Source organism: Thalassophryne amazonica, chromosome 9 (genome assembly GCF_902500255.1).
Source record: "Thalassophryne amazonica chromosome 9, fThaAma1.1, whole genome shotgun sequence".
NCBI lineage: Eukaryota > Metazoa > Chordata > Actinopteri > Batrachoidiformes > Batrachoididae > Thalassophryne > Thalassophryne amazonica.
This window is the reverse complement of record NC_047111.1, coordinates 111774828-111846916: the sequence shown is the minus strand read 5'-3', so window position 1 is coordinate 111846916 and position 72089 is coordinate 111774828. Positions and strand designations below refer to the sequence as shown.

At 41.5% G+C, this 72089-nt stretch overlaps 2 protein-coding genes and 1 long non-coding RNA gene across 4 annotated transcripts; 2 read left to right on the top strand and 1 right to left on the bottom strand.

Moving 5' to 3' along the window:
* Window positions 1–15051: 15051 nt before the first annotated feature.
* slc37a4b (solute carrier family 37 member 4b) lies at window positions 15052–54264 on the top strand. The gene is made up of 9 exons (XM_034178969.1): window positions 15052–15401; window positions 17476–17708; window positions 22803–23049; window positions 27268–27420; window positions 27628–27713; window positions 43274–43387; window positions 43478–43543; window positions 45218–45356; window positions 54036–54264. The coding sequence occupies exons 1-9, from the start codon at window positions 15254–15256 to the stop codon at window positions 54200–54202; spliced, it is 1353 nt and encodes a 450-aa protein (XP_034034860.1). The 5' UTR covers window positions 15052–15253; the 3' UTR covers window positions 54203–54264.
* Window positions 54265–57031: 2767 nt separating this feature from the next.
* On the top strand, window positions 57032–64555 carry LOC117517838. The gene is made up of 3 exons (XR_004562867.1): window positions 57032–57042; window positions 61043–61048; window positions 62635–64555. It is a non-coding gene; the product is annotated as an uncharacterized LOC117517838 (long non-coding RNA).
* On the bottom strand, window positions 64024–71159 carry si:ch73-1a9.3 (non-histone chromosomal protein HMG-14B). Of its 2 annotated transcripts, none has more exons than XM_034178972.1 (6): window positions 70972–71159; window positions 65585–65605; window positions 65421–65450; window positions 65303–65341; window positions 65102–65203; window positions 64024–64971 (listed from the first exon to the last, which is right to left on the bottom strand). In XM_034178972.1, exons 1-6 carry the CDS (start codon window positions 70987–70989, stop codon window positions 64924–64926), a joined length of 258 nt encoding a protein of 85 aa, XP_034034863.1. In that variant the 5' UTR covers window positions 70990–71159; the 3' UTR covers window positions 64024–64923. The 2 variants fall into 2 exon arrangements, with proteins under 2 accessions (XP_034034863.1, XP_034034862.1); XM_034178971.1 differs by having other exon boundaries at window positions 65102–65206; window positions 70972–71158.
* Between the last annotated feature and the right edge of the window lie 930 nt (window positions 71160–72089).

The following is a 72089-nucleotide window of genomic DNA, read 5'->3' as shown; positions in this document are numbered from 1 at the left end:
AAGCAACGCGCGCCGTCTCGAGCAGCGTGTGAAACAAAGGAATTCAGCTGAGAGGGCGGGACCACATCTCACTCAAGCCCTGCCCACAGGGAAATGACGTCACCGACACGCGTGAAAAAACTCACGCATGCACATGAGGGTTCAAGCATGATTGGTGTAATCGCACGTCATTCAAATCCATATAGTTAAAAAAATAAATAAAAGGATAGGATACTTTTCTGATAGACCTCGTATATTAATATATACAGACCGCTGACAAGGCAATATGTGGCAGCTCGTTCAGAAACACATACACACAACTACTATCACATGGTAGTTAGTACAACAGTGGCAACTCACTGGCAAGGGCCAAATAGCTACACTGCCCTGTCAAGTGGTGAATTACTGCCATCTGCTGCTGAAGTTACCATGTCAAGTGGTGAAATACTGCCAGCTTCCGCTATAGTTGACATGTCAAGTGGTGAAATACTGCCAGCTTCCGCTAAAGTTGACATGTCAAGTGGTGAAATACTGCCAGCTGCCGCCGAAGTTACTGTGGCAGTTGTTGTGGCAAGTGGCGAAATATTGGCAGCTGCTGTGGCAGCTCTTCTGGCAGCTACAGCTGCTGCTAAAGTTGCTGTGGCAAGTGACAAAATACTGCCAGCTGCCGCTATAGTTGCTGTGGCAAGTGGAGAAATATTGGGAGCTGCCGCTATAGTTGCTGTTGCAAGTGGCGAATATTGGCAGCTGCTGTGGGCAGCTCTTCTGCAGCTACAGCTGCTGCTAAAGTTGCTGTGGCAAGTGGCAAAATGCTGCCAGCTGCCGCTATAGTTGCTGTGTCAAGTGGCGAAATATTGGCAGCTGCCGTGGCAGCTCTACCGACCAGCTACAGCTGCTTCTCAAGTTGCCGTGGCAAGTGGTAAATACTGCCAGCTGCTGTTATAGTTGCTGTGGCAAGTCGTGGCAGCTATACCGGCAGCTACAGTTGCCACAGGAAGTGCCGAAAATCCATTTAAAGATGCATTTTCAACATGAGTCACGTGAGTCACAAGGTGCCGCCGTGACATTACTTTGAGTTGCTTAATTTCCTCAAAAGTTTCCAAGCGAAAATTCCGGCCAGGCGTATTGTTCAAGGCATTTCTTTCCACAAGCTAAAGGTTGGAAACATTGAACATCCATTTTCTTCTGCTTTATCCGGAGTCAGGTCGCGGGGGCAGCAGCTCAAGCAAAGCCGCCCAGACCTCCCGATCCACACACACCTCCCCCAGCTCCTCCGGGGGAACCCCAAGGCGTTCCCAAGCCAGCCGAGAGATGTAATCCTTCCAGCGTGTCCTGGGTCTTCCCCGGGGCCTCCTCCCATTGGGAGGAGGCCCGGAACACCTCTCCAGCGAGGCGTCCAGGGGCATCCGGAAAAGATGCCCGAGCCACCTCAACTGACTCCTTTCGACGTGGAGGAGCAGCGGCTTGACTCCGAGCTCCTCCCGAGTGACCAAGCTCCACTTCGCAGAACATTGAACATCTGTGTTCTAAACTCAGCATAAATCCGCACCCAAGTTAATAAATTCCAGACTTTGCGTAGACGTCTTCATACACACAATTTAAGCACAAATATTGTCAATTGACAATATTTAGCTGCCACCTTATCGTGGTGGGGGAGTTTGCGTACCCGGATGATGCTAGGAGCTATGTTGTCGGGGGCTTTGTGCTCCCTGTAGGCTCCCTGTAGGGTCTCCCAAGGCAAACAGGTCCTAGGTGATGGGTCAGACTAAGGGCAGTTCAGAACCTCCATGACCAGTAAAAGATCAAGGACCGTGACGTCGCCCGGTATGGCGGAGCCGGGGTCCCACCCTGGAGCCAGGCCTGGGGTTGGGGCTCACGCGCGAGCGCCTGGTGGTTGGGCCTTAGCCCATGGGGCCCGGCCAGGCTCAACCCGAAAGAGTGACGTGGGCTCGCCCTCCTGTGGGTTCACCACCTGCAGAGGGGGCCATGGGGGTCGGTGCAGAGAGGAATGGGTGGTGGTCGAGGGCGGGTGGCCCGGCGGCCCGGTCCATGCTCACAGCCCCTGGCTGTTGGGACGTGGAATGTCACCTCGCTGGGGGGGAAGGAGCCTGAGCTTGTGCGGGAGGTTGAGAGATACCGACTAGAGATAGTCGGGCTCACCTCCACGCACAGGTACCCAACTCCTGGAGAGGGGCTGGACGCTTCATTTTTCTGGCATCGCCCACGGGGAGAGGCGGAGAGCTGGGGTCGCATTGCTTATTGCTCCCCAGCTCAGTCGCCAAGTGTTGGAGTTCACTCCGGTGAACGAGAGGGTCGTGTCCCTACGCCTGACACGCCTCTGCAACATCGTGTGGCGATCGGGGACAGTGCCTCTGGATTGGCAGACCGGGGTGGTGGTCCCTCTGTTTAAGAAGGGGGACCGGAGGGTGAGTTCCAACTATAGGAGGATCACACTCCTCAGCCTCCCCGGTAAGGTCTATTCCAGAGTACTGGAGAGGAGAATTCGACCGATGGTTGAACCTCGGATTCAGGAGGAGCAGTGTGGTTTTCGTCCTGGTCGCGGCACACTGGACCAGCTCTACACGCTCCATCGGGTGCTCGAGGGTTCATGGGAGTTTGCCCAACCAGTCCACATGTGTTTTGTGGATCTGGAGAAGGCATTCGACCGTGTCCCTCGGCGCACCCTGTGGGGAGTGCTCCGGGAGTACGGGGTCCGGGGTCCTTTGCTAAGGGCTATCCGGTCCCTGTACGACCGCAGCAGGAGCTTGGTTCGCATTGCCGGTTGTAAGTCAAACCTGTTTCCAGTGCACATTGGCCTCCGCCAGGGCTGCCCTTTGTCACCGGTTCTGTTTATTGCTTTTATGAACAGAATTTCTAGGCGCAGCCAGGGTGTAGAGGGGGTCTGGTTTGGGAACCACAGAATCTCCTCTCTGCTGTTTGCGGACGATGTGGTTCTGTTGGCTTTCGTCAAAATCAGGACCTTCAGCGTGCACTGGGGGCGGTTTGCAGCCGAGTGTGAAGCATCCGGGATGAAAAATCAGCACCTCCAATCCGAGGCATGGTTCTCGACCGGAAAAAGGTGCTTTGCCCTCTACAGGTCGGTGGAGTGTCCTTGCCTCAAGTGCAGGAGTTTAAGTATCTCGGGGTCTTGTTCACGAGTGAGGGACGGATGGAATGTGAGATCGATAGACGGATCGGTGCAGCATCTGCAGTGATGCGGTCGCTGTATCGGACCGTCGTGGTGAAGAGAGAGCTGAGTAGGGGGCAAAGCTCTCGATTTACCGATCGATCTATGTTCCGATCCTCACCTATGGTCATGAGATTTGGCTCATGACCGAAAGAACGAGATCGCGAGTACAAGCGGCCGAGATGAGTTTCCTCCGCAGGGTGGCTAGGCGCTCCCTTAGAGATAGGGTGAGGAGCTCGGTCACTCAGGAGGAGCTTGGAGTCGAGCCGCTGCTCCTCCACATCGAAAGGAGTCAGTTGAGGTGGCTCGGGCATCTTTTCCGGATGCTCCCTGGACCCCTCGCTGGAGAGGTGTTCCGTGCACGTCCCATCGGGAGGAGACCCCGGGGAAGACTCAGGACACGCTGGAGGGACTACGTCTCTCGGCTGGCTTGGGAACGCCTTGGGGTTCCCCCGGAGGAGCTGGGGGAGGTGTGTGTGGATTGGGAGGTCTGGGCGGCTTTGCTTGAGCTGCTACCCCCGCGACCCGACTCCGGATAAAGCGGAAGAAAATGGATGGATGGATGGTCAATTGAGGCTCCGTGTCTGTCTCCGTTGTGCACAAACACACCCGCCTAACTGAATGCATGTGCAATTGAAACGAAAAAAAAAAGATTTAAACTTTGTGACATTTAATTGTTCCAACGGACGGCATTTAAGCAAACTATTAAATAAATAACAAGAGCAAACCAAGATTTCTGACGTCCGCCAAGCTGGATCCGGATCACCTCCAAAAATTAATGGAGTCTTCCATGCCCTAATATCTGTCTGTGGTGCAAATTTGGTGAGAATCCGTGAAGAAGTTTTGATGTAATTCTTCAACGCCTATATAAAGTGAAATATTGATCCAGAATCCGGATCCGGATCACCTCCAAAATTTAATGGAATTTCCCATGGCCTAATACGTATCTGTGGTGAAACTTTCGTCAAAGTCCGTGCAGTAGTTTTGACGTAATCTTGCTAACAGACAGACAGACAAATAAATAAATGGTGATCATTTTATTACGTCCTTGGTGGACATAATTAAGGTGTTTTGTCAGTGGAAGCACACAGCACAAACCCCTTTAACGTGCTTGAGACCGGCTCTGATCGGCCGTGGTACTCACACACACGTTTCTATGTTGATGTTGGGCTTCTTTTCTCTTTGACACCACAAAACTAACTTAATGAAACAATTGTTAAGTAACACCTTTAACTCAAATTTGCCATTTACAATGAATGATTCCACCCCATTGTTGAGGATCCAGTGACATCAGTATTTAAACCTGTTTTTATGTAGAAGGATGCGCACAGTGAGAACACACCACAAACCACAAAACTTACTTTCACTGCAAGCACTGCCAGAAAATCTGAGTTTTTTTTTTTAAGTATTTGCCACCATGGCAATTCACGAGCAAACTTCCACATCCATGTCATGCATTCATTCACCATATGTGATGTGGCAAGGAATATAGACAGTTCAGTCCAAAAGTATTTGGCCAATTGGTATTTCAAATACAAAAAAAAGAACAAAAACTGCAAATAATAAAAATTTCTAAAATTATCTTCCTTAAACACAACCTCAAAGCAAATCTACACAACTTAATGTAAATGAATTAGAAATATGATGGGTTGCATAAGTAAAGGGCCCCTTTGATATAATACCTGTAAATAATCAGTTTTATTGCCAGTTTTCTTCAGACAAGTCAGGAGATGGATACATGAACATTTCCAAATCACTAAATGTGTCTCGGACTTTATTTAAATCAGTTATGGAGAAATACAAACAGTATGACACTCTATGGTAAATCTGTTTGGAGTAGACAGTTCTCAAAAACTGACTGTGCATGAAGGAGAAGAGTGAGGAAAGCCACCAAGACACCCAGACAACCCAGGAGAAGTTATTGGCTTCTGTGCCTGTGATTGGAGAAATTGTGCATTGTGCATGTTTTGCATTTTGTATCCCCAGTTATACCGCTTCATGATGAAGAGGTATATAATAGAGGAGGATTTTCTTTCACCAAAACATCAAATCTGGGCTTGTATCTCTGATATACCTTCTGGCAAACTGTAGCTGAACTTTCAGGTTTTCTTTTCAAGAAAATCCTATACTAAATATTAAATAAATCACACATAGGCATTGACTTGAGCAGTGATTTTTCTCCCAGTTTCTCACTCTTTTACAGTTGCAGCCATGTTGCACTGAGTGAATGTTGGTGGCGGTTGCCATTGTGGATCCAAATCTCTGGGCTCCATTAGTGCTGCCTTTTAGAGGTAGGCGATACCGGGAGTTTTGGTATTGATCCAATACCAAGTAAATACAGGCCCAGTATCACCGATATTGATACCGACATTTTTTCATATTTAAGCTTCATAGATCCAAAAGACCTAGGATAGAATTTTGCCAGACATTGTACATGACAACAAAATACTTTATTATCACAATCAACATTTTTGTTTAAAAAAAATATCACTCAACACAACTTAAAACAAAATCTCCTGAGGTAGAGGGCTGACAAACCACAATACAAGGGTGCGCTGCTCCGTGTTGTGTGACACAGCGCAGCGCTGCTCTTACAGACAGAGAGTAGAATTTGATGAATCTGCGTGCGCAGCAGTCAGTGCATGCAGGAGAGAAAAAAGCTTGAGTATCTGTCTTTTTACACAAGGATCGTTCAATATCGATACCACCATTGGTATCGATATTATCGATATTAGGATCGATCCGCCCACCTCTACTACCTTTTTTTATCATGACAGTGAACCGAGGTGAACCCACAGACGTGAACCTGTTTATTGTGTGTTTATTACATGCAAAACAATACAAAAACTTTGGGACTTTTTTGTCCAGTGACTTGTCCTAATATCTGGTTTATACGACGATGGTTTAGGTGAGTTTTACTGTACATGGGACTGAACAATAAATTAACCTCTCAAAGCTTTGACGATGACGTTGGCTTCCATCCCACATGGCTGACTTTATTTTCCCAATTTTTTCTTCTTTTCAGATCTGAATGGAATCTGTACATTTTGAAGCCCTTGCTGTGACTATTTGTGCAACCAAATGCACAGCAACCCGGCATTTCAGCGAATAAATAAATAACCAACACTATTTTTGCCCCAAAATGGCACCATGAGTCACGTGACCCATTTTTTTCGTCTTATGTCAAGGCACTCTACACCCCCTTGCAATACCCCCGCGTCGCCACCTAGGGGGCGTGCCCCTTTGAATCCCTTTGCCAAATTAGTCGCTTTTATCCGCTAGAATTCCATTAAGCCATCTGTCTGAGTAATGTCCAAATCGTTTATACTGTCAGTAATCAGTTCTGCTATGAATCATCTGCTGTGCCGAATTGAGGACCAGATCCGACTCGTTCGATAAAATGTAAGTTCCTGAAGGCTGACGCGCGGTCGCTGTCCTGACTTATCTTAAGCTTATAACTGCATATTTTTACACGGAGGTTGGCAACATTAGAACGAGCAGCGTGGTTCAGCATTCACAGCGGCTGCAAACGTTCATCGAAAAGCTTTTAAATTCTACTCTTCATACACGTCGAGTACGCGGGTCTAGAAAAATGAATGAATGAATGAATGTTCATACAAGCAGGAAACAAACGGACGTTTGCCACGCAGACTTCCCATATGTCGGTGACGCGCTAAACTGCAGCACGTGAACGCGCCTCGTCCTTTTGCATGGTGGACGCGAGCGGCAAGAGGTTCACGAGGTAACGCGTTTTTACTGTTGTTTTTTCATTCGGTGCTACAGGAAAATATTGTTTCAAAAATATTATTAAATCACAGGCAGCGTTATGCGTCTGGCTTTTTATTGCACGTGAAAAAATACCAAAGAAACGTACTTAGACCCACAATGCACTTCGCCCCGAGCAAGTCCGAGTGTGTGTTTAGTTCACGGGTTAAGTGTAAAAATGTAAAAACGGCACCTGGCTGAACGGGAATATATCTTAATTATAGATCATAAGATGTCTTTAGTTTAATGTTTCGAGGAAACGGTGCTTGGTTGCTTATTGGGACACCTGATATGTTCATGTTTGCTGACTGTGTTCTGCTAAAATCAGATATGACCGAATCATTAAAGGGTCAGCTGTGACATTTACAGGACCGTCTGCTCAGAGAAGAAGACGGTGACGGAGGAGAATCTTCAAAGACATTCAGTACACTCAGAAAAGTACACTCAACAAAAATATAAACGCAACACTTTTGGTTTTGCTCCCATTTTGTATGAGATGAACTCAAAGATCTAAAACTTTTTCCACATACACAATATCACCATTTCCCTCAAATATTGTTCACAAACCAGTCGAAATCTGTGATAGTGAGCACTTCTCCTTTGCTGAGATAATCCATCCCACCTCACAGGTGTGCCATATCAAGATGCTGATTAGACACCATGATTAGTGCACAGGTGTGCCTTAGACTGCCCACAATAAAAGGCCACAAAATTATTTTGTACACAAAATTATTATCTGATGAGACAAAGATTGAACTCTTTGGTGTGAATTACCCCATCCCCGTAGAGACGGTGCCTGCTCCCAGACCACCAATAACCAGCAAAAATCTATTTAAGCATAAAAATTCAAAAAGAAAAAATAATATAGCACCTTCAACTGCACCACAGACTAAAACAGTTAAATGTGGTCTATTAAACATTAGGTCTCTCTCTTCTAAGTCCCTGTTAGTAAATGATATAATAATTGATCAACATATTGATTTATTCTGCTTTACAGAAACCTGGTTACAGCAGGATGAATATGTTAGTTTAAATGAGTCAACACCCCCGAGTCACACTAACTGCCAGAACGCTCGTAGCACGGGCCGAGGGGGAGGATTAGCAGCAATCTTCCATTCCAGCTTATTAATTAATCAAAAACTCAGACAGAGCTTTAATTCATTTGAAAGCTTGACTCTTAGTCTTGTCCATCCAAAATTGGAAGTCCCAAAAACCAGTTTATTTGTTATTATCTATCGTCCACCTGGTCGTTACTGTGAGTTTCTCTGTGAATTTTCAGACCTTTTGTCTGACTTAGTGCTTAGCTCAGATAAGATAATTATAGTGGGGCGATTTTAACATCCACACAGATGCTGAGAATGACAGCCTCAACACTGCATTTAATCTATTATTAGACTCAATTGGCTTTGCTCAAAATGTAAATGAGTCCATCCACCACTTTAATCATATCTTAGATCTTGTTCTGACTTATGGTATGGAAATTGAAGACTTAACAGTATTCCCTGAAAACTCCCTTCTGTCTGATCATTTCTTAATAACATTTACATTTACTCTGATGGACTACCCAGCAGTGGGGAATAAGTTTCATTACACTAGAAGTCTTTCAGAAAGCGCTGTAACTAGGTTTAAGGATATGATTCCTTCTTTATGTTCTCTAATGCCATATACCAACACAGTGCAGAGTAGCTACCTAGCTACCTAACAGACTCTTTTTCCAGGCTAAGTGAAGATCTTCTAAATTAGTGAGACGCCATTTCCTCTCCAACTTACGGGTTATCTGCTTTAAGCTACGAGTTTGTGAGTTATACCACGGAGTCAGGCACTTCTGATTTAAAGCTCTCTTTTTTAGAGGAGCTACAGCATCCAAAGTTGTCTTCAATGAGGATGTAAAACTATTGATGAGATACTCTATCTCACTTACAGAGTTTAGGTAGCTACTCTGCACTGTGTTGGTATATGGCATTAGAGAACATAAAGAAGGAATCATATGCTTAAACCTAGTTACAGCGCTTTCTGAAAGACTTCTAGTGTAATGAAACTTATTCCCCACTGCAGGGTAGTCCATCAGAGTAAATGTAAATGTTATTAAGAAATGATCAGACAGAAGGGAGTTTCAGGGAATACTGTTAAGTCTTCTATTTCCATACCATAAGTCAGAACAGATCTAAGATATGATTAAAGTGGTGGGTGGACTCATTTACTTTTTGAGCAAAGCCAATAGAGTCTAATAATAGATTAAATGCAGTGTTGAGGCTGTCATTCTCAGCATCTGTGTGGATGTTAAAATCGCCCACTATAATTATCTTATCTGAGCTAAGCACTAAGTCAGACAAAAGGTCTGAAAATTCACAGAGAAACTCACAGTAACGACCAGGTGGACGATAGATAATAACAAATAAAACTGGTTTTTGGGACTTCCAATTTGGATGGACAAGACTAAGAGTCAAGCTTTCAAATGAATTAAAGCTCTGTCTGGATTTTTGATTAATTAATAAGCTGGAATGGAAGATTGCTGCTAATCCTCCGCCCCGGCCCATGCTACGAGCACTCTGACAGTTAGTGTGACTCGGGGGTGTTGACTCATTTAAACTAACATATTCATCCTGCTGTAACCAGGTTTCTGTAAGGCAGAATAAATCAATATGTTGATCAATTATTATATCATTTACCAACAGGGACTTAGAAGAGAGAGACCTAATGTTTAATAGACCACATTTAACTGTTTTAGTCTGTGGTGCAGTTGAAGGTGCTATATTATTTTTTCTTTTTGAATTTTTATGCTTAAATAGATTTTTGCTGGTTATTGGTAGTCTGGGAGCAGGCACCGTCTCTACGGGGATGGGGTAATGAGGGGATGGCAGGGGGAGAGAAGCTGCAGAGAGCTGTGTAAGACTACAACTCTGCTTCCTGGTCCCAACCCTGGATAGTCACGGTTTGGAGGATTTAAGAAAATTGGCCAGATTTCTAGAAATGAGAGCTGCTCCATCCAAAGTGGGATGGATGCCGTCTCTCCTAACAAGACCAGGTTTTCCCCAGAAGCTTTGCCAATTATCTATGAAGCCCACCTCATTTTTTGGACACCACTCAGACAGCCAGCAATTCAAGGAGAACATGCGGCTAAACATGTCACTCCCGGTCTGATTGGGGAGGGGCCCAGAGAAAACTACAGAGTCTGACATTGTTTTTGCAAAGTTACACACCGATTTAATGTTAATTTTAGTGACCTCCGATTGACGTAACCGGGTGTCATTACTGCCGACGTAAATGAGGAATCTTCTTCACAGACTAAGGTTAATTATGGAGTTCCACAAGGTTCTGTGCTAGGACCAATTTTATTCACTTTATACATGCTTCCCTTAGGCAGTATTATTAGACGGCATTGCTTAAATTTTCATTGTTACGCAGATGATACCCAGCTTTATCTATCCATGAAGCCAGAGGACACACACCAATTAGCTAAACTGCAGGATTGTCTTACAGACATAAAGACATGGATGACCTCTAATTTCCTGCTTTTAAACTCAGATAAAACTGAAGTTATTGTACTTGGCCCCACAAATCTTAGAAACATGGTGTCTAACCAGATCCTTACTCTGGATGGCATTACCCTGACCTCTAGTAATACTGTGAGAAATCTTGGAGTCATTTTTGATCAGGATATGTCATTCAAAGCGCATATTAAACAAATATGTAGGACTGCTTTTTTGCATTTACGCAATATCTCTAAAATTAGAAAGGTCTTGTCTCAGAGTGATGCTGAAAAACTAATTCATGCATTTATTTCCTCTAGGCTGGACTATTATAATTCATTATTATCAGGTTGTCCTAAAAGTTCCCTGAAAAGCCTTCAGTTAATTCAAAATGCTGCAGCTAGAGTACTAACGGGGACTAGAAGGAGAGAGCATATCTCACCCATATTGGCCTCTCTTCATTGGCTTCCTGTTAATTCTAGAATAGAATTTAAAATTCTTCTTCTTACTTATAAGGTTTTGAATAATCAGGTCCCATCTTATCTTAGGGACCTCATAGTACCATATCACCCCAATAGAGCGCTTCGCTCTCAGACTGCAGGTTTACTTGTAGTTCCTAGGGTTTGTAAGAGTAGAATGGGAGGCAGAGCCTTCAGCTTCAGGCTCCTCTCCTGTGGAACCAGCTCCCAATTCAGATCAGGGAGACAGACACCCTCTCTACTTTTAAGATTAGGCTTAAAACTTTCCTTTTTGCTAAAGCTTATAGTTAGGGCTGGATCAGGTGACCCTGAACCATCCCTTAGTTATGCTGCTATAGACTTAGACTGTTGGGGGGTTCCCATGATGCACTGTGTTTCTTTCTCTTTTTGCTCTGTATGTACCACTCTGCATTTAATCATTAGTGATTGATCTCTGCTCCCCTCCACAGCATGTCTTTTTCCTGGTTCTCTCCCTCAGCCCCAACCAGTCCCAGCAGAAGACTGCCCCTCCCTGAGCCTGGTTCTGCTGGAGGTTTCTTCCTGTTAAAATTGAGTTTTTCCTTCCCACTGTTGCCAAGTGCTTGCTCACAGGGGGTCGTTTTGACCGTTGGGGTTTTTATGTAATTATTGTATGGCCTTGCCTTACAATATAAGGCGCCTTGGGGCAACTGTTTGTTGTGATTTGGCGCTATATAAATAAAATTGATTGATTGATTGAATTCCAGATGTCATGTTTGGAGGAAACCAGGCACCATCCCTACAGTGAAGCATGGTGGTGGCAGCATCATGCTGTGGGGATGTTTTTCAGTGGCAGGAACTGGGAGACTAGTCAGAATTGGGGAAGATGAATGCAGCAATGTACAGAGACATCCTGGATGAAAACCTGCTCCAAAGCTCTTGATCTCAGACTGGGGTGATGGTTCATCTTTCAGCTGGACAATGACCCTAAGCACACAGCGAAGATATCAAAGGAGTGGATTCAGGACAACTCTGTAAATGTCCTTAAGTGGCCCAGCCAGAGCCCAGACCTGAATCTAATTGAACAGCTCTGGAAAGATCTGAAAATGGCTGTGCACCGACACTACCTATCAAACCTGTTGGAGCTTGAGAGGTACTGCAAAGAGGAATGGGAAAAACTTCCCAACGATAAGTGTCCCAAGTTTGTGACATCATATTCAAGAAGACTTGAGGCTGCAATTGCAGCCAAAGGTGCATCAACAAAGTATTGAACAAAGAGCGTAAATACTTATGTACACGTGGGAAAAAATATGAAAAAACTTTTTCATGTTCTCATTATGGGGTGTTGTGAGTAGACTTTTGAGGGGAAAAACTGAATTTACTTCAATTTGGAATAAAACTGTGACATAAATCAAATCAAATCAATTTTATTTATATAGCGCCAAATCACAGCAAACAGTTGCCCCAAGGCACTTTATATTGCAAGGCAAAGCCATACAATAATTACAGAAAATGTTATGTGTCGGACGCAGCTCGGAGAACCGACCAGCGTTTGAAGGACCCAGTATGAAATAAGCAGAGCACGGTACAAAGGCTAACTGAATTTAATACATAACAGTGATACAAAAAATAACAAAAGAAAGTGCGGTCTGGCGTGGTGCGCTCCCAGCAGCGCTAATGGTCCGGAGCCAGAAGCTGTTTGGACCCAAGGACCCCGCCGACACCCCCCAGGTGGCCGCAACAAACCGAGTCTGTGAAAGAAGGAACCATTATGTGAGTCCACACTCTACACACAGAGAGAACACTTAAAGGTGTACAAACAGCAAACACTTCCTGGCTTGATTACTAATCAGCTTCCCAACCTGCAGGCATGGAACATCCAGTTCACAAAACTCCACTGCAGTGGAAGCTGATACATGACTAACATACAGCTCAATATAAAAAGGTGTGAGGGACACCACATTTACTGACTGTATAAATGTTAGTCACAAAATCTAACGTACCTCAGGAAGTGTGCTGACGAGCGTGAGACCTCACCCCCTCCTCTTTCACAGACCGTGCATCAAACCTGGACGTTCTCTGCATCCACTGATGATGAGATGGCTCCCGAGACGACGATCTCACCCGTCTGGTCACAAGGTCGAGTCTCTGGCAAATACACACTGCATACTCCAGTCTTACATGCCACCATGTTCCAATCCATATAGATGCACCTCAGCTGTGAGTCCTGACGAGCCGCAGGTGATCAGGGTGAGGTCCTGATAACCTCAGCAACACAGCCACTCAGTCCCACATGCAAGCCACCTGGAAGGAGAAACAAAGGACAGAAACAAAAAGGCAGCCAGCCCCCCCCAGCCATATAACAGAAAAACCCCAACTGTCAAAATAACCCCCTGTGAGCAAGCATTTGGTGAGCATAACAAAATGTGAAGCGCTGTGAATATTTTCTGGATGCACTGTAATCAACATTCTTTACAATATGTGAAGATAGACCACATTAGACTCGGTCACCATTTGTGAGACCTCCACAAGAGTCTTGCGCTACTTCCATAGAATATATGGCTACATCCAAATACTTAAACTACCTATAGAGTGTGTGTGTGTGTATGTGTTTTATTTTTTTTATTCCTCCTTTTATGCTCGGGGTGGCCACAGTAGATCTTCATCTGCATTTGGTGCACTTTACACCCAACTCCCTTCCTGACATGATTCCACATTACATGGATAATGGGTATGGGTGATCTTGAAACGGGAACCTCGTTTCAAACCACTTGGTCAGCATATAGCCCTTCCTCGTAAAGTAGGCATAGTAGTAGCCGAAGGGTACCCGGATAATCTAATATCCACATAGTTTGCCAAATAGACTACACTGTGCTGTCCCATGAAGCCTTTGAATCAAAGGACTCCCTAGAAGAATTTAAAGAAAAATTGACATCTGCACTGTACAAATACACATCAGCAACCCTTTATATAAGTCTGCTATTGCAAAATGTACATTTTCGCCACATATGTGGGTATACATGTAGCAGCAGCTGTTTCTCTGCGTTTTGTTGTGGGTTGACTCCTCCCACTCCCTCATCTCAGGAAGTGAGCTCATGATCTCCAGCATGGGAGGGGGGTGCTCTAACCAAAAGGTCCAAACCCAGGTGCTGGTCCTGTGGCCAGAGAGTTCTATTCAGCTGTTGGAGAGTTAGGTTTACTGACTACTATTGCACAGTGACTCCTGCTGGCCTCCATCACATACGCATATGCATCATTTCTAAACATTCGGGTCAAAGGCACTGTAGTACGACCGCATAGTACATCCACAATGTGCCCCTACTACTTGCTCGCTTGCTTGTAGTACATACTACAGTAATATTGGTTTAGATGTTCTAATTCAGGTTTGTTAAGTACATACTGAATATCCTGATGCAGGGGTGCTGACATGCACACCTTTTCACCATGATCATTAGGGGGCGTTGTTGAACCACTGACTCAGTTGTTGCGTAACAAAACCGTCAATGAGATGTGAACATTGGAGTTGTGTATTTATGGAAGTTAAACTGTCTCACTAGGTTTTGAAATTTAAAGCCATAATTATTTTTTTGCAAAAATTTTTTTCCCTTTGGTATTAGAATGATCAATTTTTTTTTTTGCCTGCAAACTTGGCTCTTAGATTTTCCAACATGGAATAATTCACCATTGAAATAACGTATCTGAAATTGATTGATGCAGTCCTTGTAAATTTTGACTTAAAAAGTTTTTTTTCACTCTTGCTTACAACAAACTTTTGTAACGATTTATACGTTGCTCAAGTGACTATCATTACTGTTGTTGCAATTCTGCATGGTTTTTACTGCTACTATTTACTACTAGAGCTCTTGACATAAATCAATGAACAATTTGTTCATTGATTCAATGAACAAATACAATTAACATGCATTAATTCTATTGTACTTGCATTAATGGTATATATCCACTAGGTGGAGATATTGCTCCATTTCAAGACACAGTGATGACCACCCTGTTGCTTATGTTAGTAGACATAGTGGCTTGATTTTTAAATATTTCTGTCTGTCTAATAGGTCCAGTTCTTTTGAAGGAGTTTAAATGTATTTGCAGAATAAGCGTATTTGGAATATCACTGATATTTTTGCTATTTTCAAATTTTCAGGCCGTTGTGATTCTCTTCTTCTGTTCTCCAGATCGAAGCAGCATCCAGCCATCCAGAAGAGATAGTATCCACTTAATCAGCACTGCATCCTGTAGACATCTGTTTGTTCCTGTTGTTTTACTGAGAACAGTCCAAACAATATTACTTGATGGACTTCTAGAAAGGATCTGGCGTAGAAGTCAAACCAATGAAGAACATCGTCCTTGAGATTTTTTGACTTTTGATTCCTCATTTTTGTGTAGGAAAAACACGTGAAATCATGGCAGCCGCGGGCTACGGCTACTACCGCGTCATCATCTTCCTGTGCATGTTCATCGGCTACTCGCTGTATTTCTTCAACAGGAAAATGTTCTCCTTTGCCATGCCTTCTGTGATGGAGGAGATTGCCATGGACAAAGATGATCTGGGTAAGGTCAGAAAGTTCCTTCAAGTATCCAGTCTGTTCCGATTTGAAGAGAAACTTATTAATAACAACGAGAGCTGGTGACTAAAACTAGATGATTGACCACCTCGAGTTACTTAAGGTCATACTTTTACACCTCAGAGGAACACCTTCAAACTCCATTTTTCCCAACTGCACATATTCTGTTTGATCAAACATTATATATTTAAGTCAATTATCATGTCTTCTTTTACAGTAAATTTAAAACAAATTAATTAGCGATTAAGTGTGGGAACCTATGGGTGCATTTAAGGTATTACCTGTGGACTCTGGCAATGACAAGCTGCTTCCTGGGAATGTTCAGCCAACTCTTTAATTATTGGGACAGTGACAGACATTGTGTAATTTTGTCAGTTTGGTAAATTTGTCTAAAGGAAGCATTCTCAAAAATTGAATCAGTGCGCAAGAGGGAGACTTTAGAGGGAAGCCACCAAGACATCTATGTCAACCCTACTGTAAAGGAATTCTAGGCTGATGTGCCTGTGATTGGAGAAACTATGCATAGTGCAAACTTTGTCTTTTGCATCACCCATTACAAAACTTCCAACAACAGAACAGCAACAGAAGCACATAACCTCTTCAGAGTTGTGTGCTTGTCTTTGTGGTTTCCCTCACTATTCTCCTTTTGCATGGTGATACTTTTTGAGAACTTTCTACTCCAGACAGATGCACCACACAGTGTTCTACCACGGAATTTGTATTTCTTAATGATTTATGTAAAAGAAGACAGACCAAAATATATTCACAGATTTTTGTTTGTGTGTCATTCTCTGCTTTGTCTAAAGAAAACTGTAACGTGACAATGACTGATTCCTAAATGGTTAATGCAATGTTTTTGTTAATCCCCGTGAATTAAAGCCTAAAGTCTGCAATACAAGCACACACCCCGACCCCAAAAAGTCACTATTGCAATGCATGTGTGATTAACAAACTTATTTACATCCAACAAGGATGTAATAAAATCATCTGCATTTATTTATTTGTCTGTCTGCTATCAGTATTCCGTCAAAACCACTGCACGGATGATGAAATTTACACCACAGATATTAGCCCATGGAACACTCCATTAAATTCTCTATCAAGATGTCACTTTTTATAGGTTGAAGGATTCCGTTAAAAAAAACACTTCAGGGTTTCTCACCACACATTGGTGTTAGGCCTTGGAAGACTCCACTGAATTTTGAAGGTGACCTGGATTCTGGATCAGGATTTTGTAGACTTTAAAGGATTACATCAAAACTACTTCACAGATACGGCATCGTGATGTAAAACCAAGATCAGGATGACAGTATTTGGTTTCAGCTTGTGAATCAAATATCACATTACAACATCTTGATCAGTCGGACCATTCTGGATCAATATGCAATTATTGCATTGTGTTGTGGAATCTGGATCCAGGTAAAGTCCGGGTCACGATGTGAATCACATATCTTTTATTTTGAGTCCTCCTCAACCCTTGGCGGATGTCAGAAATCTCAGATGGCTCTTGTTTAGGTTGTTTTAACTTTTGGAAAGACAATATTTAAAATGGCTCTATCATGATTTTTAAAACAAAGTAAAGACGTTTTTGCATTTAATAGGTTTTTCCTCTTAATATGATTTTTGCGGTGATGTCACTGAAATGATTTGTTTCTTTCTCCACTTAAATCTGCTATTTTAGTAAGTAAGTAAAGTTTATTTACGAGGTCTGTTAGAAAAGTATAAGACCTTTTTATTTTTTTCAAAAACCATATGGATTTGAATCACGTGCGCTTGCATCAGCCAAGCTTGAACCTTCGTGCGCATGCGTGAGTTTTTTCACGCCTGTCGGTTGCGTCATTCGCCTGTGAGCAGGCTTTGCGTGAGCAGTGGTGAGCAGTGTCCGATACTTTTCTAACAGACCTCGTATATAGCACGTTTCAAGATTAAATCACAAAGTGCTTCCCATACGAACACAGAAATTAAAAACAGCAAAGACATAAAACAGATAAAACTAGGTAAAAGCCAGCCTATACAAATGCATCTTGAGATTTTAATGGTTCTGTCCTCGGTATCTGCAGGTCTGATCACCAGTAGCCAAACCATGGCCTATGCCATCAGTAAGTTCATCAGCGGTGTGCTCTCAGACCAGATTAGCGCCCGATGGCTTTTCTCCATCGGCCTGTTCCTGGTTGGATTGATTAACGTGGCTTTCTCCTGGTCCTCCACTGTGGGCATGTTCTCACTGCTCTGGTTCATCAACGGGCTGGGACAAGGCTGTGGCTGGCCACCGTGTGGAAAGGTGCTGCGCAAGGTAAAAACTCTCTGCAACTCACACAACACAAATGGCCAATGGGCCAAGCAGGTTTTTGATACCACATAAGGTGACTAAACAATACTTACAATCCAGCTTTGGTGTACAAAAGCCTACACAAAACAAAATTTAACCTCTTAAACCCTTGAGTCCCCAAATTTGGGGACTTGCCCTGTTTTGGAACATTTAAACACTCATAACTAACCAATGCTGACACCAACATACACTTATTATACATCAAAATGACAAACGAAGTCTCCTCTACAAAAGTATCCACTTCAATCACATATCAACTAACCACAGCTGAAACGCCAAGCAAATAAAGACATAAATCGGAATTCATTATTTGGAAAAAAAACAAAAACCCTCATTTACTCCTACCAAGTATTATTTACTTTCAATTTTTTTGCATCCACAACATGCCCGAGGACCTGTTTTTTTTTGTTCTGATCCAAACCTTTGCATATTTGACCTTGTACAGGCTGAGAAATAAATCATAATGTATGGGTATGTGATTTTGGTGAAATAGGCTCTAGGGCTTAAGGGGTTAATAAACGCTCCAAACATGTTAATTATTTGTCTGATCTTAATGATTCCAATAAAAGTGGTGACAAAGGGAGATTAACTTTTGCAGGTGTCAAAAATTATAGGTGCACAAATTTAGGCAAAAGGTGATGCAAATTAGAATAGTTTACATAATCAGCTATGTGTAGTCATCACGTCTCATAAAATCCAGTGGACGGTGGCCTTATTTGTACATTATAGTTCATGGGCCAAGCAGGTTTTTGGTACCACTTAAGGGGATGAAACAACACTAGAATCCAGCCTCAGTGCACCATGACCTACACAAAAATGTATAATAGCCATCCCAGGGTGGTAGTTATAGCCAGGTAGCGGTCAATGAAGAATTTGACAGAGGTCAAAATATACAGAATTATTTGTCTATCATAACGATTCCAAAAAGGTATAGTTTGGGTTAACTACGACTGAATTCTACGGAGTTATGGGGTAAAAACAGCAAAAATGGTGACAAAGGTCAGGGGTTTGAACAGGGGTCAAAAGTTAAAGTTGCTCCAATTTTGGTAAAAAGTGATGCAAATTATTGGTTGACTTAATAGCATTTTAAAAAGGAATAGTTTTCGCCATCTGTCATGTTTAGTTCTCACATTACGGGGTAACATACGTCATGGAATCCAATGTACGTCGACATTATTTGACCTTTACTTTGGAGACCAAGCATTCAACACAGTCATGACTATTTAATTTATTGATCCTTTTATTTCAACCAATAATTTGCATATATATATATATATATATATATATTTTTTTTTTTTTTTTTTTTTTTTTTTACTGAAATTGGAGCACTTTAACTTTTGGCCCCTGCACAAATGGGCGGCAACCCTCGAACACCATGATGGACACCGGTGGTCAGGGAAGCCGTCCGACTGTAGAAGTTGTCCTTCCGGGATATGTAGGACGCGTGAGGCAGTTGCAAGGTACTGACAGGCTTGAAGGGCAGCAGATCCTCTGCTGTATGGTAGGTAAAGCAGTGGGTGTGGGAGGAGTTTGGAGTAACCATGGAGAAGGACTTTTGGTTGGCACCAAGGTGCTTCTGGTGGACCATGAGGCACCTCAGGAGAGGAAAACGGGGAACCATCCAAGTTGTCTACAGTAAGGATGGGACTCTGTTGACTTCAACTGAGGATGTAATTCACCACTGGAAAGAACAATTTGAGGAACTCCTGCATCAGAGCGGACCGCCCTCTATAGTAGGGGCAGAACTGGAAGCTGATGGGGGGATTATCATCAATTTCCCTGGTGGAGGTCACTGAGGTTAGTCAAACTATGTTGCAGTGGCAAGGCCCTGGGGGTTGATGAGATCTGTCCAGAAATACTGAATGCTCTAGGTGTGGAGGGACTGTGTTGGATGCGACGTCTATTCAACATTGCGTTGAGGTTTGGGACAGTGCTTAAGGAGTAGCAAATTGGGGTGGTGGTGCCAATATTTTAAAAGGGGGACCAGAGAGTGTGTGTGTAAAATACAGGTGCATCACACTACTCAGCCTCCCTGGTAAAGTCTACTCCAGGGTGCTGGAAAGGAGGATTCAGCGATACTCAAACCTCGGATTGAAGAGGAACAATGCGGGTTCCATCCTGGTCATGGAACAACCGACCAGCTCTTCACTTTCACAAGGATCCTGGAGGGTGCCTGGGAATATGCCCATCTAGTCTACAAGTGTTTTCTGGATTTGGAGAAGGCGTATGATTGGGTACTCCGGGAGATACTGTGGGAGTATAGAGTGAGGGGGTCCCTTCTCAGGGTTATCCAATCTCTGTACTCATGAATTGAGAGCTGTGTTTGGGTTCTTGGCAGTAAGTCAGACTCATTTCCGGTGGGGGTTGGCCTCCACCGGGGCTGCGCCTTGTTACCAATCCTTTTTGTGATATTCATGGACAGGATATTGAGGTGTAGTTGGGGGGAGGAGGGTTTCTGGTTTGATGGGCTCAGGGTCTCATCACTGCTTTTTGCAGATGATGTGGTCCTGGCTTGGCTTCATTGGCCGGTGACCTCCAACACTTATTGGATCGGTTCGCAGCCGAGTGTGAAGCGGCTCGGTTGAGGATCAGCACCTCTAAATCTGAGGCCATGGTTCTCAGCAGGAAACCGATGGATTGCCTACTCCGGGTAGGGAATGAGGTCTTGCCCCAAATGAAGGAGTTCAAGTACCTCAAGGTCTTGTTCACGAGTGAGGGGACAATGAGGCGTGAGATTGGCCCGACAATCAGTGCAGCAGGGATGGTGTTGCATGGGCTCTACCTTACTGTTGTGATGAAAAGGGAGCTAAGCCAAAAGGCAGAGCCCTCGATCTACTGGTCAGTCTTCATTCCTACTCTCACCTATGGTCTTGACCGAAAGAACTAGATTGCAGGTACAAGCGGCCAAAATGGTCTTCCTCAGGATGGTGGCTGGTGTCTCCCTTAAAGATAGGGTGAGAAACTCGGTTATCCATGGGGAGCTCGGATTAGAGCCACTGCTCCTTCATGTTGAGAGGAGCCAGCTGAGGTGGTTCGAGCATCTCAAGATTCAATACTTTATTGCCATGCAACCAGTGCAAGTTGCTAGGGATTTGTTTGTGTGCTCGTAAACAAGAGACATAAGAAGCATAAACATACACACAGTACTCCACATAAAATCACACACATTATATCTGAAGAATAATAAGAAAAAAAAAATAGACCCCCTTAACCTGAGTCAGGTTAAAGTGTCAAGTGCAAACATAGACTCAGCAGTGGCTTGTTAAAGTGCTAAGTGCAGTAGTACAGTACGCAGCAGATACAAAATGGACATATTGCACTAGAATGCTACATAGATAAATATATAAAAGATAAAAAAAAATACATATGCAACAGTGTATATGAGCTCAGTCATAGTCATAAAAACCTACTTTCATAAGGTGCTGGTGCAGGGTAGGAGAACTATTTAGGTGCTTAATGGCTCTGCAGTAGGTGCTGTTGAGAAAGCGTGATGTTTTAGTGGTTATGGCTCTCAACCTTTTACCTGATGGGAGGATGTTGAAAAGGGAGTTAGCTGGGTATGACTGATCTAGTAGGATCTTCAGCCCTTTCCGACAGATATGTGTTTCATAAATAGTAGAGATGGGTGGAAGTTCACCCATGGGAGTTCATCATTTGGTAAGGATGCCTCCTGGGTGCCTCCCTAGGGAGGTGTTCCAGGCACGTCCAGCTGGGAGGAGACCCCGGGGACGACCCAAGAGTAGGTGGAGAGGTTATATCTCCACACTGGCCTGGGTAGGCCTCAGTATCCCCCAATCAGAGGTGGTTAATGTGTCCTGGGAAAGGGAAGTTTGGGGTCCCCTGCTGGAGCCATTGCCCCCATGGCCCGGTTCTGGATTAGTAGTTGAAGATGAGTGAGTGAGTGTGAAATTGTCCATAGGTGTGCATGTGGGTGTGAATGTGTTTGTCTGTATGTGGCCCTGTGACAGACTGGCATCCTGTCCAGGGTGAACCCCGCCTCACGCCCTATGACTGCTGTGATAGGCACCAGCACCCCGGGACCCTTAATTGGAGTAAGTGGTTGAAGATGAGTGATGAGTAAGTGTAACCCTTCATTGAGACCTACCTGGCTATAGCTACCACCCTGGGATGGCTATCATATATTTGTGGGTAGGCCATGGTACACTGAGGCTGGATTGAAAGTGTTGTTTAGTCCTCTTAAGTGGTACTGATTAGGTCAAAATTGATGACTGGCTCATGGACTATTACTATGGAAACCAAGCATGGAAATGGTCAAAACTGTTCAGTTGTAGTAGTATTATTATTACTATTATTTCAATTCATAATTTGCATCAAATTTGCAGCTGTTCTGAGCACTTTATGATGAAAATCTTTGAACTTTTCAGAAAGGCGCTGTGTCATCACCTTTTCAGACAACCAATCCGACTATTCACCATTACGGAAGAATGTGCAGCTGCCCTGTGGCTTATCACTGCTTCAATTAGAAGCTCATGCACTTCATGCAGAGTTACATGGGCTGAAAACACTCATGAGAAATCACACAGGGGAAACCAGTCAGTTGAGTTTGGGGCAAAATTTCTTTTACAGTACTTGGATATTTCATCATTTCATCACCTTAACCTCTGACCTTAATCATTGACCGATTGTAACCAATATTAAGTGACTTCTTCTCACCTGTAGTCCAGGTGTTCCCGCCAAGTTTGATGAAAATCGAATTAGGTGTTCTTAAAATATCTTGCCAAAATTCAAACAAGTCACTCAGAAGAACGTGTGGTGCATCTCCAGCAGTGTCACTACTGAAACCAGAACCTCCTGTTCTTACAGTCGTGTCACAGCTCCCAACAAACTTTGCCCCCCACACCCCTGCTGTTTCCTGTGTTTTGTGTTTTTGTTAAAATTGTTCTAATGTGAACACAACAGTGTGTTTTTCTTCTTGTGTGTTGAATAAGGACCTGTTGGGTTCTTCTAAACGTGAAGGTCATCTAACATGATCAACGGGTAAGCTGTAGGAAAAGTGAACAATGTTGCGATTTCTGCTGTTTCTTGTTTTTGTGGCAGTGGTTTGAACCCTCCCAGTTTGGGACATGGTGGTCTGTGCTGTCGTGCAGTATGAACCTGGCTGGGAGTTTGGGTCCGATCCTGGTCACGGTGCTCCTGCAGTACTATGACTGGAGAGCCATCATGTCCATGTCTGGGTTTTTCTGTGCGGCCTTCTCGTTTGTTTGTCTGGCGTTTGTAAAGAACGAGCCAAAGGATGTGGGTCTGCCCAGCATCGAAGCCGCCACCAAGAAGGGGTCGAAGAAAGGTGAGCAAAGGGGGTGTGGCCTGAGTCGAATTAGGATGCAGAGAGGAAACTGGAATTAAAGATTATTATCTGAGTGACAGTGGTTAGTTTTTATCATCATATTGATCGCTGCAGACCATCAGTCATATTTAGTGAAATATTTGACCATACAAGAGTTTGATTCATTAGCCAACATGTTGGACTGATCAAGTTGCACAACTAAAACCAGTTTTTCGTTCTCATGCATTTTTTGAACTTTGTAATTATTGTCTTGAAAGTGCTTAATTATTCTTCTTCATCAAGTAACCGTGAACATCTGACTTTTTCAGGTTGCAGCCAAAGATCATTTTAATTGTCATTTAATCTGATTATTCCAGTTAAGCCTTTATTTTATGCAATGTGTATGTGTAAAAAATTTCTGAGAAACCAATAAGATGTCTTTAAATTATCTTGTTTTGTCCAAACAAAAGGTTAAAATCCAACAGTGTACAGATTGTTTATAAGAAATCAAAACTGGTTCATCTCAATTTTAGGTAGTTTAAATACATTTGCTATTTATTTAGAGCTGTTTCAAGCCACTGTAAAAAAAAAAAAAAAAAAAATTAAATTAAATAAAAAAAAAAAATTAAAACCTGGTTTAGAAATATTTAATGTTCTTTAGCATTATATAAAACCAGTTATTACAAATCAATTTCAAATTTATCAAGATTCAAACTACTTAAAACATTTTATTGTGTCCTGAATGTATTTAAAACATTAATATATTAGCCAACTATTTTCTGTGTAAAGGTTCAGTGGCTTAAAGGAGTCCTGTGCAGAGAATGAAGAAACACTCCTTACTGTGGAGATTTCTCCATGAGCACTTTTACGGCATGTGAGCCCCGGACTGTAGAACTTTTGCCACTCTCGCATATATAAAGAGACAGCAGTACCCACTACTCAGAGTTGTCCTACCCCAGAGATGGAGGACAGCACCTACTTACCAGCAAAAGTGACATTTATGGGCAAAAAATTGCTCTGACAAAAAATGTAGTGGCACTAGAATTCACATACGACTGGTTTTTCCCACATAGTGAACCGACGGATTAAAAGACTCCAACTGCTGTTCCTTCTGCTTGATGTTACTTACTTAACACTTAAGACTTAAAACTCGAGGGGAAAGAGCCTTCTCCGTGGTCGGTCCCAGACTGGAACGCTCTGCCCCTACACGTCCGATCTGCTCCCACTGTGGAGTGTTTTAAGTCCCGTCTTAAGGCCCACTTTTATTCCTTGGCTTTTAACATCGCGTGAGTTGTACGGTCCTTGTGTCTTATTTTATTTTTATTTTATTGAAATTTATTGTTTTATCATGGTTTTATTTATTTATGTATTATTTTATCTTATCTATTTTACTGTTATTATTGTTATTATTAATATTTTGCGTGTCTATGCTTTTGCTGTGCAGCACTTTGGAGACTCGAGTCAGTTTAAATGTGCTTTATAAATAAAGTGGATTGGATTGGATTGGATGTTGAGTGAGGCGGAATGGCTCAGGAGAGATTTGTTTGTGGCCCGAAAGCGACATGAGTGAGACATCAACTGGCAGAAAGCGTCATTTATAGTACCTTTAAGATTAGTTTAGAATAATTTGAAATGTCAGGCAGGTCAGGTATGGGAGCCTGAATACTGATTAGCAACCACCCAGGGAGGTCACGATCTGTACCTGCCTCTCAAAAGTGGTGATCTATTTGCTACAGCCTGGACAAACATGAGTGCACCTTGGCCTTATCTAGTTACTGAGCTCCTCAGCACTCAGGCACCCATGTCTTTCATCCAAAACTTGTGAAAAGTTATTTTAAAAAAGTTTTAAACCAGTTTAAAATATGTTTGACAAAATAAAGTAAGTAAGTAAACTTTATTTATATAGCGCTTTTCACAGATAGGGGTCACAAAGCGCTTTACAAGGTAAAACAATAAAAATATACAGTAAAAATCCACACTCAGTACTAAAAGATTATTGGCCATGAAAAGCCTGTTTAAAAAGTAGAGTCTTCAGTTGCTTTTTGAACATCTCAACAGAGTCCAGGGAGGAGGGAGGAGAGTAAAGGAGGTTCGAGGAACCATCAACAGGTTCTGACCTAAAGATCTGAGGCTGTGGGCTGAGGTGTAAGGCTGAATCAAGTCAGCAATGTAATCAGGAGCCTGACCATGTAGTGCTCTGAAAGTCAAAACCAAGATTTTAAAATTAATTCTGGAGGCAACAGGGAGCCAGTGGAGGGATTCCAAGATAGGCGTGATGTGGGCTGTCCTGTTGGTGCGGGTCAGAAGCCTCGCAGCAGAGTTCTGGACATACTGCAACCGATTTATCTCCTTCTTACCCAGGCAAGGGTAAATAAAAGCTGTTCAACCCACTGTCTAGCCATTGGTGTAGAACCATTTAAAACTAGAAGCACTCGGAGAGCGCAAACTTCCGTCAAGTCCATAGGATCACTGACGTCACATGGAATACCCTTTGGCAAAGAGACTTATTCCACGTCGTTTCACACATCTACCATCATGTTTCAGATTCAGTGGTTAACCCTCTGGGGTCTGAGGGCATTTTTTGGACAGTTCACTTGCCTGGCATAAATGTTTTATTACAACCTGTACTTTCAAAATATATATGCTATAGTTGTGTTTTATAAGTGTAATAAAGGTTTACAATCAGAAATAAGAAAAGAAAAAGTAAAGCGGAAATAATTTTCCACGCACATTTATTCAAAACACACAGCAAACTATAATAAACTAGTAACACATCACTCCTAAAAACAATATTTGGTGTGTCACGTGAGGTGAATCTGCCCTACGATTGGATTTTGGAAAACCGTGTGACGGTGAACCAATTCCGATTGGACACTCACATTGCTCACGTCATCAAACAGCATCTATGAGGAGTACAAAGATGGTTGATGGTGGCTCGAAAGTCCACGGAGTTAACTTTTCAGCAAAAAAAAAAAGTTTCTATCTCATATCATTAAAAAGTTATTTATAATTTTGTAAAGTTTGGTCTCAGCCGTCGTATATGATGGCATCGGCCCCAGAGGGTTAAACCTTAAGATCTTCAGCAAATGTATTTATAAAGAGAAACTGCATGAACTACACTTTTTTTTTTTTTTCTAATAAGTTAATTCAGTGAGGAGAAACAAATGCTAAATTATTGTTGTGTCGCAACTTAATTTTTGTTCAGCCTTTGTGACCCGTCTTCATGAAGTTAGATGCAAAAATGTTGGAATTGGCCCTATCCTGCAATGATAAAGAATCCTTAAAAAATTATTGCATCCGGATCGTGTTCCGGCTTATTACCAAAATTTAATGACTTCTAAGTTAGGCCAAGATACACCCCTGGTAAAAATTTCATTGAAATCCATTGAGGATTTTTTTGAGTAATCCTGCTAACAAACCAACCAACCGACCAACAAACAAACGGATGCGACCGAAAACATAACCTCCTTGGTGGAGGTAGTAACAAGGGCAATCAGAGATTTCTGATGTCCGCCAATCCAGGGATCCGGATCACCTGCAAAATTCAGTGGCGTCGTCCATGCCCTAATATTATCTATTTGTGGTGCAAATTTGTTGAGAATCCGTGAAGTAGTTTTGAAGTAATCTTTCAAAGCCTATACAAAGAGAAATCTTGATCTGGATCCGGATCACCTCCAAAATTCAGTGGCATCTTCCATGCCCTAATATCCATCTGTGGTGCAAATCTGGTGAGAATCCGTGGAGTAGTTTTGATGTAATCCTTCAAAGCCTATATTAAGTGAAATCCTGATCCAGAATCCGGATCACCTCCAAAATTTAATGGATTCTTCCATGGACTAATATGTATCTGTGTTGGAAATTTCTTCAAAATCCATGCAGTAGTTTTGACATAATCTTGCTAACAGACAAATAAATAAACACCAATGATTTTATTACGTCCTTGGTGGACGTAACAAGCTCATATAAAATGGGGGAAAAAAGCAAATCACATTTTAGGGTGCCAAGTGTACAAGTCAGACTTTTCACTCATCTCCAAGGTTTCAAATAGTGATTTGTCCAAATCTTATCTGGAACTGGGCTGATGGAAAAGGTAGAAGTGCTTGTGAACTGTTGGTGAATGTCACTAAAGCAAACAAACACTGGAACTGTGCTGAAATCTTTACAGTGAACATTCCATGCACGTAATAGCCTGCGGAGTTGTGCGGTATGTTGAACAGTTTTCATGTGTTCTCTCTCCAGGCAACAGTGAGAGCACGCTGAGTGAATTCCTCCTCTCGCCTTTCCTCTGGGTGCTGTCGTTGGGTTACCTGGTGGTGTTCGGGGTCAAGACTGCAGCCACTGACTGGGGGCAACTCTTCCTGATGCAGGAGAAAGGCCAGACGGCTCTCATGGGTGTGCACGTTAATAGAAAACTCATTAGAAATGTGCATTGATCCTCCCCCCCAGGCTTTATCACAGTGTTTGCACCAATCTCAAACACCATAAATGAAGCCCAGTTGATCTGTGTTTCCAGTGTATCACACTGAGGGTTTAAGTTGCTGCTGCCGTGTGTATCATGTAACCGTTTGGGGCTGCTGACATTATCCGTGTTGTTAACAGGAAGCTCCTACATGAGTGCGTTGGAGGTCGGAGGTTTTGCCGGCAGCCTGGCAGCAGGACTCCTCTCAGACAGAGCTGTAGCTCGGGTGAGCCACACGTACAAATTAATTGCCCAAAAATAAATGTTTGTCAGTGTTTCAGTTGGGTCTTTGGACTTAAAACACGTGATAATGATCAGCACAAAGTTGGAGGGCATTTACATCCAAATTACACTCAACAAAAATATAAACACAACACTTTTGGTTTTGCTCCCATTTTATATGAGATGAACTCAAAGATCTAAAACTTTTTCCACATACACAATATCACCATTTCCCTCAAATATTGTTCCCAAACCAGTCTAAATCTGTGATAGTGAGCACTTCTCCTTTGCTGAGATAATCCATCCCACGTCACAGGTGTGCCATATCAAGATGCTGATTAGACACCATGATTAGTGCACAGGTGTGCCTTAGACTGCCCACAATAAAAGGCCACTCTGAAAGGTGCAGTTTTGTTTTATTGGGGGGGGATACCAGTCAGTATCTGGTGTGACCATTTGCCTCATGCAGTGCAACACATCTCCTTCGCATAGAGTTGATCAGGTTGTCAATTGTGGCCTGTGGAATGTTGGTCCACTCCTCTTCAATGGCTGTGCGAAGTTGCTGGATATTGGCAGGAACTGGTACATGCTGTTGTATACGCTGGTCCAGAGCATCCCAAACATGCTCAATGGGTGACATGTCCAGTGAGTATGCCGGCCATGCAAGAACTGGGACATTTTCAGCTTCCAAGAATTGTGTACAGATCCTTGCAACATGGGGCCGTGCATTATCCTGCTGCAACATGAGGTGATGTTCTTGGATGTATGGCACAACAGTGGGCCTCAGGATCTCGTCACGGTATCTCTGTGCATTCAAAATGCCATCAATAAAATGCACCTGTGTTCTTCGTCCATAACAGATGCCTGCCCATACCATAACCCCACCGCCACCATGGGCCACTCGATCCACAACATTGACATCAGAAAATCACTCACACGCTGTCTGCCATCTGCCCTGAACAGTGTGAACTGGGATTCATCCGTGAAGAGAACACCTCTCCAACGTGCCAAACGCCAGCGAATGTGAGCATTTGCCCACTCAAGTCGGTTACGACGACGAACTGGAGTCAGGTCGAGACCCCGATGAGGACGACGAGCATGCAGATGAGCTTCCCTGAGACGGTTTCTGACAGTTTGTGCAGAAATTCTTTGGTTATGCAAACCGATTGTTTCAGCAGCTGTCTGAGTGGCTGGTCTCAGACGATCTTGGAGGTGAACATGCTGGATGTGGAGGTCCTGGGCTGGTGTGGTTACACGTGGTCTGCGGTTGTGAGGCTGGTTGGATGTACTGCCAAATTCTCTGAAACGCCTTTGGAGACGGCTTATGGTAGAGAAATGAACATTCAATACACGAGCAACAGCTCTGGTTGACATTCCTGCTGTCAGCATGCCAATTGCACGCCCCCTCAAATCTTGCGACATCTGTGGCATTGTGCTGTGTGATAAAACTGCACCTTTCAGAGTGGCCTTTTATTGTGGGCAGTCTAAGGCACACCTGTGCACTAATCATGGTGTCTAATCAGCATCTTGATATGGCACACCTGTGATGTGGGATGGATTATCTCAGCAAAGGAGAAGTGCTCACTATCACAGATTTAGACTGGTTTGTGAACAATATTTGAGGGAAATGGTGATATTGTGTATGTGGAAAAAGTTTTAGATCTTTGAGTTCATCTCATACAAAATGGGAGCAAAACCAAAAGTGTTGCGTTTATATTTTTGTTGAGTGTAGGTGAAATGCAATGTAGAACGTTATGTTTTCCTTTGACGTATTTGTTTAAAAACTTAGCCTTTATTTTACCAGGTTAGTCCCACTGAGATCGAGATCTCTTTTATAAGGGAGACCTGGGGCCTCATGTACACAGACTTGCGTTGACTTTCTACTAAAAGCTGGTGTACGCCAAAACCCTGAATCTGGCGTAAGCACAAATATATTCAGACATATGAAAGTGTGCATAGGTGTGAATCCATGCGCCTGCCGGTCATACATCCCAGGCACAGGCACCCCCCCCCCACGATGTCACATCCTTACTCTCTTACTTATAAGGTTTTGAATAATCAGGTCCCATCTTTTCTTAGGGACTTCATAGTACCATATCACCCCAGTAGAGCGCTTCGCTCTCAGACTGCAGGCTTACTTGTAGTTCCTAGGGTTTTTAAGAGTAGAATGGGAGGCAGAGCCTTCAGCTTTCAGGCTCCTCTCCTGTGGAACCAGCTCCCAATTCGGATTAGGGAGACAGACACCCTCTTTACTTTTAAGATTAGGCTTAAAACTTTCCTTTTTGCTAAAGCTTATAGTTAGGGCTGGATCAGGTGACCCTGAACCATCCCTTAGTTATGCTGCTATTGACTTAGACTGTTGGGGGGTTCCCATGATGCACTGAGTGTTTCTTTCTCTTTTTGCTCTGTATGCACCACTCTGCATTTAATCATTAGTGATTGATCTCTGCTCTCTTCCACAGCATGTCTTTTTCCTGATTCTCTCCCCTCAGCCCCAACCAGACCCAGCAGAAGACTGCTCCTCCCTGAGCCTGGTTCTGCTGGAGGTTTCTTCCTGTTAAAAGGGAGTTTTCCTTCCCACTGTCGCCAAGTGCTTGCTCACAGGGGGTCATTTTGACCGTTGGGGTTTTTCTGTAATTATTGTATGGCTTTTGCCTTACAATATAATGCGCCTTGGGGCAACTGTTTGTTGTGATTTGGCGCTATATAAATAAAATTGATTTGATTTGATCCTCTGCTGGCCCTGGCGACTCCACCAGTGCCGCTAGCCCCAGCATCTCCACGGCAGCTGTTGACGTCCGGCCGACTGGGTGTGTCCTCACCCGAGCTGTGTTGGAGTTGCAGGAGGACATCTTCAGAGCAATCGGTGGCATCACTGAGCATCTGGATCACATGATCCACATTCTTGGTGAAATATGCACAGCAATGAAAGCATGCAATAAGTGATTTGTGTCCTTGCCTCTGTACATGGTTGAGATCACATGCTGCTGGGCGCGTTGAAGTAGACGGGTCCCGCATCCAGTTCCTCTGGTGGGAGGATGTACTGCTCAGGCAGTGGTATGCCGTGACGAAGCACGACGTTATAGAGCACGCCACAGGCCAGCACAATATGGCACACCGTCTCTGGTCGATATTGCAGCCTCCCCCCCGACCTGTCCAGGCAGTGCCAGCCGCCCTTCAGTGGGCCAACCGCCCTCTCCACAACTGCACGGGTGCGAGAGTGGAGGTCATTGTACCGCCTCTCTTGCTCAGTGATGGTGTCCATTAACGGGGTCATCAGCCACATCCGCAGTAGATAACCACGGTCCCCTGGGGTCAGTTGAAAGCAGAATACAAAAGTGACTACACTGTTAATGAATGCAGAGGTGCACTGCGCCTGGAGGTCTGTGACATGCACAACTTTACACCCTCGTTATTGGCATATATTGAACACGGCAAGTCAGTCGGAGGCGTGTTAAGGATCCCCGCAGCTGAAGCATCACCATCACATCACAAACACACAAGATATAACACACACCGTGTTACGCTGCGTACATAGCTAAATGTGTCTGCGCTGGCTTCCACTGGAGACATACTCACCAAGCAGCCACCCGTCGTGCACTGTGCCAGCCTGTAGCCTCTCCACGCTATTGGTCAGTATGAATGAATTATGTGTTGAGCCAGGCCATCTAGCCACAGTGTTAGTCAGGTGCATGTGCGCATCACATATGATTTGCACATTGATGAAATGGAATTGCTTCCTATTGACAAAAACAAATTAATCATGCAATGCCGCCTTTATGGCAATATGTGTGCAGTCAGTAGCTCCAATTACATTTGGGAAACAAGCTCTTGCTGCATATTGCACTTTGATGTTGCCCTGTTCAGCAGCATTGTATGGAAATGTGATGTACCTGGATGAGATTCGGATGATTGCGTTCCACACAGCTGGCATAGCTTGGCTCAAGGTTGACTGGCACACGCCTGACCGGTCAGAGAGCTTCCAGTGGAATGCCCCTGTTGCCAGGAAACCCAGTGTGGTCAGCACCTGTGTGGGCACAGACAACCCCTGGCTCCTCGCCGTAGTGCACTGAAGAGCTGGCTGCAGTTCTGCACGCAGGTCCAGTAACAGTGGCCTTGGTAATCGAAGTGGCTTATGAGCCACTCGTCGTCATTTCCTCGCGTTCCCTGAATACTCGCTCACATCGGATTGCACCATTTGCAAGGTCCTCTAACAATGCTAATGCATCCACTGTTAGTGCCATTTTACGCATAATTTTGTGCGTGCTTTCATATCCACCCATATAATTGCAAACGTGAGTGTGTAAATTGTTCATCAGTGTGTCTCTGTTGTGCACATCACTCTGGTTTCATGTTTCCACACTGTTGACGGTTCCCTGTGTCACCTCTGCGTGTCAGCGGTGGCACAATAGCTGTGAGAATGTGCGTACGCTAGCCAGGATTTTTGCGTGACGCACCGCACGTTTCCACACTCACATCACTTTTGATACATTTGCACGTGGACTGAGATATACCTTTTGGTATGCATATGTATTTTGAGTCAAGGATGAACACTGCCAAAATGGAACGTTGATGGGACAAATATATTTGGAGAAGATAATGGATATTGGCTAACAACACTGAACAATGGATGTTGCCAACTACATTATGGACTTGCACCATTCCAGCAGGGGGTGGTAAGTCATTATATTAAAAGTGTGACTGCAGTGAGTGATTTTATTTAGTTCAGTGTAAGTATATAATATAATTGTAAATATGTTAAAATGCATGGATGACACAACAAAGTGAAAACACTTATTCCCATTTAAAAATCAAATGACAAAATAGAAGTAAAAACAAAATAATAACTATAATAATGGGGTATATATGATAAGAAGAACCTAAACAATTTATATAAGACAGTAAATTAACATTTTAAAAAATTACACAATGAACAGGAAATAAAAGTGTTGAGTTCCATCCATCCATCCATCCATTTTCTTCCGCTTTATCCGGAGTCGGGTCGCGGGGGCAGCAGCTCAAGCAAAGCCGCCCAGACCTCCCGATCCACACACACCTCCCCCAGCTCCTCCGGGGGAACCCCAAGGCGTTCCCAAGCCAGCCGAGAGACGTAGTCCCTCCAGCGTGTCCTGAGTCTTTCCCGGGGTCTCCTCCCGATGGGACGTGCCTGGAACACCTCTCCAGCGAGGCGTCCAGGGGGCAGCCGGAAAAGATGCCCGAGCCACCTCAACTAGCTCCTTTCGACGTGGAGGAGCAGCGGCTCGACTCCGAGCTCCTCCCGAGTGACTGAGCTCCTCACCCTATCTCTAAGGGAGCGCCCAGCCACCCTGCGGAGGAAACTCATCTCGGCCTCTTGTACTCGCAATCTCGTTCTTTCGGTCATGAGCCAAATCTCATGACCATAGGTGAGGATCGGAACGTAGATTGATCGGTAAATCGAGAGCCTTGCCCCCCTACTCAGCTCTCTCTTCACCACGACGGTCCGATACAGCGACCGCATCAGTGCAGACACTGCACCGATCCGTCTATCAATCTCACGCTCCATCCGTCCCTCACTCGTGAACAAGACCCCGAGATACGTAAACTCCTCCACTTGAGGCAAGGACACTCCACTGACCTGTAGAGGGCAAAGCACCTTTTTCCGGTCGAGAACCCTGGCCTTGGATTTGGAGGTGCTGACCTTCATCCCGGACGCTTCACACTCGGCTGCAAACTGCCCCAGTGCACGCTGAAGGTCCTGATTTGACGAAGCCAACAGAACCACATCGTCCGCAAACAGCAGAGAGGAGATTCTGTGGTTCCCAAACCAGACCCCCTCTACACCCTGGCTGCGCCTAGAAATTCTGTTCATAAAAGCAATGAACAGAACCGGTGACAAAGGGCAGCCCTGGCGGAGGCCAACGTGCACTGGAAACAGGTTTGACTTACTACCGGCAATGCGAACCAAGCTCCTGCTGCGGTCGTACAGGGACCGGATAGCCCTTAGCAAAGGACCCCGTACTCCCGGAGCACCCCCCACAGGATGCCCTGAGTGACATGGTCAAACACCTTCTCCAGATCCACAAAGCACATGTGGACTGGTTGGGCGAACTCCCATGAACCCTCGACCACCCGATGGAGCGTGTAGAGCTGGTCCAGTGTGCCACGACCAGGACGAAAACCACACTGCTCCTCCTGAATCAGAGGTTCAACTATCGGTCGAATTCTCCTCTCCAGTACTCTGGAATAGACCTTACTGGGGAGGCTGATGAGTGTGATCCCCCTGTAGTTGGAACACACCCTCCGGTCCCCCTTCTTAAACAGAGGGACCACCACCCCGATCGGCCAGTCCAGAGGCACTGTCCCCAACCGCCACGCGATGTTGCAGAGGTGTGCCAGCCAACACAGTCCCACAACATCCAGAGACTTAAGGTACTGAGGACGGATTTCATCCACCCCAGGAGCCTTGCCACCGAGGAGCTTTCTAACCACCTCGGTGACTTCGGCCTGGGTAATGGATGAGTCTGCTTCTGAGTCCCCAGTCTCTGCTTCCTCTTCGGAAGACGTGATGATGGGATTGAGGAGATCCTTGAAGTATTCCTTCCACCGCCCGACAACATCCCCAGTCAGGGTCAACAGCTCCACACCAGCACCGTAGACAGTGCTGGTGGAGAGCTGTTTCCGCCTCCTGAGGCGTCGGACAGTTTGCCAGAATTTCTTCGAGGCTGACCGATAGTCCTCCTCCATGGTCTCCCCGAACTCCTCCCATACCTGAGTTTTTGCCTCTGTGACCGCACGGGCTGCAGCACGCTTGGCCTGCCGGTACCTGTCAGCTGCCTCGGGGGTCCCACCTACCAACAAGGACAAGTAGGACTCCTTCTTCAGCTTGACGGCATCCCTTACTTCCGGCGTCCACCATCGGGTTCGGAGATTGCCGCCGCGACAGGCACCAGAGACCTTGTGACCACAGCTACGAGCGGCCGCATCGACAATGGAGGTGGAGAACATGGTCCACTCAGACTCCATGTCTCCAACCTCTCCCAGGATCTGGGAGAAGCTCTCCCAGAGGTGGGAGTTAAAGACCTCGCTGACAGAGGGTTCCGCCAGTCGTTCCCAGCAGACCCTCACGATACATTTGGGCCTGCCAGGTCTGACCGGCTTCCTCCCCTCCCAGCGGATCCAACTCACCACCAGGTGGTGATCGGTCAACAGCTCAGCCCCTCTCTTCACTCGAGTGTCCAAGACACGTGGACGAAGGTCAGATGATACAACTACAAAGTCGATCATCAACCTCCGGCTGTGAGCGCGGACCGGGCTGCCGGGCCACCCGCCCCCGACCGCCACCCATTCCTCTCTGCACCCGACCCCCATGGCCCCCTCTGCAGGTGGTGAACCCGCAGGAGGGCGGGCCCATGTTGCTCATTCGGGCTGAGCCAGGCCCCGTGGACTCAGGCCCGACCACTAGGCGCTCGTGTGTGAGCCCCAACCCCAGGCCTGGCTCCAGGGTGGGGCCCCGGCTCCGCTATACCGGGCCACGTCTCGGTCCTTGATTTTTTACTGGTCATGGGAGCCTCTGTTGAGTGTTGAGTTCTTCTTTTAAAAATTGTTGAGGTCTAAGGTTCTAAAAACATTGTGGACTCACACACCAATTAATTACACCCTTGAAAAATGTCAGCTACCTATTTTATAAACACTACTGAGTGTGTTGCCTGTGGTTCCCCACGGGCAACACACTCGTTACTTATGATCTTAAAGTACTAAGGATATTTTTTTCACTGTTCTGCTCTTTCTGTTTTTGAAGCTTATACAGTAGTGTTCAGAATAATAGTAGTGCTATGTGACTAAAAAGATTAATCCAGGTTTTGAGTATATTTCTTATTGTTACATGGAAACAAGGTACCAGTAGATTCTCACAAATCCAACAAGACCAAGCATTCATGATATGCACACTCTTAAGGCTATGAAATTAGGCTATTAGTAAAAAAAAAAGTAGAAAAGGGGGTGTTCACAATAATAGTAGTGTGGCATTCAGTCAGTGAGTTTGTCAGTTTTGTGGAACAAACAGGTGTAAATCAGGGGTCCCCTATTTAAGGATGAAGCCAGCACCTGTTGAACATGCTTTTCTCTTTGAAAGAGGAAAATGGACGTTCAAGACATTGTTCAGAAGAACAGCGTAGTTTGACTAAAAAGTTGATTGGAGAGGGGAAAACTTATATGCAGGTGCAAAAAATTATAGGCTGTTCATCTACAATGATCTCCAATGCTTTGAAATGGACAAAAAACCAGAGATGCATGGAAGAAAACAGAAAACAACCATCAAAATGGATAGAAGAATAACCAGAATGCAAAGGCTCACCCATTGATCAGCTCCAGGATGATCAAAGACAGTCTGGAGTTACCTGTAAGTGCTGTGACAGTTAGAAGACGCCTGTGTGAAGCTAATTTATTGGCAAGAATCCCCCGCAAAGTCCCTCTGTTAAATAAACAACATGTGCAGAAGAGGTTACAATTTGCCAAAGAACACATCAACTGGCCTAAAGAGAAATGGAGGAATATTTTGTGGACTGATGAGAGTAAAATTGTTCTTTTTGGGTCCAAGGGCCACAGACAGTTTGTGAGACGACCCCCAAACTCTAAATTCAAGCCACAGTTCACAGTGAAGACAGTGAAGCATGGTGGTGCAAGCATCATGATATGGGCATGTTTCTCCTACTATGGTGTTGGGCCTATATATCGCATACCAGGTATCATGGATCAGTTTGGATATGTCAAAATACTTGAAGAGGTCATGTTGCCTTATGCTGAAGAGGACATTCCCTTGAAATGGATGTTTCAACAAGACAATGACCCCAAGCACACTAGTAAACCAGCAAAATCTTGGTTCCAAACCAACAAAATGAATGTTTTGGAGTGGCCTGTCCAATCCCCGGACCTAAATCCAATTGAGAACTTGTGGGGTGACATCAAAAAAGCTGTTTCTGAAGCAAAACCAAGAAATGTGAATGAATTGTGGAATGTTGTTAAAGAATCTTGGAGTGGAATAACAGCTGAAAGGTGCCACAAGTTGGTTGACTCCATGCCTCGCAGATGTGAAGAAATCATGAAAAACTGTGGTTATACAACTAAATACTAGTTTAGTGATTCACAGGATTGTTTTGAGTTTGTAGCGTCAACAGCAGATGCTACTATTATTGTGAACACCCCCTTTTCTACTTTTTTTTTTTTTTACTAATAGCCCAATTTCATAGCCTTAAGAGTGTGCATATCATGAATGCTTGGTCTTGTTGGATTTGTGAGAATCTACTGAATCTACTGGTACCTTGTTTCCCATATAACAATAAGAAATATACTCAAAACCTGGATGAATCTTTTTAGTCACATAGCACTTTGGATGGAGCAGCTCTCATTTCTAGAAATCTGGCCAATTTTCTTATATCCTCCAAACCGTGACTATCCAGGGTTGGGACCAGGAAGCAGAGTTGTAGTCTTACACACCTCTCTGCAGCTTCTCTCCCCCTGCCATCCCCTCATTACCCCATCCCCGTAGAGACGGTGCCTGCTCCCAGACTACCAATAACCAGCAAAAATCTATTTAAGCATAAAAATTCAAAAAGAAAAAATAATATAGCACCTTCAACTGCACCACAGACTAAAACAGTTAAATGTGGTCTGTTAAACATTAGGTCTCTCTCTTCTAAGTCCCTGTTGGTAAATGATATAATAATTGATCAACATATTGATTTATTCTGCCTAACAGAAACCTGGTTACAGCAGGATGAATATGTTAGTTTAAATGAGTCAACACCCCTGAGTCACACTAACTGTCAGAATGCTCGTAGCACGGGCCGGGGCGGAGGATTAGCAGCAATCTTCCATTCCAGCTTATTAATTAATCAAAAACCCAGACAGAGCTTTAATTCATTTGAAAGCTTGTCTCTTAGTCTTGTCCATCCAAATTGGAAGTCCCAAAAACCAGTTTTATTTGTTATTATCTATCGTCCACCTGGTCGTTACTGTGAGTTTCTCTGTGAATTTTCAGACCTTTTGTCTGACTTAGTGCTTAGCTCAGATAAGATAATTATAGTGGGCGATTTTAACATCCACACAGATGCTGAGAATGACAGCCTCAACACTGCATTTAATCTATTATTAGACTCTATTGGCTTTGCTCAAAACGTAAATGAGTCCACCCACCACTTTAATCATATCTTAGATCTTGTTCTGACTTATGGTATGGAAATAGAAGACTTAACAGTATTCCCTGAAAACTCCCTTCTGTCTGATCATTTCTTAATAACATTTACATTTACTCTGATGGACTACCCAGCAGTGGGGAATAAGATTCATTACACTAGAAGTCTTTCAGAAAGCGCTGTAACTAGGTTTAAGGATATGATTCCTTCTTTATGTTCTCTAATGCCATATACCAACACAGTACCTAAACTCTGTAAGGGAGATAGAGTATCTCGTCAATAGTTTTACATCCTCATTGAAGACAACTTTGGATGCTGTAGCTCCTCTGAAAAAGAGAGCTTTAAATCAGAAGTGTCTGACTCCGTGGTATAACTCACAAACTCGTAGCTTAAAGCAGATAACCCGTAAGTTGGAGAGGAAATGGCGTCTCACTAATTTAGAAGATCTTCACTTAGCCTGGAAAAAGAGTCTGTTGCTCTATACAAAAGCCCTCCGTAAAGCTAGGACATCTTTCTACTCATCACTAATTGAAGAAAATAAGAACAACCCCAGGTTTCTTTTCAGCACTGTAGCCAGGCTGACAAAGAGTCAGAGCTCTATTGAGCTGAGTATTCCATTAACTTTAACTAGTAATGACTTCATGACTTTCTTTGCTAACAAAATTTTAACTATTAGAGAAAAAATTACTCATAACCATCCCAAAGACGTATCGTTATCTTTGGCTGCTTTCAGTGATGCCGGTATTTGGTTAGACTCTTTCTCTCCGATTGTTCTGTCTGAGTTATTTTCATTAGTTACTTCATCCAAACCATCAACATGTTTATTAGACCCCATTCCTACCAGGCTGCTCAAGGAAGCCCTACCATTATTTAATGCTTCGATCTTAAATATGATCAATCTATCTTTGTTAGTTGGCTATGTACCACAGGCTTTTAAGGTGGCAGTAATTAAACCATTACTTAAAAAGCCATCACTTGACCCAGCTATCTTAGCTAATTATAGGCCAATCTCCAACCTTCCTTTTCTCTCAAAAATTCTTGAAAGGGTAGTTGTAAAACAGCTAACTGATCATCTGCAGAGGAATGGTCTATTTGAAGAGTTTCAGTCAGGTTTTAGAATTCATCATAGTACAGAAACAGCATTAGTGAAGGTTACAAATGATCTTCTTATGGCCTCGGACAGTGGACTCATCTCTGTGCTTGTTCTGTTAGACCTCAGTGCTGCTTTTGATACTGTTGACCATAAAATTTTATTACAGAGATTAGAGCATGCCATAGGTATTAAAGGCACTGCGCTGCGGTGGTTTGAATCATATTTGTCTAATAGATTACAATTTGTTCATGTAAATGGGGAATCTTCTTCACAGACTAAAGTTAATTATGGAGTTCCACAAGGTTCTGTGCCAGGACCAATTTTATTCACTTTATACATGCTTCCCTTAGGCAGTATTATTAGACGGTATTGCTTAAATTTTCATTGTTACCCAGATGATACTCAGCTTTATCTATCCATGAAGCCAGAGGACACACACCAATTAGCTAAACTGCAGGATTGTCTTACAGACATAAAGACATGGATGACCTCTAATTTCTTGCTTTTAAACTCAGATAAAACTGAAGTTATTGTACTTGGCCCCACAAATCTTAGAAACATGGTGTCTAACCAGATCCTTACTCTGGATGGCATTACCCTGACCTCTAGTAATACTGTGAGAAATCTTGGAGTCATTTTTGATCAGGATATGTCATTCAAAGCGCATATTAAACAAATATGTAGGACTGTTTTTTTGCATTTACGCAATATCTCTAAAATCAGAAAGGTCTTGTCTCAGAGTGATGCTGAAAAACTAATTCATGCATTTATTTCCTCTAGGCTGGACTATTGTAATTCATTATTATCAGGTTGTCCTAAAAGTTCCCTAAAAAGCCTTCAGTTAATTCAAAATGCTGCAGCTAGAGTACTGACGGGGACTAGAAGGAGAGAGCATATCTCACCCATATTGGCCTCTCTTCATTGGCTTCCTGTTAATTCTAGAATAGAATTTAATATTCTTCTTCTTACTTATAAGGTTTTGAATAATCAGGTCCCATCTTATCTTAGGGACCTCGTAGTACCATATCACCCCAATAGAGCGCTTCGCTCTCAGACTGCAGGCTTACTTGTAGTTCCTAGGGTTTGTAAGAGTAGAATGGGAGGCAGAGCCTTCAGCTTTCAGGCTCCTCTCCTGTGGAACCAGCTCCCAATTCAGATCAGGGAGACAGACACCCTCTCTACTTTTAAGATTAGGCTTAAAACTTTCCTTTTTGCTAAAGCTTATAGTTAGGGCTGGATCAGGTGACCCTGAACCATCCGTTAGTTATGCTGCTATAGACGTAGACTGCTGGGGGGTTCCCATGATGCACTGTTTCTTTCTCTTTTTGCTCTGTATGCACCACTCTGCATTTAATCATTAGTGATCGATCTCTGCTCCCCTCCACAGCATGTCTTTTTCCTGGTTCTCTCCCTCAGCCCCAACCAGTCCCAGCAGAAGACTGCCCCTCCCTGAGCCTGGTTCTGCTGGAGGTTTCTTCCTGTTAAAAGGGAGTTTTTCCTTCCCACTGTAGCCAAGTGCTTGCTCACAGGGGGTCGTTTTGACTGTTGGGGTTTTACATAATTATTGTATGGCCTTGCCTTACAATATAAAGCGCCTTGGGGCAACTGTTTGTTGTGATTTGGCGCTATATAAAAAAATTGATTGATTGATTGATTGATTATTCTGAACACTACTGTAAATTGTTTAAAACCTGTGGTGAACTCTTTGTAGAGCAGGTAGCTCAGTGGGATAAGGCACTGGGCTATCAACAAGGCTTTGAACTGGTTCGTAGAATGGAAACAAAAAACAGAAACTTAGTATTTTGTTAGGAACGAAAACTAAACCAGAAACTTTTGTTTTCTGTTCCAGAACACAACTGTTTTTTAAATAATGGTAATCGGTTAATACCGTTATTTTTTTGGTTCTTGACAAGGTTTTCCTTTACAATGACCTGGTGAGGATGTCAGACTCCATTAATGATCTACACCCAAACAGTTGGTGGCAGTAATACACCATGATGGTTTGCAGCCCGCAAATAATCTCAACAGAAGACGGCAATGACCCGGTGAGGTTTACTTATGCCTGTCGTTTATTTTGGTTATTGTTGCCGGTTCAAAGTGCTGCTGTCCCATGTTTCATGCTGAGACATGTACCTGGAGCAGACACACAAATGGACTTCTTTAGAAACATTTACTCGGGTCATTATTAGACTTTTTTTTTATTTCATTCATTCATTTTCGTCTCAAGCAGAACACTGAAGATATGTCGGGTGGCTGAACACTGGTGGGAATATAATTCAACTGTTCTTTGGTTCAGGCTGAGAAACACCCCTGGAGCAGACAAACACAGAGGAATTTCTCTAAAAACGCTGCATTTCTTCAGTAATTTACACAATAAGGAATTATGGAATTAAAATATTTCCCAGATGTCATCTTCCAAAGGAAGAATGTTGTATCATCAGGCTGCGATGATTGTTCTGACTGAAATGATGTATCGGGTCAGATTAAGACTTTATATTTACTCAGTGTGTGAATGGTTTTAGGTAGTTGCTATTCATACATAGCCATATTAACATTCATACGTAGCACAGCCTTGTTATGGCTAGGATTTTGGGTTATTGTTATTGTTGTGTGAGGACTATTGTTTTTGCTGCTAGGCCAGTCAATGGGCAGCATTGGATTTGCTCAGGCTTTTCTGCGATGCAGAGAGCAGCGTCATTTAAAAATACGAGATCATATACTCAGTGTCGTGCTTCTGTTGCCTGCTACAGTACGCTCTATTGTCTTCTCTGTTTTTTGTGGGAGCATTATAATAGTAAGACAGCCTTTTATTGTCGTTGTACATATACAGCTGAACCTCGTTAACTCACGGTCAATTTGTGGACCCCAAAAATTAAGACTACTGTATGTTTTTGGTCAACCTCATTAACTCATGGTTTCAAATAACTCACAGTTGGAGTCTGTGGACCCAATTTTGCGCGAGTTAACGGGGTTCACCTGTACATACATAGAACGAAATTTGTCCTCTGCATTTTAAACCATCCTAATTGCAGTTAGACACAATCCAACAACTAGGAGCAGTGGGTTGCCACAGTCCTGCGCCCAAGGACCAACTACAGATGTATTGACGCTGCCTTGGTCAGGGGCAGAGACAGGAGCAGACCCTAAATAAGCATGTTTTAAAAATAAGCACGTTACAGAGCCACATACAGGTAACGGTTCGGGATTGATATATATATATATATATATACACACACACACATATGTTTTAGTTCTAACCGGTTCGGGAACGTCACTTTTGGGGTGGAACCTAAAACTCAAAACGTTAAAATGCAGTTTCTGTTCAGAATGAACCAGTTGGGGAAAAAAATGTGGTTCAAAGCCCTGGCTATCAGTATGTAGACCTGGGTTTGAGTCTCAGTCATGCTAACTGTCTGTGTCCGCGGACAAAATGCTTCATCCACATCATCACAGTCCAACCAGCCTTAAATGGGTACTGATCTTTACTGGGGAAGTAACCAGCAATGGACTGCCATCCTATCCATTGCTTAGATCCAGAGGGAGTTATAGACTCATCAGCGTTAGGCTTCAGACCAGAGGATCCCCTGTTCAAACCCCAGCCTGACTGGAAAATCATTAAGGGCCCTTGGTCAAGGTCCTTATTCTCCTAGTTGCTCCCAGTGTGCAGTGAGCGCCTTGTATGGCAGCATATTGGTGTCTGAGTGTGTTTGTGTGAGTGGGTGAATGTGAGGCATAATTGCAAAGCGCTTTGAGTGTCTGATGCAGATGGAAAAGCACTATATAAATGCAGTTCATTTATCAGCTTCATGCTATGAAATCTGTTGTTAAACACAGACATCAGTAGGTGTCTGGACCTATATGGGTTCACATAGAATTTGATTAACTTTGACACGGACAGGCCTGCTGGCTGACTTGTGAAGTACTTTCTGCACCAGAGACAGAATCCATCAACTTTTTGATTATCTGTTTCCCCCCTTTTGGATATACCTGTTTTACCATGTTTCTGATGGATTTGTTGTGGGATTTGTTTCCCCCAACCTAATGCATGTTTGGGTAGTGACAACTGCTGGACTTCATATCACAGTTAAGGTCACGAGACCTTTTAATAAAACAGCACAGCAGCTGTTTGTCCAACTGTACTTGCTACCTTTTTAAAAAAGTGGGATTACATAAAAATGTTCTATAATTCTTGCACTGCTCATCTGATTTGCTTCTTATCTTCACGTTGAGCAGAAATCTACAATGACTTCTTCTGTATGTAAATATTTCTGTAGTTGACCATATATCATTCTGCCCCAGAAAGGTTTGGGCACACATGGTAACCCTCGCCACGGCCTGCTCCTTGTCATGATGGCTGGTATGTACGTGTCCATGTACCTTTTCAGAGTCACCATCACACCGGAAATCCCAAAGGTACTAACTTCATCTTTACTCCTGTTGTCAGTCCATAAAACTCTGGAGGTCTTAAGCATTTAAAAATCTAAATCCTTTGTTGTTGTTCAGGAGGCTCCATTGTGGTTCCAAGCAATTCATCCGGCTTCTATCCTCACTGGTGTGTCGGAAAAAGAGGTAAACTGAAAACTTACAGTGGGGTAAAAAATATTTAGTCAGTCCCTGATTGTGCAAGTTCTCCTACTTAGAAAGTTGAGAGAGGTCTGTAATTTTCATCATAGGTACACTTCAACTATGAGAGACAAAATGAGAAAAAAAAAAAATCCAGGAAATCAAATTGTAGGTTTTTTAAAGAATTTATTTGTAAATTATTGTGGAAAATAAGTATTTGATCAATAATAAAAGTTCAACTCAGTACTTTGTAACATAAACTTTGTTGGCAATGGCAGAGGTCAAATGTTTCCTGTAAGTCTTCACCAGGTTTGCACACACTGTAGCTGTTATTTTGGCCCATTCCTCCATGCAGATCTCCTCTAGAGCAGTGATGTTTTGGGGCTGTCACTGGGCAACATGGACTTTCAACTTCCTCAACAAATTTTCTATGGGGTTGAGGTCTGGAGACTGGCTTGGCCACTTCCAGAACCTTGAAATGTTTTTTACAGAGCCACTTCTTCGTTGCCCGAGCGGTGTGTTTGGGATCATTGTCATGCTGGAAGACCCAGCCACGTTGCATCTTCAATGTTCTCACTGATAGGAGGATTTGGCTTAAAATCTCATGATGCATGAGATCATGTTATTAACACGGATCAGTCGTCCTGTCCCCTTTGCAGAAAAACAGCCCCAAAGCATGATGTTTCCACCCCCATGCTTCACAGTAGGTGTGGTGTTCTTGGAATGCAACTCAGCATTCTTCTTCCTCCAAACACGACGAGTTGAATTTTTACCAGAATGTTCTATTTTGGTTTTATCTGACTACATGATATTCTCTCAGTCCTCTTCTGGATCATCCATATGCTCTCTGGCAAACTTCAGACGGGCCTGGACATGTACTGGCTTAAGCAGGGGGACACGCCTGGCACTACAGGATTTGAGTCCCTCTGTGCGTGGTGTGTAGCCTTCGTTACTTTGGTCCCAGCTCTCTGCAGGTCATTCCTCAGGTCCCTCCGTGTAGTTCTGGGATTTTTGTTCACCGGTCTCATGATCATTTTGACCCCACGGATGCCATCATGCGTGGAGCCCCAGATCGAGGGAGATTATCAATGGTCTTGTATGTCTTCCATTTTCTTACAGTTGCTTCCACAGTTGATTTATTCACACCAACCTGCTTGACTATTGTAGATTCACTCTTCCCAGCCTGGTGCACATCTACAATTTTCTTCCTGGTGTCCTTCGACAGCTCTTTGGTCTTGGCCATGGTTGAGTTTGGAGTCTGACTGTTTGAGGCTGTGGGCAGGTGTCTTTTATGCAGATAATGAGTTCAAACAGTTGCCATTAATACAGATAACAGGTGGAGGACAGAAAAGCTTTTTAAAGAAGTTACAGGTCTGTGAGAGCCAGAAATCTTGCTTGTTTATTATTGACCAAATACTTGTTTTTCACCATGGTTTACAATTAAATTCTTGAAAAATCCTACAATGTGATTTTCTGGATTTTTTTCTCATTTTGTCTCTCACAGTTGAACTGTACCTATGATGAATATTACAGACCTCTCTCAACTTTCTAAGTAGGAGAACTTGCACAAACAGGGGCTGATTAAATACTTTTTTACCCCACTCTATTTGAAGATTTTGCACTTCAGATTGTCTGTAATGAAGAATGTTGGGTGTCACAGTTTCTTCTTGTCATGCACAGATGTGGATCGTCTTCCTTGGTGCCATGTTTGGGTTTTCTTCATATGGACCAATTGCCTTGTTTGGTGTAATAGCCAGTGAATGTGCGCCTTCAAATTTTTGTGGAACCTCCCACGCTGTTGTAGCGCTGATGGCTAATGGTAAGGTGGAGCTTCATGTGACCAACAAAGAAATTCATGAGGTCAGTTTCCACTGCTGGAACTCAACCTGCTTTCCAGATGTTGTTGGGCATGTATGGGAACAGCCCCATAACTGGCCTTCTCAGTCATTGAGTCTTCATTGCAGTGAAGACCCACTGGTCTGATGCTGCGTAGGTATGCGCTGATGTAGTAATTCTGCTACTGTTGCAGCCACAATGTAGATGTTTGCATACAACTGCTTGTTGGACCTCTTAAATTGAAAAGAAAGCCAATAACAACCTGTACCTCCTTGTCGGTTTTGGTTCTACTCTTTTTCTTGTCTCACTCCTCTGGCTTGGTGCTTGTCACCGTCTTCTCCTGTATGCATTAACAACCAATCAGCATTGAGTTCCATCCAGCAGTTCTTCAGGGCTACTCACAAGTTCCTACCTCAGAGCAAGGATTTATCTTGGTCTTGAAAAGGGCCCCAAATGAATCTTTTCTGGGCAGCCCCTGCATTGGAGATGTACACAAAGTTGTCAGATGCTCTACAGCACCCTCGTGAGTTCAAGTGGTGGAAACTGACTTATTGTTGCCTCAGTTAATGTTACAGCACCACAGATTATTTTTCAGGATTTACTAGATTTCCAGGTATTTTGTAGCAAACATTGTTATACTGACATGGTGCATTTGACTGACAGGTTAGATTAAAGAAAACCCTCACCGCTGTTAATATTAGCATATTCAACCATTACGACAGACCAGTAACTATCCATGAACATCATCCACGCACTGTTAGCATGAAATGCAGTTAGCACGACCAGATGTTAATGTTTGCAGTGGTTTGTGTTTTCTTTAATATAACCTGTGTTAACCTCCAAAACAGGAATCTGCTGCAAATTGTGAATTATCCACAAACCATTAATGAAAATATACGCAAACTGTGAATATCCATGAACTGTTAATAATTTTGCTGCAATCTATGAATAAAATATCTCGCAAAATGTGAATGTTATTCATGATATATAAATTCTTTTGGTTTTAAGTAGTTTATGGAACAGTTACTTCGGGAATTCTTGTTCACAAACCTTACCTCCGCAAAAAAAAATTTTTTGTTTGTTTGTTTTATGGTGGGGGGGGAGGGGGGTCACTACCAAAAGATCTGTGTCAGTGCAATCTTAATATTCACGAGCTATATGTGCACATTTACAGTTTGGCCTATGTTCTATTAATTGCACATATTGCCCATCATTAGCTGTACATTCATATACTCAACAAAAATATAAATGCAACACTTTTGGTTTTGCTCCCATTTTGTATGAGATGAACTCAAAGATCTAAAACTTTTTCCACATACACAATATCACCATTTCCCTCAAATATTGTTCACAAACCAGTCTAAATCTGTGATAGTGAGCACTTCTCCTTTGCTGAGATAATCCATCCCACCTCACAGGTGTGCCATATCAAGATGCTGATTAGACACCATGATTAGTGCACAGGTGTGCCTTAGACTGCCCATAATAAAAGGCCACTCTGAAAGGTGCAGTTTTGTTTTATTGGGGGGGATACCAGTCAGTATCTGGTGTGACCACCATTTGCCTCATGCAGTGCAACACATCTCCTTCGCATAGAGTTGATCAGGTTGTCAATTGTGGCCTGTGGAATGTTGGTCCACTCCTCTTCAATGGCTGTGCGAAGTTGCGACGACGAACTGGAGTCAGGTCGAGACCCCGATGAGGACGCCAAGCATGCAAATGAGCTTCCCTGAGATGGTTTCTGACAGTTTATGCAGAAATTCTTTGGTTATGCAAACCGATTGTTCCAGCAGCTGTCCGAGTGGCTGGTCTCAGACGATCTTGGAGGTGAACATGCTGGATGTGGAGGTCCTGGGCTGGTGTGGTTACACGTGGTCTGCAGTTGTGAGGCTGGTTGGATGTACTGCCAAATTCTCTGAAACGCCTTTGGAGACGGCTTATGGTAGAGAAATGAACATTCAATACACGAGCAACAGCTCTGGTTGACATTCCTGCTGTCAGCATGCCAATTGCACGCTCCCTCAAATCTTGCGACATCTGTGGCATTGTGCTGTGTGATAAAACTGCACCTTTCAGAGTGGCCTTTTATTGTGGACAGTCTAAGGCACACCTGTGCACTAATCATGGTGTCTAATCAGCATCTTGATATGGCACACCTGTGAGGTGGGATGGATTGTCTCAGCAAAGGAGAAGTGCTCACTATCACAGATTTAGACTGGTTTGTGAACAATATTTGAGGGAAATGGTGATATTGTGTATGTGGAAAAGGTTTTAGATCTTTGAGTTCATATCATACAAAATGGGAGCAAAACCAAAAGTGTTGCGTTTATATTTTTGTTGAGTGTATTACCTGTACACTGCTGTTTACAGTTATTATTGTATGTATATTTTACAGTGTTTTTTGGGGGAAAATGGTATCCATTCACCAAATATGATATTCTCTCAATCATACTATTTATATGGCCATCGTATCAATATTTGGCAAGGTATTGGCGGGCTTAAATCACGACGTGATATATCATTCCAAGCAACAGCTGCACAAAAAAGTAGTTACTTTTTATACAAAATAGAATTAATTGTTTTTAATGGTCAAATGTGCATTATATTTGTTTAATGTGAATTTTACAGTGCATCCAGAAAGTATTCACAGCTCCTCACTTTTTCCATATTTTATCACAATTTTACTCACAACACCCCATAATGATAACATGAAAAAGTTTTTCGTTTTAATTTTTGCAAATTTCATTTTAAAAAAGTAAATCACATGTACATGAGTATTCACACTCTTTGATCAATACTTTGTTGATGTACCTTTGGCAGCAATTACAGCCTCAAGTCTTATTGAATATGATGCCACAAACTTGGTGCACCTATCTATGGGCATTTTTGTCCATTCCTCTTTGCCGCACCTCTCAAGCTCCATCAGGTTGGATGTTGGTTGGTGCACAGTCAATTTCAGATCTTTCCAGAGATGTTCAATAAGTTTCAGGTCTGGGCTCTGGCTGGGCCACTCAAGGACATTCACAGAGTTGTCCTGAAGCCACTCCTTTGATATCTTTGCTGTGTGCTTGGGCTCATTGTCCTGCTGAAAGATGAACCGTCACCCCAGTCTGAGGTCAAGAGCGCTCTGGAGCAGATTTTCATCCAGGATGTCTCTGTACATTGCTGCATTCATCTTTCCCTCAATCCTGACTAGTCTCCCAGTTCCTGCTGCTGAAAAACATCCCCACAGCATGATACTGCCACCATCACGCTTCACTGTAGGGATGGTGCCTGAGTTCCTCCAAACATGATACTGGCTTTCACGCCAAAGAGTTCAATCTTTGTCTCATCAGACCAGAGAATTTTGTTGCTCATGGTCTGAGTGCTTCAGGTGTCTTCTGGAAAACTCCAGGTGGGCAGCCATGTGCCTTTTACTAAGGAGTGGCTTCCGTCTGGCCACTGTACCATACAGGCCTGATTGGTGGATTGCTGCAGAGCTGGTTGTCCTTCTGGATGGTTCTCCTCTCTCCACAGAGGAATGCTGGAGTTATGCCAGAGTGACCATTGGGTTCTTGGTCACCTTCCTGACTGTGGAAAAGTTTTAGGCAGATTAGCAATTACAAGCCTAAAATCCCCCACTTCACAGACGACCTACAAACTGCAAATAGACTGAACGAGTTCTGTTGTCGTTTTGATGGCCAGTTTAACAGCCCTCACACCACCTCCAGTCCCAGCAACATACCCAGCATGGACATTCACTCTTCCACCTCCCCCACCCACTACACTTTAGTGGAGCCTACAATATCAAGGACTTCCATCCCAGAGCCCCCCTCCTCTCTCCCGGCCCCACAGCTCTGCATATTTATGAAGATGAGGTGCGAAAGCAGTTTAGGAATGTAAAAGCTTGCAGAGCTCCTGGGTGTCCAGATGATGTCTCACCTGCCACTCTGAGACACTGTGCTAATGAGCTTGCCCCAGTGTTTACACACATATTCAACTCCTCACTGGAGGCTTGCCACGTGCCTGACTGTTTCAAAACATCCATCATTGTTCCTGTTCCCAAGAAACTGAGGATCACTGAACTCAAAGACTACAGACCGGTGGCACTGACTTCTGTAGTCATGAAGTCATTTGAGCGTCTGGTTCTGTTCCACCTCAAATCTCTCACGGCCTCCCTCTTGGACCCCTTGCAGTTTGCTAACAGAGCCAATACGTCTGTGGATGACGCCATCAGTCTGGCTTTGCACTTCGTTCTGCAGCATCTGGACTCCCCGGGAATTTACACTAGGATCCTGTTTGTGGACTTCAGCTCTGCCTTCAATACCATCCTCCCAGATCTTCTCCAGGCTAAGCTTTCCCAGATGAACGTGCCTGATTCTGCCTGCAGGTGGATTGCCAACTTCCTGAAGGATAGGAAGCAGCACGTGAGGTTGGGGAAGAATGTCTCGGACTCCCGGATCACCAGTATCGGTACTCCTCAGGGCTGTGTCCTCTCTCCTTTGCTTTTCTCCCTGTACACCAACTGCTGAACCTCTGATCACCAGTCTGTCAAGCTTATCAAGTTTGCAGTTTGCACATCACCCTTATCGGACTCATCTCTGATGGGGATGAGTCCGCCTATAGGCTGGAGGTCCAACGACTGGTGTCCTGGTGCAGCTATAACAACTTGGTGCTGAACACCGAGAAGACAGTGGAGATTATTGTGGACTTTAGGAAGAACACAGGCCCTCTCTCTATCATTACCCTGGCAGACACCCCCATCACCATAGTGGACACCTTCTGTTTCCTGGGAATCACTCTAACCCAGGACCTCAGGTGGAGTCCACCATTACTCCTGTGGTCAAGAAGGCCCAGCAGAGGATGTACTTCCTGCGGCAGTTGAAGAAATTCAACCTGCTAGCAAGGATCATGGTGCAGTTTTACACTGCCATCATGGAGTCCATCCTCACCACCTCCATCACCGTATGGTACGCTGGAGCCACCACCAGGGACATACAGAGACTACAGCACATTGTACGCTCTGCTGAGAAAGTGATTGGCTGCAACCTTCCATCTCTTCAGGACCTGTACACCTCCAGGACACTGGGGCATTCAGGTCGGATCAGAGCTGATCCTTCTCACCCTGGATATAGCCTTTTTGACCTCCTCCCGTCAGGCAGGAGGCTACGGTCCCTTCGGACCAGAACCTCCCGCCATAAGAACAGTTTTTTTTCCCTCTGCTGTTAGCCTGCTAAACAAGAACCTTTAGAACTCTACATTGTTGCTATCACCACCATTTATCACCATTTATCATCACCATTTATTTATCTTAGCTCATACATTCTGTACATTTTGTAACATTGTTATAGTGTAAAGTTTTATTCTATATTACTTGTTTTACTTCTTTATTTTTTTTTATGTTAGCACCAAGCGCCACAGCAATTTCCTAATGTTGTGAACTTGTTCACTCATATGGCAATAAAACTTTTCTGATTCACCCCCGATCACTTAGTTTATACGGCGGCCTGCTCTAGGTCCTGGTAGGTCGGAACTTCTTCCATTTATGGATGATGGAGGCCACTGTGCTCATTGGGACCTTCAAAGCAGCAGAAATGTTTATGTACCTTTTCCCAGATTTTGCCTTGAGATAATTCTGTCTCAGAGGTCTACAAACAATTCATTTGACTTCATGCTTGGTTTGTGCTCTGACATGCACTGTCAACTGTGGGACCCTAAATGTAGACAGGTGTGTGCCTTTCCAAATCATGTCCAATCAACTGAATGTACCCCAGGTGGACTCCATTTAAGCTGTAGAAACATCTCAATGATGATCAGTAGAAACAGGATCCACCTGGGCTCAATTTTGAGCTTCATGGCAAGGGCTGTGAATACTTATGTATCGTACAGGGTGTCCCAAAAAAAGTGCCACAAAATCATTTGACTAATTCTGCAATGTCTTATCTGAATTCTGTTTTTTCAAACATCAAGATATATATGAGGAATTTCTTCTGATGTAGTTTGACACTGATCCAATGAGGATGCCACTTACAATTAAGCAAAAAGGGAAACTGGTGGATTTCTACATTGAACCAAATTGATCGTGCAAACCCAACCACAACATCAGTCATTTTGCAGTTAGAAAAGCTCCAGACAGAAAGACAATATGGAGGATTGTGAAGAAGTTTCAAACTGATAGAACTGTTCACAATGTTAACAAATGGAGATCTGGCTGAACCAGAGGAGCGGTGCACATATTGAACACATCTTGTGAATGCCAAAACTCTTACAAACTGAGGTGAAATTAGAAGTGAACACCTGAGATAAAATTCCTTGAGATATGCTTCAAGATGACGTATGACAGATATCGGTATCTAAAAGTCTATACATTTTCTGTTGCTTTATTTTAGTGGAACTTTTTTGGGACACACTGTACGTGTGATTTCTTAGTTTTATTTAAGAAATTTGCAAAAAAAACCAAAAAAAAAAAACAGAACCTTTATTCACATTGTCATTATGGGGTATTGTGTGTAGAATTTTGAGGGAAAAAAAAGAATTTCATCCATTTTTTAATAAGGCTGTAACATAATAAAATGTAGAAAAAGAGAAACGCTGTTAATACTTTCCGGATGCACTGTATACTCTTTAAAAAATAAATCAGCAATGTTTAGAAGCAACTAAATGGTTCATATAATTAATATTTATAAATAGTTCAGTCTAACACAGTATAAATCCATCTTGGGCTTTGAAGGAATTGATCGTGAATATGTTTTAGCAGAAATGCATCATTGTGTATTAATTATATATTCTTGGGTAATAGGGTACAGTGTGTACCCTTTGTTTTACAGTCAAATTGAAAAGAAATTTTGGTCTATCTGATTACTAGCATTATCAGCAAATGTCAATTATTACATGGCAGCTAGTATGTAAGTAAGTCCCTTTGGCTGCTCCCTTGTTTGCACTCGGGGTCGCCACAGCAAATCCAAGGTGGATCTGCATGTTGAATTGGCACAAGTTTTAAGCTGAATGCCCGTCCTGACGCAACTCCACATTACATGGAGAAATGTGGCAGGGGTGGGATTTGAGCCCGGAACCTTCTGCACTGAAACCAAGCGCATTAACCACTTGGCCACCACCCCTTACATGGCAGCTAGTATACACTTTATAAAAAACACTGCACTTTATATAACACAGCTTACTGAGTGACACGCTCAATATAATTAATAAATATAATGCCTCAAACCATTGATATGGGCCTGTGGATTGTTACATGTACAGCTAATATATGTTGTAGAAAAAAAAAAATCACACTCGCATTACCTGTACACCTGTATAATTATTTGTTATTATCATTATCATTTACTAAAGTATTGAGTAGTGTATATTATATGTGATTATTATTTTTTTTTTAATTTAGTTGTAGTCATTAAGTTCTGCTTCCAACTGTTCCTTTCAGTATCACCATCTATTTATAATCATATTCAATTTTGAACTGTCATTTTCTATATCTGAAAAAAATGATTGAATTGAATTGTCTACTGAAAGGACATTGCATGATGTCACAGTGTTTCATAGTTTAAATTTTTTCTGTGATATTACTTTGTAAACATTATTTCATCATTTTGTGGACAAATGGCTGATTCCTGTTTGTGTTTTCAGGGCGATCTCTGATTTATATAGGTATTTGCTAGATCTTTACAACTGGGCATTTGATAAATTTCTGATAAAATAAACTATAATATGTAAATATTTCTGCTGTTTTTTCATCAGTAATGATTTTAAGTGTCCCACACATTGTGAATAGGCATAAATACCTAATGTGCGTATGCACACATGTATGTTTCTCTTACTCCAGACATGAGAAGGTTTAAAAAGAAGTTTAGAGGTGATTCTGTCACGATACAGTGAAGCAATGTAGAACTAATACATCTTCGAGAGTTGAGCAACAGAAGAAACCCTGTTGCACTTGTCTTATTAAATGATGCAAATGAATGTTGGAGTTTCTTTGTGTAAATTATAGAAAAGTTGACTGGAACTGTGAAAGCACAAGAAATGTTCACAAATAAATGAGTATAAATTGTAGCTTGGAACTTTTGAAATATATAAATTGCAGAAGTGGGACCAACACTGTAACCAAGGAACCGAATGATGATATAGTTGCATTGTAAGTTCAGAGTAAAGGGATGGGACTAATAAGTTTATACTTCTTCCCATTACTTTTTGAATATGTACTTTCTGTATGTAGTAATGATTCTGTTTTGTCTTGTCTTGTGTACTATACACATATTCAAATAAACAAACTATGCAACTACTCAGGTGTGGCTTTAGCATGGCAATATAAATAGCACAGTCAACAAAGAAGTGCATGAGTTGTTGATTATATGAATTTTCTATCTTGTTCTTTTGGTTTGCTCCATTAATGATCAAAAATTAATTTATAGTGACATGAAATATCTTTTTTCAGTTAACATTTTTTTTCAGTTTTTTCTTTTTTTTTCAGCATTCATGGTTTGCAATTCATGGTTTACAGATAATTTGTGATTAGCAGCAGATTCATGTTTTGTCAAGCGTGCTATGTCACCATAATTAGTCCGGTGCACACGGCAGCATGCTCCACATTGGGAAATTTGATCATTCCCAGAAAACATTAATATTTGCAATGCTTTCTCTTTCACATGAGTAACTGATCTTTCCTTTGTTCCAGTGGGAGCCTTTTTTGCTGGTCTCCCCTTCAGCACGATTGCCAAACGGTACAGCTGGGACATGGCTTTCTGGGTAGCTGAGGTGATAATGGCCATCGCCACAGTTTGCTTCTTCCTTGTACGCAACATGCGCACGAAAATGGGACGGATCACTGAAAAAATGGACTAATACTTATTAAAATGAGTAAACTGTCACTGCCCTTAACCAGTAAGGGTTCACTATGCACAAAACACCACATATTTACCACAATTCATCCAAACTGGTGATTTAAAAATAATTCCCTGGTTAACTGCATTAATGTCATAGTGTCCTCCAAAAGCATTGGCCCCTTGGTATTTCACACATTTTAATTTGTTTATGCCATTTCAGATACAAAAAGTAAATCAGGCTTCTTCATATAAAATTGTCTAAAATTATCTTCCTTAAACTTAAACTCAAAGCAAACCTGTACAACTTGATATAAATTAATTAAAAATATAAAAGCCAAGATGATGGGTTGCATAAGTAATGGAACGCTTTGATATAATGCATGTAAATAATTGGTTAGTTTTCTTCTGACAAGTCAGGGGATGGATACATGAACATTTCCAAGTCACTGCATATGTCTTGGACTTTATTTACATCAGTTATGAAGAAATGTAAACAGTATGGCACTCTATGGTAAATCTGTGGAGTAGCTGGTTCTCAAAAACTGACTGATTTTTCTTTCACCAAAACATCACAATCTAAGCTTCCATCTCAGATGTACTTTCTGGCAAACTGTAGCTGAAGTTTCAGGGTTTTCTTTTTAAGAAAATCCTCCTCTATACCTCTTCATCATGGAGCTGTGTAACTAATGTTCAGTGTTGCCACAGTTACTTTATCTTTTTTAGTTACTTTATACAGTTACTTCATTCATGCAATTACTTTATCATCAGCTGAGTACTCAATCTTGAAAATAGCCAAGTTAGATTACTTGATACGTTATTACTAGCATTCTGCAGCTGCTAGTGAAGTAACTGTAAAAAGTAACTAATAAAGTAACTTTTCAAAGTTACTGTGGCAACACTGCTGATGATACAAACTGCAAATCAAGCACCGTACACAATTTCTCCAATCACAGCCACAGAAGCCTTTAGCTTCTCCTGGGTTGTCTGGGTGTCTTGGTGGCTTTCCTCACTGTTTTTGAGAAATACCTCCATACCGATTTCCCACAGAGTGCCATACTGTTTGTATTTCTTCGTAATTGATGTACAACCTCAATTCCAATGAAGTTGGGACGTTGTGTGAAATGTAAATAAAAACAGAATATAATGATTTGCAAATCCTCTTCAACCTATATTCAATTGAATACACCACAAAGACAAGATATTTAATGTTCAAACTGATAAACTTTGTTTTTGTGCAAATATTTGCTCATTTTGAAATGGATGCCTGCAACACGTTTCAAAAAAGCTGGGACAGTGGTATGTTTCCCACTGTGTTACATCACCTTTCCTTCTAACAACACTCAATAAGCGTTTGGGAACTGAGGACACTAATTGTTGAAGCTTTGTAGGTGGAATTCTTTCCCATTCTTGCTTGATGTACGACTTCAGTTGTTCAACAGTCCGGGGTCTCCGTTGTCGTATTTTGCGCTTCATAATGCACCACATATTTTCAATGGGCGACAGGTCTGGACTGCAGGCAGGCCAGTCTAGTACCCGCACTCTTTTACTAGGAAGCCACACTGTTGTAACACGTGCAGAATGTGGCTTGGCATTGTCTTGCTGAAATAAGCAGGGACGTCCCTGAAAAAGACATTGCTTGGATGGCAGCATGCTCCAAAACCTGGATGTACCTTTCAGCATTGATGGTGCCATCACAGATGTGTAAGTTGCCCATGACATGGGCAAATTACACATCCCCATACCATCACAGATGCTGGCTTTTGAACTTTGTGCTGGTAACAATCTGGATGGTCTTTTTTCTCTTTTGTCTGGAGGACATGACGTCCATGATTTCCAAAAACAATTTGAAATGTGGACTCATCAGACCACAGCACACTTTTCCACTTTGTGTCTGTCCATTTCAAATGAGCTCAGGCCCAGAGAAGGTGGCTGTGTTTCTGGATGTTGTTGACGTATGGCTTTCGCTTTGCATGGCAGAGTTTTAACTTGCACTTGTAGATGTAGCGACAAACTGTGTTAACTGACAATGGTTTTCTGAAGTGTTCCTGAACCAACGTGGTAAAATCCTTTACATCAGGGGTGAGCAACTTGTTCCAGAAAGGGCCAAGAGGGTGCAGGTTTTCTTTGTAGCCACTGACTCCACCAGGTGATTTCACTGATTATCACTTTGAGCAGATGGGATCAGTTAATCAGTGAAATCACCTGGTGGAGTCAGTGGCTACAAAGAAAACGTGCACCCTCTTGGCCCTTTCTGGAACAAGTTGCCAATCCTGCTTTACACAATGTCTGTTTTTAATGCAGTGCTGCCTGAGGGATCGAAGGTTACAGGCATTCAATGTTGGTTTTTGGCCTTGCCGCTTGCGTGTAGAAAATTCTCCAGATTCTCTGAATCTTCTGATTATATTATGGACTGTAGATGATGGAATCCCTAAATTCCTTGCAATTGAACATTGAGAAACATTGTTCTTAAACTGTTGGACTATTTTTTTTTTCATGCAGTTGTTCACAAAGTGGTGATCCTCGCCCCATCTTTGCTTGTGAATGGCTAAGACTTTTGGGGATGCTCCTTTTTATACCCAATCATGACACTCATAATTAGTGTCCTCAGTTCCCAAACGCTTATTGAGTGTTGTTAGAAGGAAAGGTGATGTAACACAGTGGTAAACATACCACTGTCCCAGCTTTTTTGAAACATGTTGCAGGCATCCATTTTAAAATGAGCAAATATTTGCACAAAAACAACAAAGTTTATCAGTTTGAACATTTAATATCTTGTCTTTGTGGTGTATTCAGTTGGATATAGATTAAAGAGGATTTACAAATCATTGTATTCTGTTTTTTATTTACATTTTACACAACGTCCCAACTTCATTGGAATTGGGGTTGTAAATAAACTCTAAGACATATTCAGTGACTTGGAAATGTTCATGTATCCATCCCCTGACTTGTCTGAAGAAAACTAACCAATTGTTTACAGGTATTATACCAAAGTGGCCCATTACTTATGCAACCCATCACCTTGACTTTTACCATTTTAATTAATTTATATCAAGTTGTAGAGATTTGCTTTCCGTTTGAGCTTAAGGAAGATAATGTTAGAATTTTTTATATTGAGAAGCCTGATTTGGTTTCAGTATGTGAGATGGCATTAATAAATGAAAATGTGTGAAATAGCAAGGGGCCCAATACTTTGAGAGGGCACTGTAAGTGCTCACAGGGTCAATAAATTACTTTCAGTTCACAATCAGGTATTTATTTGTAAACAGTACTGAATTCTACTCAAATATTGTATCATCAGGTCAAGAATATTTTTCCATAACATAGTGTATGAAGTAATTTAGCTATGAATTTAATGTAGTAAGAGAAAACTACTTATTTTCTCTTCATAATGCTGACACAAACTTCAGGCAGAACATTTGGTGCACTTGCATAGTAACAAGAAGGTCCCTGATTTGGGTCACCAGTGCCACAACTGGAGTTGCTTGAATCTTCGACTGGACTGGGTTGCTTGACGCGAGGACATTTCGCTTCAAGTCGCAGAAGCTTCCTCAGCTTGCTCTGGTGGTCTGACTTCTGTCTGACCCTTGTCGAAAAGAACAAACAGAAGCCACAAAAGCTGGAGTTTTAAACCTAACCAGACGCCTCCTACCGAGAGGCACACTGCTATTGGCTAGTGATTAAACAATTGCTTTAATTAGCGCCTATTGTGCTCTAGTTAGCACCCTCCTAATGACAGGGTAGCTGTCCTTCCTAACGACAGGACTGACGCCTCTCCTGATGATGTGAATGACTTCTCGACAAGTGTCAGAAGTCAGACTACCAGAGCAAGAATTTTAGCTGAGGAAGCTTCTGCAATTTGAAGCAAAACGTCCTCGCATCAAGCAACCCAGTCCAGTCGAAGATTCAAGCTTCTTTACTATGGAAACCACCTGAACAACTGAGAGCCAACACAGAAACAACTGGAGTTGCTTCAGAAAAGGCACCTGGGGAAAAAAAAGACTGTGCCAAATTAATGTGGATCAATATGAAATCTGATGTGGTGACCCAAAGCAAAAATGGAAGAAGCCAAAAGAAATTCATGTTTCGAGTTGATTTAGTCCATAGGCCAAATAGGTTTTTGGTACCACTTAAGGGGAGAATCCAGCCTCAGTGTACCATGGCATACACAAAAATGTGATAACCATCCCAGGGTGGTAGTTATAGCCCAGGTAGGGGTCAATGAAACATTACATAGGAGTCAAAATTAAAAAATGCTCCAGTCATATTGAAAACTATATCACATTTGTCTGAACATAAAGATTCCAAAAAGGTAAAGTTTGGACTAACTATGACTGAATGCTATGGGGTCAAAACAACAAAAATGGTGACAAAGGTCCATTTCAGTTTACAGGGGTCAAAAGTTGAAGTTGCTTCAATTTTGGTAAAAAAAAAAAAGAGGCAAATTATTGGTTGAGTTAATTGGGGTTTTAAAAAGTAATAGTTTGCACCATGTATCATCCTTAGTTATCTCATTACAGGGTAATGTCATGTCATAGTGTACAAATAATGAATGTTTGAGTTCAGTGGTACAAATGTTTAATGAGGTGAAAGATCGAACGTATCATTCAACGAGGTAAAGCAAAGTGAATAATAATTCTTTCAATGGATAACGAAAAAAACATTCATTATTTATTTTATATAACTGCGAAAACAGATCTTTGTCATTTGATATTTTATTAATTCGTAAACGGAAAAAGGGACTTACATTTTGGTGTTCGTCACCGGTGCTTTGATGGCAACAGTCCAACACAAACTTTAAATAGGAGTCCAAAATTGTTCTCAGTCTTCTGTGATGGAGTCCACTAACGACGTGTACAGACTGCTGTCTGCTTTCCTCACTGCAGTGAAAAATCGCATCAGACATTTGTCCAGCTTTTCATCATCTTCATCCTAACAGCTCTTCATGCCTTCAGACAGCTTATGGCTTAGTGGATTTGTTTTGTTGTGTTGGAAGAATTAGCACTGTCCGTTAGCTCCTTCAAATCGTCAACCACCAGCAAAACAAACTCTGCCATGTTTAGCTAAACGCCGCCCCCAGTAGTGTGAGCATGCGCGGTGGTTGGGGCGTGCAATAGCACTTTCTAATCCAATTACATTTTTTTCTGCAAATCTGATTGGTTAATCGTATGAGATTTCAGACCATAAAATATCGCGTGGACGGTGGCAAAATATTAAAACCGTTTCACATTTAATGTATTACCCCGCGCCCTGACCGTGCGCGCTGCTACGCAGATGTAAATAATGGCACTGAACAGCTGAGAGCGAGAGAAAGTGGCGTAGCGATAATGATGGAGAAATGGGTGAATTTAAGCTACCATACGAAAGTATTGATGTTTATTCTGATACAGAATTATTCAATGCAGTTGACGAGATGGAGAAATCTGTGGGTCTGCTCACAGAATTTCCATTTTGGCATGAAGACGCTGCTGCGGTAAGCTTTGATGAGCTGACCACACCCTTTGACAACGACTCGCCAACTGAATTACTTACAGAAAAATAAACTGTGCAAATGTTAGAATTGGATTAGAATGGAAATAACCCCCTTGTCTGATGATTTGCGGACGATAATGCTGGATTACGGTGGCAAAAAGCCGTTTTTAAAACTCAGTTTGCCACCGTAATCCAGCATTAACGTCTGCAAATCATCAGATTTATTATTCCCTAATTTCATATAGCACCAAAATTACACGGCAAAAAGCGCTTTTGCACGGTAAGTAAAACACAATGGCAAATGGTATGAATAATCCATGTCATGTGACATACAAGCAACCAATCAAATGACAAGGATCCACTCAGCCATTATATAAAATCCAATGGATGTCAACATTGTTTATTTACTTTGGAGACCAAGTACTCAACACAGTCAAAACTATTCCGTTTATTAATTCTATTAGCTCAACTAATAATTTGCATCACTTTTCACCAAAAATGAAGTAACTAACTTTTGATCCCTGTACAAACTGAAATTGACTTTTGTGACCATTTTGTTTTTAGCACATAACTCCCTAACATTTAGTCATAGTTAGTACAAACTATACATTTTTGGAATTTTTATGTTCAGACAAATAATGTGGTATAGTTTTCACCATGACTGGAGCATTTTTAAATTTTGACCTCTGTATAACCCTTCATTGACCCCTACCTGGCTGTAGCTGTCACCATGAGGTGGCTATGATATATTTTTAGATATGTCATGGTACACTCAGGCTGGATTCCAAGTGTTGTTATCACATTAAGTGGTACTGATTAGGTCAAAATTGATGACTGGTTCATGGACTAATTATCACAGGAGTAATGGAGTCAGTCAGTGAGTCAGTCTGCAGAATTTCCACAAGTTACTCCATAAACCTGCAGCATATTCATCTCTGGAAGTTTGGGTTCTGATCAACCAGGTGAGGTCCAGTGACACTTGTTTTGAGCAATGTTAATATACAGTAGTGTTCAGAATAATAGTAGTGCTATGTGACTAAAAAGATTAATCCAGGTTTTGAGTATATTTCTTATTGTTACATGGGAAACAAGGTACCAGTAGATTCAGTAGATTCTCACAAATCCAACAAGACCAAGCATTCATGATATGCACACTCTTAAGGCTATGAAATTGGGCTATTAGTAAAAAAAAAAAAAAAAAAAAAAAGTAGAAAAGGGGGTGTTCACAATAATAGTAGTGTGGCATTCAGTCAGTGAGTTCGTCAATTTTGTGGAACAAACAGGTGTGAATCAGGTGTCCCCTATTTAAGGATGAAGCCAGCACCTGTTGAACATGCTTTTCTCTTTGAAAGCCTGAGGAAAATGGGACGTTCAAGACATTGTTCAGAAGAACAGCGTAGTTTGATTAAAAAGTTGATTGGAGAGGGGAAAACTTATACGCAGGTGCAAAAAAGTATAGGCTGTTCATCTACAATGATCTCCAATGCTTTAAAATGGACAAAAAAAAAAAAAAAAAACAGACACGTGGAAGAAAACGGAAAACAACCATCAAAATGGATATAAGAATAACCAGAATGGCAAAGGCTCACCCATTGATCAGCTCCAGGATGATCAAAGACAGTCTGGAGTTACCTGTAAGTGCTGTGACAGTTAGAAGATGTCTGTGTGAATCTAATTTTCTCTTTTTGCTCTGTATGCACCACTCTGCATTTAATCATTAGTGATTGATCTCTGCTCCCCTCCACAGCATGTCTTTTTCCTGATTCTCTCCCCTCAGCCCCAACCAGTCCCAGCAGAAGACTGACCCTCCCTGAGCCTGGTTCTGCTGGAGGTTTCTTCCTGTTAAAAGGGAGTTTTTCCTTCCCACTGTCACCAAGTGCTTGCTCACAGGGGGTCGTTTTGACCGTTGGGGTTTTTCTGTGATTATTGTATGGCTTTTGCCTTGCAATATAAAGCACCTTGGGGCAACTGTTGTGATTTGGCACTATAAAAATAAAATTGATTTGATTTTGATTTATTTGCAGGAATCCCCCGCAAAGTCCCTCTGTTAAAAGATGTGCAGAAGAGGTTACAATTTGCCAAAGAACACATCAACTGGCCTAAAGAGAAATGGAGAATATTTTGTGGACTGATGAGAGTAAAATTGTTCTTTTTGGGTCCAATGGCCGCAGATAGTTCGTGAGACGACCCCCAAACTCTGAATTCAAGCCACAGTTCACAGTGAAGACAGTGAAGCATGGTGGTGCAAGCATCATGATATGGGCATGTTTCTCCTACTATGGTGTTGGGCCTATATATCGCATATCATGGATCAGTTTGGATATGTCAGAATACTTGAAGAGGTCATGTTGCCTTATGCTGAAGAGAACATGCCCTTGAAATGGGTGTTTCAACAAGACAATGACCCCAAGCACACTAGTAAACAAGCAAAATCTTGGTTCCAAACCAACAAAATTAATGCCTCCCAGATGTGAAGAAATCATGAAAAACTGTGGTTATACAACTAAATACTAGTTTAGTGATTCACAGGATTGCTAAAAAAGCAGTTTGAACATAATAGTTTTGAGTTTGTAGCGTCAACAGCAGATGCTACTATTATTGTGAACACCCCCTTTTCTACTTTTTTTTTTACTAATAGCCCAATTTCATAGCCTTAAGAGTGTGCATATCATGAATGCTTGGTCTTGTTGGATTTGTGAGCATCTACTGAATCAACTTGTACCTTGTTTCCCATGTAACAATAAGAAATATACTCAAAACCTGGATTAATCTTTTTAGTCACATAGCACTATTATTCTGAACACTACTGTATAAAGACAGACAGGTCAGTCAGGTTGCTTGTGAGGTTGTCATTAATCGCCACTGGAGGCCGCTGTTCCTGAAAAACATTAAAACGAAGTTTTTCTTGCTTTCACTGAATGTCTCATGTTTAACTTAATGTTTACTGATGGATCTGTATATTCTAGGCTTTTAGTTTTCTAGATGTTTGCACAGTCCCTCGTTTGTAAGAATTTAATAACGCCCTTGTTTTCATTGAAAGTTAATCTGAAGAGGATTTTTTTTTAACTACTGCATTGTATTATAAAGAGCATATGCTTGTTTGGTCAAAGCTGCTGAAATTATGGTTTTCAGAGGGGTTCCTGTGATCACTCCATAGTTTCAGTTACATGATCAGTTACAAATGATTATATTACTCAGTGTGCTTTTGTTAGAATATGTTTAAATGCTATAAAGGTTTAGATAATTTTTCACTCTATCCATTTTTTAAATGGTTGGCTCATCTATATGAACTTTCTTGTATTCATCCTGAGACTTCTTTCATGCCCCTGGTGTAGATTTATCACAGTACTGACTTGGTCAGAGAGGTGTATTTATACTGCACTGAAATGAAATCCATGTGACCTCTCGAACATGACTGTCAGTTGTGCCACATTATAAATGCTTGCGCAGTTGTTTACCCCCAATGTTTTAAACTAAAAAATTCCATATTTATCTAATTTTGAAAAGGGTCATTTGTTCATCTGGTGTAATTAAGACAAAACCAGTTGTTAGTAGAAAAACATGTTTTTACTGTGATCAGCAGGTCTGAATGTCATTAACTCTCCAAGGCTGATAATTACTATGACCATGCATAGCTTTAGTTCATATTTGTGCTTTGCTGTGGCTTTGACATCTGATTTTTAAAAATAAAGACAAAGGTAGACTACATTCTTTACTATCACACAAGTGTATTGCAATGTGGAAACAGAGATACATGGAAAAAAGTACAGAAACGGGGTGATAACCTGTGAGCTATCCATGGTGCTGAAATGTTTTTACAGGGAAGAGTTTTTTAAATGTCAAATCCAGTGATTTCTCGTGGAATACGTCAAACAATACCATTTGTTTCATTCTGAAAACATATCAAATATTGTCATTAATGGGGGAGGGGTCCATTCAATTGAACTACATATCAAAACATTTGAAGTATTTAATATGGCTGGGAATTGATGGTATTAAAATATGGTTTGGGTTTTAGCAGAGGAAATGTTCAAATTAATAAAGTTCTATGCCACTTAAATGTAGTTTAAGTTGTTTTGGTCAGCTTGTATGTTTTGCATGCAGTTTAGTATGTGCTCAATTATACAACTCTGTATTCCATCCAGTTTTTTTTTAAGCCATCCAGTACAACACAGCTGCAGATGACTTGATTGTAAGAATGTTTTTACATACAATCTGACCACATCCCCAAAAGTATGCATTTTTAAAAGTGAAACCAGTCATGGAGAATACTATTTTTCATTAGTCTGTCTTGTGCATGAATATTATATACCCTAGGGGATGAACAAATAGATATAGAGGGAAATGAAAGTGTTTCACAATGAAACGGCGTTAACTACCAACCAATTTTTATTGGTTTGTTCCTAACAATCATTACACAAGTACAGCTATTAACAAATAAAGGAAAAAAAAATGCACACTTGTACTTAATAGATACCTAAACCCCACATGAATATTGCTGCTGGTATGCATTTGACATCAAAATAAATGTAGTTTCTTGGCATTTATAAAGCCATTATCAAGTTTGTTGTATAATGTTACACAACTTGTATGCTTGAAAACAAATTCATATTTTGTTTAAACCATCCTTACACTGTACCATTACACACTGCATATAGAAAGATTGAAAACCCTTTTCACAGCTGCTGTACAAATTTATTGCGATGCTATCACAGAACAGAGACACAACCAACACGCAATGCACAATTCTGACAGGGTGAGTTCCAGTACCAAGGACTTTTAGGGCCACCGATCAGATTTGGTAAGAAAACTGTGGCTACAAGAGTTAAACAGAATCAAAGCTTACAAACGATCTAAAACACTGTTGTTCATTAAAAACAAAACAATAAGTGCCCCATCACTTTAAAAAAAAAAAAAAACTCTCCCTTATAAAAGCATACGGAATGTAATCCTTTTGAACAAGCTCTGAAATCTGTCCTGCCCCATCCCCTTTCTTCACATTTTGAATCAAAATGAAAACCACTGACAGTAACAACTATTATGATCATGTAGAACTGTGAGATGTGATGAAATTTCCATTGCCAAATGTATTTTATTCTTTCATTTAAAAAAAGTGTTCTCTACAATCACGCTACTAAAAAAAAAAAAAACAAAACAAAAAAAACCAAAAAAAAAAAAACCTGTATTTAGAAAATAGTAGATAAAAATATTCCCCTGAATTGTACAAGAAAAGAGGTACAGGGAGCACTGATAGATGTGGTTTGAGAGATGTTATTCTGCTGCTTCGTTGTTCTGTTCAGCTTCGTTTGTAGCTGCTCCCTAAATATAGAAAAGATAAATAAGAATCAAAGTTGCATTTACCAATGCAGTCATTACATGTCTGTTTTTGTTTCTACAGATTATACTTTACATGACAGGCTGATAATAGCATAGTTTTTGTTTGCATTACCCCTTCCTCAGCTTTGGTTTCACCATTCTCAGCAGGTGTCTCTTTTCCCTCAGGCTTGGTCTTCTCCACCTCTTTTGCCTTCTTAGGCTTACCAGGTCCCTTCTGCTGTGAATAAATAAAACTAAATGTAATAATCTGGTCAGACCCTCGTGATGATATCTGTGAGTCTGATAAACACATGAATCAGGATAGGGTTCCCACCTTTCCTTTAGCTTTGGGCTCTGGCTTCTGTGTAGGTTTCTGTGGAGAAGAGATGTTTTAATCTTTCTCAGAATGCAGAGTGAGAAGCTTGTTTACTACTGATCTCAACTCTACTTACGTCTTTCAACCTGGGAGATCTCCTCTGGGGCTGTTGAACAAGCAAATAAAGACAATTTTAAATTGCTGGCTCTCATGTACCAGCACCTGGTGGACAGACTTGATGTTTCATTGACTTTCTAGGAGACATAAATCACATGTAGTCTAAAAAATAGTTTTTCTTACCTCAGAGTCTTCCGTAAGTGTCTGTAAGAGAAAAATAAATAAATTCAGATTAAAGTTCTATAGTAATCTTCTACTGTAAGCAGGGGCATTAGCTTCTGGTTATGCAACTCCAAAGTAGGCGTTTCTAGAAAGGATAAAAGCATATGGCTACACATCCACCTTCACTAAAGACTTGTTTCTGTGTGGGCAAAATGACCGAATTATGTAGCACAGTGAGCACAAACATTTAGCCCAGCAGTGCACATAACATTTAAAAACCTCAGTCCAAACTCATCAGTCTGTATGTTATAGCTGGACAATTAGCTTCACCATGAAGCCCACTGATGCAATTTGTCTTTGTTGGATGCTGAATAGAACAATCTAAAAACTTACTGACCAGATTTTCAAACAACTTGGTGCAACAGTCAAATTTTGATCAGAATTCAATTTGACGTGATCTAAAAAGGGGGTTGAGCCAATGAGTGTAAAACAATTTGTATTGCAAAGATATTCCATTAATGTTTTAGTAAGAATTCATCTACATGGACAGAACCACTACATTTATTTATTTTACAAGTAGCATATATGCTAGTACAAAGTACAGACCAGGCGCTGACTGTAGCCTTCAAACAACAAATTCATTATATGGCTGCACACCCCTAAACCAGCCAGCAGGTGGCAGATGGGTATATGGTAATTTACATGAGCAAAACAAAGTTGCTTTTTTGATTAATTTGGTGCATCAAAGTGAACCTTAATTTATCATCATCAAATGCTCTTAATTTATAGAGTTGCAAAAGGACAGGATTTATTGCTTTAGTTATTGGTTATACAAAGCTGGCTGGGGTGGATTACCCCACATTATTTACCTTTCCTGTTACCAGTGCAGGAAAATTTTATGATGTAGTTTTCTAAAACTTTGAAAATGTTATTATCCCCCCCGCCTCCAAAAGTGCCCAATAGTATTTATGCCAGAATTATCTAATTTTTAATTCACTTATTTTTTTTCAATAATGAATGAATGAATGGTTTATTCAGCACGCACGCACAGACAAAATCTCTCATTTACAAAACAAGTCAAGCGAAAACAAAAATTAAAACATATAGAACAAAACTCAAACAATTTACCAATTTAGTGCTGCTGAAAGGGTGTGGGCAGAAGCAAAAGCTTATAAATGCCCACCCCATACATCAATTTCTGTGTACAAAAAAAAAAAAAAAAAAAAAAAAAAAAAAAAAAAAAAAATTCCAGTCAGCAATGTAACGCAGTGAAACATACAAAGTAATACAACAAACAAACAAACAAAAAAAATAGCCACACAGTCAATTTACTTAATTACGTAAACTATAACAAGTTAATGTATTATTTTTATAGTCTTTTAAAACAAGCCAATGTACTGGATACTTTAATACAATCTAAACAGTCATTCCACACTCTAACACTTTACAGAAATGCAATGACTTTTAGCAGTAGTTCGAATCTTTCTTCTATCAAACACCAAAGATCCACGCAAACTATAACTGGACTCTCATTTTAAACAGCTCCTAATAGGCAAGAGTCCATTTTTAACTTTATACATTATCTGTATTGTAAAATAATCAACCAAGTCATAAAATTTCAAAAACTGAAGACGAACAAGCAGTGAATTTGTTGGTTCACGATATGTTTTTTTTTTTACTCATCACTCTTATAGCTTTTTTTGTAACAGAAATATTGGATTAGTATTTGTTTTATATGTATTTCCCCAAACTTCAATGCAGTAAGTCATATAAGGGACAAGTAAAGAGTGATACAATGAAACCAACAGATGTTGGGGGAGAAAGTATTGTACTTTGTATAAGATAGCAATAACTTTTGATATTTTAGACTCAATATGTTTTATATGAGTTTTCCAACTAAGCTTGTCATCAACAAAAACTCCAAGAAATTTAGTTTGAGATAACAATTTCAATACCATTCAACAATAATTTACTGCTTAAATTTCTAGGCTTATTTCCAAATATAATGCACTTAGTTTTACCGAAATGAAGTGATAATTTATTAGAGTCAAACCAGTATTTAAATTTTTGCAGTTCCCTCTCCACCAAGTCCAAGAGCTGTCCCAAATTATCGCCACTACCAATCACAGTTGTATCATCAGCAAATAAAATACAACTCAAAGACTTAGAAACCAAACCTATATCATTAATATACAGCAAAAACAATAATGGCCCAAGAACTGACCCCTGGGGCACTCCACATGTAATCCTCAAAATTTCTGATTTTATCCCACCAAGGTGAACACACTGATATCTATTACGTAAATAACTAGCTATCCAGTTAAAGGCCAGTCCTCTAATACCATACATCTGTAATTTTTCCAATAATACGGTATGATCAATCGTATCAAATGCTTTCTGTAAATAAATTAAAAAAAAAACCCTAACAGTGTATTGCTTCTTCTCTATTGCATTTGTAATTTGTTCCACAAAATCTATTAAAGCCAAAGAAGTTGTTCGATTTTTTCCTGAAACCATACTGCTGTTCATTAAGTATATGATGTTTTTCTATAAAATCGTCCAACCTCTTTACAAATACTTTTCCAGAATTTTAGAAAACTGTGGTAACAAAGAGATTGGCCTATAATTTGAAAAAACATGTTTACCGCCAGATTTAAACAACTGTATCACCTTAGCAATTTTCATTCTGGAAGGAAATTTCCCAGTCATACGTGACAGGTTACAAATATATGTTAAGGGTTTGATAATACAGTCAATAATGTTCTTAATCAAAACATATCAAAGATATCAATGTCAGTTGATTTTTTTTCCCCTTAATTTCATGAACTATGTTAAAAATGTATTTTTTATCCATTTCTCTAATAAACATTGAATCCTGAATTTTATTAATTTAAAGTTGTCCATAGAACACTTTGCCGTAGTTACAACTGAATTTGATACATTTTTTACCAACATTAACAAAATAATCATTAAAATAATCAGCAATAATTTTATTTCCTTTTACAATTTTATCAGTCTATATAAAAGTAAGATGGATAATCTTTAACAACTTTTTTCTTTTTGTATATATAAGTATAATAATCACATTTCTTTGTCAATTACAGCCATATTATATGTTTAGGAACAGTACAAGATATAAGCTCAGGGCTCATTTTAAAGTTGTGAAATTTTAATGTTACACTCCTTTTCACAGCATTTGGTAAAATTGTTGGACCTGTTGGAGTTTAATTTATTTTGGGGTGGATTCATATTAAAGGGTGGAACCACAAAATTTACATTGAATTTGATCTTTTTTTCTCCATCATACCAGAATGTGATACGCTTCAACAGATTATCATAAAGGGAGAGGAGGTTAGAAAATTTTACACACTCTTCAACACTGCAATATTGGACAAAGGTCCACCACATTCAGAGGGACATGGGTAGCATGTTCCTCTGCAAAACAATTTTTTAAATTGAACAATTAACAACTATATAAAATGGAAAAAAAACTATTAACAGCTCTTAAACCACATTACACTTGGGTTTGTAATTATAAATTCTGGTAAGATATTCCATGAACAAGGAACTATATTATTGAAAAAAAAAAAAAAAACTTTTATATTTACATTTTTGGTTTCTAAACTACAATTCTCTTGCACCCTTGGCATTCCTGTTTTAAAACAAATGTATCAAATACTGCAGTTTTATAAATCTGGATTAAATCTCCTAATTCTAAATTATTCTACTGCAATATTTTAATGTAAATTACATTAAACTCATAATTCAAATTGCCACTCTTGGGAGCAATTTAGTTGCTCTTTTCCATACTACAGTAAAACAAGACTGTACCTGCCTACTGGTAACATAAAAGTGACGGAACATCACCATTATTGTGCTAAATTTAATCTGGAAGAATTTTTCCTGCCCAGAGTTGGAGTCCAGCAATTAATTCATTATTTTTCACTGCTATCAAATGTTGGAAAGACTTACCAAATCTTATCAAATTAATAACACACATGAGAAATCTTAAAAGGCAGGCTGAGGTTTAGCTATCTGAAAAGGCCAAATGAAATGCAAATTAATTAATGTTCATTAATACTGTAATGATGGAGTACCCAATTTTATCATGTTTTAGATTTTGGACATGTTTGTACCCAATTATTTTTTAATCACACACACTTCATGCATTTTTTACTATATATATTCCCTTTCAGTTTTATCCATCTTTTTTTTTTTAAATCTCCTGTAACCGTAACAAAAATAAAAACCTTAATCATTAACTTATCCTTTGATCAGCATTTAAGTTATCTACAGGTGATTCAGTATGTTATTTTATATTTATTCAGGGGTTTACTTGTGTTCAGATGTGATTTTATAATGTTTTTAGTCTGTAACATATCATACAAGTATACTTTTGAGCTATTTTTGTGTACGAGTTTCTTTTTCCATATTTATTTTATGTACCAGGTGCCTGGCACTAGATCAAATACGATACCTTTTTAAAATATATATATATAGCAACACTGTTAGAAAGATTTAAATGTGATTTATTTGTGACCCCTGAGTTCATTTGACACTTGTTGGTATCTCAAAATGGCGGGCACCGCCACACAAAATCCCCGGATTTACCGACGTCACCGTGCAGTCGCGCTCCCGCCGCTGATGTGCGGTGGAGGAGGGGCATGCCCCACCCCCTCCGGACACATTCATTGGTAATAAATGAGAGAAATCGTTCCCTGCGCGGCGAATGCTCCCGCCAAGCGTTTGAAAGACAAACTCCGAGATGCTCAGCGATTGTCGGTGCGTGGAGCAGATTCAGAATCTACCACAAACCCCCCAGCAACAGGAGCAGCGCTGACGAGGCCGTTGCATAACCTCCGAGTGGCATCATGAGAGCCGACAATACGGAGGACGGTGTGCAAAAAAAAAAAAAGACGGAAGTCTTCGAAGAAATGCATAAGATAAATACACCAAAAATAACACTGAAAACAAGAACTATACGGCTGAACTTTAACCTTTTTTTTTTTTTTTCATAAAAATAGAGTTGGCGCATTTTCGAGCGCTGAAACTAGTGTGTCGAGCCTGTTTGAAATAATCAATAAAACGCCAACTTTCTCTGCACAAATTCTCACAAACCCTGTTTAAAAAAATGCAAATATATTAAAAATAAATCCGACAGTTAAAAATACTACACAAAGATAATCTCAGCTCGACAGATCCTATAGAACGACACATTTGACTCAAGTCTAAAAAAAAAAAAAAAAAAACTGCAAGCACTACATGCAACGTTAGCGATGTTTCAACTAGAGCGATTTTCGTTTTTTTAGTAAAAGATTTTTAAAAACAGTTTAACAACTCTTGGCTGTAAGATCACATCACAGTTGTGGAAATGTAACTAAATGCATGAAAAATATACGTGTACTCACTTTGGTCCTTTTAGGCATGGTGGTTTTGTATTTTAAAAATGGAAAAACGAAACGGCGGCGCTAAAGAGAGGCGGAAATATTGTGCATAAAGCTGTGGCGGTACAGTCTAATACAGCGCAGCGAGACGATAATGTTCCATTGGAAATAAAACTAGCTCAAACCGGATTGGATTCTCACCCGCCCTCTCCTGCTGAAGCCTCTATAATTCTTGCGTGATGGACACGGCTTTGTCCCGCCTCCACTTCCACGTGATTGGACGAGACTGTTGTCGGCGACGCGATTTCAAATTTGGACCTCTACCTGTGTGGACACGTCATACGTCAATCAGCGAATCTTCGAGGACTGTTTGTCTTTCTGTGTGGCCATCTGCTGTGAGGCAAATTTGTAAATCTGCCTTTCACTTCGGACAGAAATGCGTTTGTTTCCGATTTTTAGCACAGCATCACGATAAATTGGAGTGGTGTCTCTGTTTTTTGTGGTAAAAGCAGGCACAGTTTGTGTTTTTAAATCAGCTTTCGGGCAGAAAGATTTTGGCGGTATCTTGAGAGGGGCGTGTGCTCCCTAAACCCAGTCTTTTGTATTTTCAGGTTGAGGAAAATGGCGACAGATTATTAGTCCAACCTTCCTTCAGTCACCTCCACCGGTTTCTTTCTGAGTGTACTGCAGTCCAAACAAGTGGAAATAACCACTTTGTGCTGAAGTCATTCAGCATGGAGACATTAAAAGAACACAAACAAAGCTGTGTTCCCCCATATTTTCCTATTTTATGAATGTTCCAGAAAACGATGCTACTTTATCCAGAATCCCTGTTAAAAAAAAAAAAAAAAGTGAAATCTGTCAGCTTCTCTGTTCTTACTTTTTTGTTCTTTCATTGGTTGTTTTTAAATATTTTTTACTCTGCATTCAGGGTCCTGGATACTGGCACAATTTTTGTAATTTTGTGACTGTAAAACAACAAAATTGACCAAAAATGACACAAGATGATATTGTAGTTCAGACTTTTTGCTATAATTCAAAAGTTTTAGCAAAAAATATGGCCATAACAATTTAGGAATTACTGCCATTTTTAAACATTCTCCATTTTCAAATGCCACAAGTAATTGGACATAGGTCATCAC

Excerpts from the sequence above, each read along its gene's own strand:
- slc37a4b (XM_034178969.1), top strand. The coding sequence starts at position 15,254 with ATGGCAGCCGCGGGCTACGGCTACTACCGCGTCATCATCTTCCTGTGC. Across the intron at positions 15,402-17,475 it reads CATGGACAAAGATGATCTGG|GTCTGATCACCAGTAGCCAA; the intron begins GTAAGGTCAGAA and ends CGGTATCTGCAG. Across the intron at positions 45,357-54,035 it reads TGTAGCGCTGATGGCTAATG|TGGGAGCCTTTTTTGCTGGT; the intron begins GTAAGGTGGAGC and ends CCTTTGTTCCAG.
- si:ch73-1a9.3 (XM_034178971.1), bottom strand. Across the intron at positions 65,342-65,420 it reads GATCTCCCAGGTTGAAAGAC|AAACCTACACAGAAGCCAGA; the intron begins GTAAGTAGAGTT and ends TCTTCTCCACAG. Across the intron at positions 64,972-65,101 it reads AAACCAAAGCTGAGGAAGGG|GGAGCAGCTACAAACGAAGC; the intron begins GTAATGCAAACA and ends TTCTATATTTAG.